At 45.4% G+C, this 72089-nt stretch overlaps 1 protein-coding gene across 6 annotated transcripts; it reads left to right on the top strand.

Annotated features, from left to right (window-relative positions):
- The first annotated feature begins 26746 nt into the window (after positions 1-26746).
- Positions 26747-71700, top strand: NKTR (natural killer cell triggering receptor). 6 transcript variants are annotated; one of them, XM_044295655.1, is made up of 17 exons: positions 26747-26871; positions 36967-37043; positions 42088-42162; positions 42340-42447; positions 48988-49032; positions 54522-54609; positions 56071-56100; positions 57872-58017; positions 58967-59189; positions 59272-59424; positions 59763-59853; positions 60674-60822; positions 61215-63848; positions 65927-66022; positions 66781-66843; positions 70198-70290; positions 70373-71700. In XM_044295655.1, exons 2-17 carry the CDS (start codon positions 36986-36988, stop codon positions 70443-70445), a joined length of 4125 nt encoding a protein of 1374 aa, XP_044151590.1. In that variant the 5' UTR covers positions 26747-26871; positions 36967-36985; the 3' UTR covers positions 70446-71700. The 6 variants fall into 6 exon arrangements, with proteins under 6 accessions (XP_044151590.1, XP_044151592.1, XP_044151593.1 ...); XM_044295657.1 differs by lacking the exon at positions 26747-26871 and adding an exon at positions 33151-33213 and having other exon boundaries at positions 66784-66843; XM_044295658.1 differs by lacking the exon at positions 26747-26871 and adding an exon at positions 33151-33213 and having other exon boundaries at positions 70198-70284.
- Positions 71701-72089: the final 389 nt, after the last annotated feature.

The raw sequence follows: 72089 nt of genomic DNA, 5'->3' as shown, positions 1-72089 counted from the left end.
AAAAAAAAAAAAAAAAAAGATGTTTTAGTGTCTCCATATTCTGAGCCACAGTTTTTTTTTTTTTTTTGGGCGATTGCCTTAGTTAGGAGCAAATTTTTTGCGGGATGAGGTGACGGTTTGATTGGCACTATTTTTGGGTGCGTATGACTTTTTGATCGCTCGCTTTTACATGTTTTGTGATATAAGGTGACAAAAAATTGCTTTTTTTACACCGTTTTTTTTACGGTGTTCACCTAAGGCAGCGGTTCTCAACCTAGGGGTCGCGACCCCTTTGGGGGTCGATCGGCCCTTTCAGGGGGGTCGCCTGAGGCTTCCTATTAGGGCTGCACGATTGTAGCGTTACATTACCCTACTTCCTGAGATTTCCCTACCGCCTGACTTCCCGTCGCACTGCTAATGACGTTTGGAGGCGTTCCTGAGTTTTGACGATCTGCGCATGCGCAAACCGACAGTTTATGGAAAATCTCAGCGGAGTTCAGCTTCACACCGGGACACTGCGCATGCGCCGGCCGGAGTTAGCCGTGCTTGCGCACTGGGCCGTAATATTTCCCTACTAAGGCTCTCCTGCGCATGCGCAGTGTCCTGGTGTAAAGCTGAACTCCGCTGAGATTTTCCATAAACTGTCGGTTTGCGCATGCGCAGATCGTCAAAACTCAGGAACGCCTCCTCACGTCATTAGCAGTGCGACGGGAAGTCAGGAGGTAGGGAAATCTCACGAGGTAGGGTAGTATAACGCTACAAATAGGAGAGAGATTGTTTCACACAGGAGTACTTTACATGCAAAGACAGTTATGTGCGCAGTTTAGGACACATGAGGGGACACATAGGGCCATGAGGGGGACCAGCATAAGATGCTATATGTCTTATGCTGGCCCCCCTCATGGCCCTATGTGTCATAGCATCCCCTATAACAGCGTCCTCCACAGATCCCCCATAACAGCGCCCTCCACAGATCCCCCATAACAGCGTCCTCCACAGATCCCCCATAACACTGTCCTCCACAGATCCCCCATAACACTGTCCTCTACAGATCCCCCATAACAGCGTCCTCCACAGATCCCCCATAACACAGCGCCCTCCACAGATCCCCCACAACACAGCGCCCTCCACAGATCCCCCACAACACAGCGCCCTCCACAGATCCCCCACATAACAGCACCCTCCACAGATCCCCCACAACACAGCGCCATCCACAGATCCCCCACAACACAGCGCCATCCACAGATCCCCCACAACACAGCGCCCTCCACAGATCCCCCACAACACAGCGCCATCCACAGAACTACCTAACACCTTGTAATAGACTGGCATACATCCTGCATATCAGATATTTACATTACAATTCATAACAGTAGCAAAATCAGTTATGACGTAGCAAGGAAAAAAATGTAATGGTTGGGGGTCACCACAACATGAGGAACTGTATTAAGGGGTCACGGCTTTAGAAAGGTTGAGAACCACTGACCTAAGGGGTTAGGTCATGTGATATTTATAGAGCAGGTTTTACAGACGCGGCGATACCTAATATGTATACTTTTATTTTATTCATGTATATTTTACACAATAATATCATTTTTGAAATAAAATAAAAAATCATGTTTTAGTGTCTCCATATTCTGAGAGCCATAGTTTTTTTACTTTTCGGGCAATTATCTGAGGTGACGGTTTGATTGGCACTATTTTGGGGTGCATATGACTTTTTGTTCTCTTGCTATTACACTTTTTGTAAGGTAAGGTGACAAAAAATTGCTTTTTCTTTACACCTTTTATTTTATTTTATTTTTACAGTGTTCATCTGAGGGGTTAGGTCATGTGACATTTTGTATATATTTTTTTTTACTTAAGTTTTACACAATAACAGCTTTTTTAAAACCAAAAAAATGATGTTTTAGTGTCTTCATATTTTGAGCCATAGTTTTTTTATTTTTTGGGCGATTGCCTTAGTACAGCGCTCATTTTTTGCGGGATGAGGTGACGGTTTTTGGCACTATTTTGGGGTGCGTATGACTTTTTGATCGCTTGCTATTACACGTTTTGTGCTGTAAGGTGACAAAAAATGGTTTTTTTTGCACCGTTTTTTTTTTTTTCGGTGTTCACCTAAGGGGTTAGGTCATGTGATATTTTTATAGAGCAGGTTATTATGGACGCGGCGATACCTAATATGTATACTTTTTTAATTTACTTAAGTTGTACACAATAATATCATTTTTGAAACAAAAAAAAATCATATTTTAGTGTCTCCATATTCTGAGAGCCATAGTTTTTTCAGTTTTTGGGCGATTATCTTAGGTAGGGTCTAATTTTTTGCGGGATGAGGTGACGGTTAGATTGGTACTATTTTGGTGGGCATACGCCTTTTTGATCGCTTGCTGTTGTACTTTTTGTGATGTAAGGTGACAAAAAATGGTTTATTTAGCACAGTTTTTATTTTTTACGGTGTTCATCTGAGGGGTTAGGTCATGTGATATGTTTATAGAGCCAGTCGATATGGATGAGGCGATAAATAATATGTCAACTTTTTTTTCTTTCTCCAATTTTTCCATTTTTTTTTAACTTTATTTGGGGGAAATTAAGTTTTTTTTTACTTGAAACTTTAAATTTTTTTGGGGGAAAATTTTATTTTTTCAACTTTTTTTTCACTTTATTTTTTGTCCCACTTTTGGGGGTCTGATCCCCTTTACAATGCATTCCATTCTTCTGTATTTTAATGCATTGGCTGTATGAGTAATACTGTGTGTATCCTCATACAGCTTCCGGCCTGTGAGATCAATCACGATGACTTCCATGCCATCGGATCTCCCCTACATCTGCATGGGGACCCGATGGCACCTCCGACCGCCCACCGCAACTCCCGTAAACGCCACAAACCGCAGATCTGAATTGACCTGCGGTTTGCGGCGATCGGCGATGCGGGGGGGTCACGGGACCCCCCCGCACATTGTCCCATGGTGCCTGCTCAATCATTTGAGCAGGCACCTCGTTCCGATCATCGCCCGCCGCCCGGCGGTGATTGGAACTACACATGACATACTGGTACGTCATGTGTCCTTAAGTACCAGGACATCGGGGCGTACCGGTACATCGTGTGTCCCCAAGAGGTTAAGGCTCACATGCAACAAATTGAGTGTTGTTAATAGGAGTTCTGATGGAATAATTAAGATCCAGACAGGAAATATCGTCCAACTTGTCTTTACTTAATGCAGCTTTAAATCCATACAAGTTACAGCAATAGTCTTGGGTCCCAGCAGGTTTTGGCAATATGTGGCAGGAATTTATATATACAGTATATTCTGCATCTGGTACATACGCCTATAGATCTGGCAGGTATCTGTCTTCTGCTCTGTCTGTAGTCTGCTCGGTTTGGGCCTGACTAGCTGAGGAGGAATTTGGCTTCTCCTGGACTTGGGATCTGTACTCACAGGACTGCTCGCAGGGTATGGTGATGTCTTCCTGGAGATCTATTGTTCTGTGGATGCTGCTTCTCTGGTCATCCAGCTGAGGTAGATGACTCAGGCTGGGAAGATGGATCTGGAACCTCAGCCGAGGTTGGATCCAGGGTTGGGATCCCTGTAACTGGGAGCTCCTACCAACACAGCCTTCCCCAGAGGGGGGCTGGTTCACACTGACTATTCCATTCCTCCTCAGAAAGGGGGGAGCTAGCCTGGAATGGACTATTCCAGCCTAGATATACTAAACTGTCCTATAGACTATCTATATATTGCCGCCACCTACTGGTGTACATAAATAATTACAGCAATTTACATATAACAGTCATAAGAAATCCAGATAATACAAATGTAATGTCAGATTACACAGGATGATAACACATTTACACTTTAACATAATGTAGCAGGGTGACAGAGTTTTAGTGACATACTCTGGGATGTTACATACCCCGTTACTTTAAGATAAGCCGTCCAGTGGTGTATCTTGGTTTTGTGCTGCCCTAGGCGAGACTAAACTCAGGCACCCCCCCATATATAAATTTGACCCACCCCTTCTCCCCCCTCTAACCACTCAACGGGTCCCAACCCCCTTACCCCATAAAACAACTAAGTAATTGATTTTTTGTGAATTACTGTAATTTAAGTACTTACAGTTTTTGAAGACAGCAGGCTCAGGGATCAGTGCATTGGTGGCCGGGGCCTGGCCTCAGTGTTCACGGTGACCGTGTGCAGGATCCGTTCTGCACTTGGAGGAGATAAGGCTCACCCTAGCGTTGCCAGCCCGTGACTCCACCTCCGTGTGATGTCACGACGGCAACGCGCGGACGCAAAAGGCAGGGGAGGTCGGGAGGAAGTCAGGAGGAGGAGGAAGTATTTCAACTCCTTCACTATGTGGCGCCGGCGATGCCGCTCGCATAGTGAAGGATCGGACAAGGGGCAAAAAAAATATTTAGCATATTGTGTAACCATCACTAAGCAAACAAGGCATTTTGCCGCCCCATTGGCAAGTGCTGCCCTAGGCAAATGCCTTGTTTGCCTTGTGATAGATACACCCCTGAAGCCGTCTCCGGCGCAAGATAGGCGGGTGAGGAATAAGCTCTGGGTACCCAAAATAATACAAAGTGCTGCATGAAATACATATAATGACATACAAAGACAAAACATATAACGGTTTCCTCGAGGTTCCTGCCCGCTAGAATAAGGTGTCCAACACACAGTTTCCTTCTCTTGGTATAACCAGGTAACCTAATACTGCACAAAGCATGCATCACTGACTGACTCTGTATATTGTCCACCAATACCAAAGAAAGCATGGGGGTGTCTTTACTCCGTAACCCCACCATTGTGTAGATGCAAAGCCCGCAAATAGAAGGGTGGCTTTATCCTGTATTCCCTTCCCTGCACCATAGCCTGAAGAAATTTGGCTTGTAGCACGATCACTATGATAGGAAGCTAAGTAGTGGCTCTAAGGCTTGAGGCGCCTTACCTTAGGCAAAAGGCTCAGAAGGGGAGGTATGTATTGTCTCCATGTCTTCTGGCAATGTCACAGGAGGAGGGTATTTAATCCCGTGCGCTCCTGGAAATGAGACACCTCCGGATGGGAACAATCCGGAACATAAAACAAGCGGGAAGGAGCAGCCTAGGGCTTCTAACGATTCCCGAAGCAGCAGGGGTACCTGTGTAACTGGATCTGCCTGGACTTACCACTTGGTCCTACCCCGGTGTAGGCCATTAGTATTCAATGTCCCTATAATGACAGTCCGTACATGGGGGAAGAAAACAAGAGCTGTAAAAAGGCATACTTTAAGTAAGTTGCTACAATCTTTGTTAAGTGCAATGGTAAGTGCAATCATGACAAACAGTGCATAAATTCACATTGCGGCACCTAAAAGGAGAATACACACAATGGGCAGGTTATCTTGAACGTTGCATAACATTTGTAAACTGGTTACATCAATTAATAAATAGCATGAAAATCACAAAGAGCTCAGGTATCACGTTTGAGTCCTTTTGTGTGCAAACTTTTACGTTGCAATAAACAAGTTATAAAATAGTGCAAATCTATTAGTGCAAATGTCAATGTCAGGTGAGGCTCAACAATAACTTGAGTCCTTTTTCCTGAAAGTGCTTTAAATTGTAGAGTCCTCTGGAAAGGGATGCAAGTTCCTTGCAATCCACAGGGCAAAGGAGTAAATTGTAATCCAAAGGGTTAAAAGTCAATAAGATGATAGCAGCAAAGGCTATCAAGTAACCTGAGAAAGGGGATAAAATGGTCAACTTGGAGATGAAAGGGTTAAAGTCAGGGGCGTAACTAGAAGTGACTGGGCCCCACAGCAAATATTTGTAAGGGCCCCCCTCAGCGCGCTTCGCACCTCCCTCCTCCTGTGTAAACCCCACTCCTTTGGCACAGTGTAGCGGTATACTGTATATTGTGTGGCACAGTGTAGAGGTATACTATATATTGTGTGGCACAGTGTAGCGGTATACTGTATATTGTGTGGCACAGTGTAGCGGTATACTGTATATTGTGTGGCACAGTATAGAGGTATACTGTATATTGTGTGGCACAGTGTAGCGGTATACTGTATATTGTGTGGCACAGTGTAGAGGTATATTGTGAGGCACAGTGTAGCGGTATACTGTATATTGTGTGGCACAGTGTAGCGGTATACTGTATATTGTGTGGCACAGTGTAGAGGTATATTGTGAGGCACAGTGTAGCGGTATACTGTATATTGTGTGGCACAGTGTTGAGGTATATTGTGAGGCACAGTGTAGCGGTATACTGTATATTGTGTGGCACAGTGTAGCGGTATACTGTATATTGTGGGGCACAGTGTAGCGGTATACTGTACATTGTGAGGCACAGTATAGAGGTATACTGTATATTGTGTGGCACAGTGTAGCGGTATACTGTATATTGTGTGGCACAGTGTAGGCTATATGTGTATAACATAAACATACTCCACATGAACACTTACAGTTACTTGGCTTGGCCCTTGGGGATCTCGGACGCCACTTCCACACTTTGGCCGGGGGCTCGGCGGAGCTGATGTTGTGTTTTATCCTAATGAGAAAGATTTTATAATAAGGATTTGGAGAAGGGGCAGAGGGGTGACAGAGCAGGGAGAGGCTGGTGCCGCTACTAGGGGGTCATACCATGGGGCAGTAATAAAACCCACCATAATGCCCCCCCCCCCCAGTAGTAATAATTCTCCTTATAATGTGACAGTGCAAAAAATACCCCCTTGTAATGCCCCCAGTTGAGCTAATGTCCCCATAGTGCCCCAAAAAATGTGCCAGTATAAAATACCCCTATATAGTGCCCCCAGTAACTTCCCCCATAGTGCTCCTCTCCCCCCTTCCTGCTAGTGCCCCCCCAAAATGTACCAGTATAAAATGCCCCATATATAGTGCCCCAGTAGATGCCGCTCAGTGTCCGGCCTCTGATAGGCTGCCGGCCTAGTGTCCCCCATAATGCCCCCCAATAATGTGCCAGTAAGTGCCCCTATCATGTGCCAGTATCAAGTGCCTCTCCCCCCCCACATGTCCCAGTATCATAGTGCCATCTCCCCCCATGTGCCAGTATCAAGTGCCTCTCTCCTTCCCACCCCCCATGTGCCAGTATCAAGTGCCTCTCTCCTCCCCATGTCCCAGTATCATAGTGCCATCTCCCCCCCCCCCCACTAAAAAGTGCCAATATCAAGTGCCTCTCTCCCTCCCCCCTCCCTATGTGCCAGTATCAGGTGCCCCCCCCCATGTGCCAGTATCAAGTGCCAACCCCCCCTCTCCCCTCCAGGTGCCAGTATCAGGTGCCTCCCCCCCCCCCCCTATGTCCCAGTATCATAGTGCCATCTCCCCCCCCCACCACCACCACAAAAAAAGTGCCAGTATCAAGTGCCTCTCTCCCTCCCCCCCCCCCCCAATGCCAGTATCAGGTGCCTCTCTCCCTCCCCCCCCATGCCAGTATCAGGTGCCAACCCCACTCCCATGTGCCAGTATCAGGTGCCAACCCCCCCCCCAGGTGCCAGTATCAGGTGCCAACCCCCCTCCCCCCATGTGCCAGTATCAGGTGCCTTCCGCTCCCCCATGGCAGTAACAGTCGGGTATTAAAAAAATAATAATAAACACTTCTACTTACCTCCATGTCAGCGATGCGATGCAGCCTCTTCCTGTGTCCCGCCCTGTATGCCCTTATATGGAGTCAGTGCTTGTATTTCAGAAAAGAGTCTGCTGGGATTCGAACCCATATATGCCCCATATATGCTTCAGAGGCAGAGCAGCTATCCACTAGACCATAAGAGCTGCCTTGAGGCTGAGTGAAAAAATATGAGACTTCTACTGTTATAGCTGGCTAAGTGTACATCTATACACATGGCAGCTGTTCATATATAGAGATGTAGCAGAGCTGAGTGTGCAGGGACAGCTGTCATATACAGATATAGCAGTGCTAGGTGTGTTTGGGCAGCTGTCATGTGTATAGATGTATTTTTTTTTTTTTTTACAGTCAGTTGTAATGCAGCCTTTATGGCTGTGAGGGTAAATGCTTTGCCACTGATTCACTTATAGATTGGAGGTTGTGGGTTCGAATCCCAGACCAGGAGACTTTTAGCAGACAGTAAAATTAGATCACTCTAGCGGCTGTGAAGGGGCCCTGAACACGATATTTATCTAACTTGAAAATAAACTGTCACACACGCTGCTTGGGGCGCCGGGCCCCGAAGCAGCTGCTTCCCCTGCTTCCCCGGTAGTTACGCCACTGGTTAAAGTGCTGATGGGGGGAGTCCTTACTGACATGACCATCTGAATGAGGACAAACACTGGCAATCTGGAACAAAAACGGTTAAAAACAACACACTAAAACCTGCCAAACAGGTCCTCACCCGTCAGGTAACAGTCCATGGCGTGGCTCCCAAAACAATGTCATTGTTATTATGTTTCTTTCTGCAGTGGGGACACCTTACAGATAGGTGTCCAGCTCCTCGTCACTGCTGGAGCTGCTAAACCTCATGAGAGGAGGTTCCAGCCTCTCGTGAAAACAGACAGTAGCGTTGGTAGTACGCCATCGCCCTCTACTGGTGACAGTAGGGATTGATCTTGAAGACAGCCTGGAAAGGGTTGCGCTGCAAGCCGGGACTGTGGCTGTTGAGGCTGCTTCCAGGGGAGCATATAAGGCGGCATGAAACATGGCTGCACCTTGGGGTTAAATGTTAGGACACTATTGTTTATCTGTCCCACCTTCAGGGTTGGTGGCGGTGACAAATCCGGAATCAAGGGTGCAGGGGCAGGTTGCGCCTTTTCCCTGAATAGCAGACGGCCATCCGGGGTCTCCTGTAGACAACGGGTCCTGCCCGCAGAGCCTGGATCATCCTGCCAGGTCTCTGGGGTGACGGCAGGGGAGAGTGGCTTCTGCAACAAGCAGACTCCTGCTGCAAATAGTCCTTGCATGGACCTCATGGGGGTGTATTCCACCTGGTCCCCCACATACAAATTGTGTCTCTCCTAGGGGCAAATAGTGACGTTTCACGGACCGGCGGCCCACAAACACCTCAGTCCCTGAGTAATTGTCTTGGAGGAACCCCACTCCTCTCTCTACCGAAAACCATAGGACAGTTCCAGTCCTCCTGGCCAACTTGGGGTCTCCTGGTTGGGGGTCGTCTATCACTTGTTTCACCCACTCCTCAACCGCTGACTTATATTCCCAGGCGGTCTGGGCGAATGCTGTAATTTCGTGGGGCACGTCAGGGATCAGACTGCGGAGCTTCTCATAGCTGGGCGGCGGAGTGGAATCTCCAGCCACCTCCGCCGCACCAAGGTGCACAGATAGCGGTGCAGGCTGGGGTCCGGTGACATTGGCGGGTGTCACGGGACGCGGTGCAGACTTGGGCCTAAGGGAGGGGTCTCTGGGCGTTGGAGCGGGGCGGACACGGACCGGGCCTGGGCCTCAGGGAGCGGGGTTGCTCCTACCTGCTGTCGCGGCCGGTTCCGGTGTCCTCTGGTCACGCTCCTGCAGCTCCTTCTTTATCTGCGCTGCAGACTGGATGCTGGTGATGTCAGCGGCGGCCCCTGCGGTGGATGGATCGACGTCCACTTCCATCTTTGTGGCCGCGTCGCCTTCCGCGGGGGTACTTGCGTCGGCGGAGGGATCCACGGCCTCCGGGTACTTGAACACTTCTTCGTCCTCAGCATCAGGGATCGGGGCTTCAGCGGCGGCCTTCTCCGACTCCTCTGTGATACTGAACAGGGCAGGTGAGATTGGATCTTTGGGCACGAAGGAATCCACGGCCTCCGGCCTGGCACCAAAGACCGATGGTCCGCGTCTCTGCATTAGTTGGGAGAATTGGATCTCCAGCGGCTGCTCCGGGTACACGTCTTCTCCGACAATGGACATTTCGTTCCACCTGGGACGCGGGTACGCCATGCTTGCTGCTCTCCTGCACACACACTGATCGCCAGAACTAAGCGAGGGGCGCAGAGGGTAGAGTTTTTATCACCTCGGGCCAGGTCAGTAACAAGGTCATGGAGGACGGACTCTATTTTTCCCGCTCCTGAAGGGGCGTATTCGACATCTTTGCGCCTTTCTGTAGGGGGTGTTACTAGATTTTCCCGCTTCTGGGGCGTATTCCTCATTTTCGCGCTCTTGGAAGGGCGTTCCTTGGTTCCTTTGTTCTTTGGCACGAAGATGAAGCGCCATCTTAAAATTAATATGGCGAATTTCCACAACGTCGAATTAACTCCTGAAGCGCACATTTAGCGCTTTCTTGGCACAACAATACAAGTAAGAAAGTCACTGTTTTAGCGATCTTTGCACAATCTTCAGCCCTTGCTGCTGTACTGTGAAACATGCGATTTTAAGTCCGTTTTTTTGCGCACAATTAGATGCGGTTCTGTTGCTAGGGATGGATACACAATACCTGTTCGTGACGCCACTTGATGCAATGAGCAGGACACTGGGTCAGTGCGGTTGCTATGCAGTGGGTCGGTTTTATATGTGTATAAGTTCGTGAGTCGCCAGTTGCAGCTTGCGCAGGTACTATAGCAGGACCCTTCAAGATGTTACAGCTCATACCAGGCGAGGAATGCCAGCGGGGGATAATGTCTTTATGTAGTGTCAACGATGTCTCCTACCTGGGTACGGCTGGACTCCTGTATCCTGGCTCACATGCAACAAATTGAGTGCTGTTAACCACTTCAACCCCGCTAGCTGAAACCCCCTTCATGACCAGAGCACTTTTTACACTTCGGCACTACACTCCTTTCACCGTTTATCGCTCGGTCATGCAACTTACCACCCAAATGAATTTTACCTCCTTTTCTTCTCACTAATAGAGCTTTCATTTGGTGGTATTTTATTGCTGCTGACATTTTAACTTTTTTTGTTATTAATCAAAATGTAACGATTTTTTTGCAAAAAAATGACATTTTTCACTTTCAGCTGTAAAGTTTTGCAAAAAAAACGACATCCATATATAAATTTTTCGCCAAATTTATTGTTCTACATGTCTTTGATAAAAAAAAAATGTTTGGGCAAAAAAAAAAATGGTTTGGGTAAAAGTTATAGCGTTTACACACTATGGTACAAAAATGTGAATTTCCGCTTTTTGAAACGGCTCTGATTTTCTGAGCACCTGTCATGATTCCTGAGGTTCTACAATGCCCAAACAGTAGAAAAACCCCACAAATGACCCCATTTCGGAAAGTAGACACCCTAAGGTATTCGCTGATGGGCATGGCGAGTTCCTAGAATTTTTTTTTTTTTTGTCACAAGTTAGCGGAAAATGATGATTTTTTTTTTTTTCTCTTTTTTCCTTACAAAGTCTTATATTCCACTAACTTGCGACAAAAAATAAAAAATTCTAGGAACTCACCATGCCCCTCACGGAATACCTTGGGGTGTCTTCTTTCCAAAATGGGGTCACTTGTGGCGTAGTTATACTGCCCTGGCAATTTAGGGGCCCAAATGTGTAAGAAGTACCTTGCAATCAAAATGTGTAAAAAATGGCCTGTGAAATCCGAAAGGTGCTCTTTGGAATATGTGCCCCTTTGCCCACCTTGGCTGCAAAAAAGTGTCACACATGTGGTATCGCCGTACTCAGGAGAAGTTGGGCAATGTGTTTTGGGGTGTCATTTTACATATACCCATGCTGGGTGAGAGAAATATCTTGGCAAAAGATAACTTTTCCCATTTTTTTATACAAAGTTGGCATTTGACCAAGATATTTCTCTCACCCAGCATGGGTATATGTAAAATGACACCCCAAAACACATTGCCCAACTTCTCCTGAGTACGGCGATACCACATGTGTGACACTTTTTTGCAGCCAAGGTGGGCAAAGGGGCACATATTCCAAAGAGCACCTTTCGGATTTCACAGGCCATTTTTTACACATTTTGATTGCAAGGTACTTCTTACACATTTGGGCCCCTAAATTGCCAGGGCAGTATAACTACGCCACAAGTGACCCCATTTTGGAAAGAAGACACCCCAAGGTATTCCGTGAGGGGCACGGCGAGTTCCTAGAATTTTTTATTTTTTTTGTCACAAGTTAGCGGAAAATGAGACTTTGTAAGGAAAAAAGAAAAAAAAAGAAAAATCATCATTTTCCGCTAACTTGTGACAAAAAATAAAAAATTCTAGGAACTCGCCGTGCCCCTCACGGAATACCTTGGGGTGTCTTCTTTTCAAAATGGGGTCACTTGTGGCGTAGTTATACTGCCCTGGCAATTTAGGGGCCCAAATGTGTAAGAAGTACCTTGCAATCAAAATGTGTAAAAAATGGCCTGTGAAATCCGAAAGGTGCTCTTTGGAATATGTGCCCCTTTGCCCACCTTGGCTGCAAAAAAGTGTCACACATGTGGTATCGCCGTACTCAGGAGAAGTTGGGGAATGTGTTTTGGGGTGTCATTTTACATATACCCATGCTGGGTGAGAGAAATATCTTGGCAAAAGATAACTTTTCCCATTTTTTTATACAAAGTTGGCATTTGACCAAGATATTTCTCTCACCCAGCATGGGTATATGTAAAATGACACCCCAAAACACATTGCCCAACTTCTCCTGAGTACGGCGATACCACATGTGTGACACTTTTTTGCAGCCTAGATGCGCAAAGGTGCCCAAATTCCTTTTAGGAGGGCATTTTTAGACATTTGGATCCCAGACTTCTTCTCACACTTTCGGGCCCCTAAAAAGCCAGGGCAGTATAAATACCCCACATGTGACCCCACTTTGGAAAGAAGACACCCCAAGGTATTCAATGAGGGGCCTGGCGAGTTCATAGAAATTTTTTTTTTTTTGCATAAGTTAGCGGAAATTGATTTTTTTTTGTTTTTTTCTCACAAAGTCTCACGTTCCGCTAACTAAGGACAAAAATTTCAATCTTTCATGGACTCAATATGCCCCTCACGGAATACCTTGGGGTGTCTTCTTTCCGAAATGGGGTCACATGTGGGGTATTTATACTGCCCTGGCTTTTTAGGGGCCCTAAAGCGTGAGAAGAAGTCTGGAATATAAATGTCTAAAAATGTTTACGCATTTGGATTCCGTGAGGGGTATGGTGAGTTCATGTGAGATTTTATTTTTTGACACAAGTTAGTGGAATATGAGACTTTGTAAGAAAAAACAAAAACAAACAAAAAATTGCCGCTAACTTGGGCCAAAAAAATGTCTGAATGGAGCCTTACAGGGGGGTGATCAATGACAGGGGGGTGATCAATGACAGGGGGGTGATCAATTACAGGGGGGTGATCACCCATATAGACTCCCTGATCACCCCCCTGTCACTGATCACCCCCCTGGTAAGGCTCCATTCAGACGTCCGTATGATTTTTACGGATCCATGGATACATGGATCGGATCCGCAAAACACATGCTGACGTCTGAATGGAGCCTTACAGGGGGGTTATCAATGACAGGGGGTGATCAGGGTGATCACCCCCCTGTCACTGATCACCCCCCCTGTAAGGCTCCATTCAGACGTCCGTATGATTTTTACGGATCCATGGATCGGATCCGCAAAACACATGCGGATGTCTGAATGGAGCCTTACAGGGGGGGTGATCAATGACAGAGGGGTGATCACCCATATAGACTCCCTGATCAACCCCCTGTAAGGCTCCATTCAGACGTCCGTATGATTTTTTCCGGATCCACGGATACATGGATCGGATCCGCAAAACACATGCGGACGTCTGAATGGAGCCTTACAGGGGGGGGGGGTGATCAATGACAGAGGGGTGATCACCCATATAGACTCCCTGATCACCCCCCTGTAAGGCTCCATTCAGACGTCCGTATGATTTTTTTACGGATCCACGGATACATGGATCGGATCCGCAAAACACATGCGGACGTCTGAATGGAGCCTTACAGGGGGGGGGGGTGATCAATGACAGAGGGGTGATCACCCATATAGACTCCCTGATCACCCCCCTGTAAGGCTCCATTCAGACGTCCGTATGATTTTTTACGGATCCACGGATACATGGATCGGATCCGCAAAACACATGCGGACGTCTGAATGGAGCCTTACAGGGGGGGGATCAATGACAGGGGGGTGATCAGGGAGTCTATATGGGGTGATCAACCCCCTGTCATTGATCACCCCCCTGTAAGGCTCCATTCAGACGTCCGCATGTGTTTTGCGGATCCGATCCATGTATCAGTGGATCCGTAAAAATCATGCGGACGTCTGAATGGAGCCTTACAGGGGGGTGATCAATGACAGAGGGGTGATCAATGCAGGGGGTGATCAGGGAATCTATATGGGTGATCACCCGCCTGTCATTGATCACCCCCCTGTAAGGCTCCATTCAGACGTCCGTATGTGTTTTGCGGATCCGATCCATGTATCAGTGGATCCGTAAAAATCATGCGGATGTCTGAATGGAGCCTTACAGGGGGGTGATCAATGACAGAGGGGTGATCAATGACAGGGAAGTGATCAGGAAGTCTATATGCGTGATCACCCACTTGTCATTGATCACCCCCCTGTAAGGCTCCATTCAGACGTCCGTATGCGTTTTGCGGATCCGATCCATGTATCCGTGGATCCGTAAAAATCATACGGACGTCTGAATGGAGCCTTACAGGGGGGTGATCAATGACAGAGGGGTGATCAATGACAGGGAAGTGATCAGGAAGTCTATATGCGTGATCACCCACTTGTCATTGATCACCCCCCTGTAAGGCTCCATTCAGACGTCCGTATGCGTTTTGCGGATCCGATCCATGTATCAGCGGATCCGTAAAAATCATGCGGATGTCTGAATGGAGCCTTACAGGGGGGTGATCAATGACAGAGGGGTGATCAATGACAGGGAAGTGATCAGGAAGTCTATATGCGTGATCACCCCCTTGTCATTGATCACCCCCCTGTAAGGCTCCATTCAGAGGTCCGCATGTGTTTTGCGGATCCGATCCATGTATCAGTGGGGGTGACAGGGGGGTGATCAATGACAGGGGGGTGATCAATGACAGGGGGGTGATCAGGGAGTTTATATGGGGTGATCATGGGTGATCAGGGGTTTATAAGGGGTTAATAAGTGACGGGGGGGGTGTAGTGTAGTGTGGTGTTTGGTGCGACTGTACTGAGCTACCTGAGTCCTCTGGTGGTCGATCCTAACAAAAGGGACCACCAGAGGACCAGGTAGCAGGTATATTAGACGCTGTTATCAAAACAGCGTCTAATATACCTGTTAGGGGTTAAAAAAATCAGATCTCCAGCCTGCCAGCGAGCGATCGCCGCTGGCAGGCTGGAGATCCACTCGCTTACCTTCCGTTCCTGTGAGCGCGCGTTCACAGGAAATCTCGCGTCTCGCGAGATGACGCATATATGCGTGACTGTGCGCAGGGCTGCCACCTCCGGAACGCGAATCTGCGTTAGGCGGTCCGGAGGTGGTTAATAGGAGTTCTGATGGAATAATTAAGATCCAGACAGGAAATATCGTCCAACTCGTCTCTACTTAATGCAGCTTTAAATCCATACAAGTTACATCCATACAAGTTACAGCAATAGTCTTGGGTCCCAGCAGGTTTTGGCAATATGTGGCAGGAATTTATATATATATTCTGCATCTGGTACATACGCCTATAGATCTGGCAGGTATCTGTCTTCTGCTCTGTCTGTAGTCTGCTCGGTTTGGGCCTGACTAGCTGAGGAGGTATTTGGCTTCTCCTGGACTTGGGATCTGTACTCACAGGACTGCTCGCAGGGTATGGTGTCTTCTTCCTGGAGATCTATTGTTCTGTGGATGCTGCTTCTCTGGTCGTCCAGCTGAGGTAGATGACTCAGGCTGGGAAGATGGATCTGGAACCTCAGCCGAGGTTGGATCCAGGGTTGGGATCCCTGTAACTGGGAGCTCCTACCAACACAGCCTTCCCCAGAGGGGGGCTGGTTCACACTGACTAACCTTTCCTTCCTCCCTATGAGGTAGGAAATGGGAAGATTCCATTCCTCCTCAGAAAGGGGGGAGCTAGCCTGGAATGGACTATTCCAGCCTAGATATACTAAACTGTCCTATAGACTATCTATATATTGCCGCCACCTACTGGTGTACATAAATAATTACAGCAATTTACATATAACAGTCATAAGAAATCCAGATAATACAAATGTAATGTCAGATTACACAGGATGATAACACATTTACACTTTAACATAATGTAGCAGGGTGACAGAGTTTTAGTGACATACTCTGGGATGTTACACATTCACTTCTATGGGAATTCCAAAAATACCCGAGCTTTATTCGGAAGACCCATAGAAATTTACGGAGGGCGGCCCGCTCCTGTTCACTTTGGAGGCTCTGTTCTAGAGATATAGCCGGGAGCCGCTCCTCTGCCACCAATGTGCACGGTGACATAACCCCTTTAAGGCTATGTTCACACTATGGATCTTTGCCACAGATTTAGTCGGCAAAAACAGTGTGGCATTGTTTTCAATGGGAGAGTATGTCGCCTTTCACACGGTGGTTTTTCCAGATGGCTCTAAGAATGGATCTGGACTCTGCTTGTGGTTTAGCGGCATTAAAACAGAAAAAAACGCATCCGTTTCTGCCAAACAAATCCACCGTGTGAACACAGTCCAGGACCTTTTAGGCAGCGTGATAAAAACAGCATAAAAAAGTTGCAACGAAAATGCCTCATGGAAAAAAAAAAAAAAAAACATTTGTTTTTCCTGTTTTATTTTTTTATTTGTTTCACTCATCTTATAAAATCCTCCTGGACATTTACCGCCTCGTGAAACTACATCATCGATCACGGTAAAAACGAGTCAATTTTGTTTTTTTTACCGTAACAAAAGAAAATGTAAAACACCAAATGTAAACTCAGGCTTAAAGCGCATCGCAAAACTGCTCCTGTAGTCGTGCGGTCTATAACAAAACCACTACAACCCCCATCTTCTTCATTGTCATTGGTTAGGACAGACAGCGCTCTCTGCAGCAGATTTGGATTAACCCTTTCACCCCAGATTATCACCGTCCTGCTCTCCCTTCAGTGATGGTCACGGATGAAGCAGGTCTCTTATGCCCAGACTGGAGCCGCCATTGCGTCTCTCATGGGGGGTTGTCGCCCATCTGCCCTCGAGTCCTGAAGGGCACGCCCTCCAAGCTCCATTACAGAGGGTCAATGTCTGTCCATCCGGGGTCCAACTCTTCCACTGAGGCGGGCATGGCAAGCCCCACGCGGCTTTGGGTAGGGCACCTTCTGACAACCAGGATGGATGGATTTAGGTGGTGTGGCCCTTTAAGTGCTCCGGGGCGCGGTATAATTATGTGTACGTTCCTGACGGGATCCCGGATGCTGGCGGCTCCATGATGGACCCACATCCTTGTCTGGAGACTTAGAAAGTGTGAGTTCTGCCAAGAGCCGCGTCCCGGACAAAACCTTCTACAATGAGGGATATTCATTTGTTTCTGGAAGAGCTAGGTGACAACAAAAAACGGCCACCACCGTATCTCCCACTGTATTCCAGTTACTCGCCAAGATCTCTGCTTGCTGTCAATGTGTTGAAACATTATTGCTTACATCCAGAGGTTGAAAACCCATTCTGAACTATTACTTTTTTCATGGCTGGGGGTTTGTTACAGTCACACCTAGTCCCTACAGTCCTCTGTGAGGTAAAGCAGCACAAATCTTTCTCCTATCCAGGTTAGTTTGTTACAATGTATCAGTGCAGGTAACATGTATCAGAGGATAACAAACCCTCAGCTGTGAGAAGTGTTGCTGGCCGTATTGGTCTGTTTACCGTTCATTGTCAGGAAGCAGAGATTTTGAAAGTGACAGATTAATTTACATAAGATTGGACCCCACTCCCTTTAACCTCTTAGTGACCACCAGTACTTCTTTTTTACGGCGATCACTACGGGGCCGGCTGGGCCGCCGCCTTTTTTTACGGCAGCCCAGTCTAAGCGCTGCACGGGTCTCTGATGCAGCAGAGAGCAGGGTTCCTGCTCTAACAGCCTGGACCAACAGGAGCTCTGATTTGGGCTGTTTAACTCCTTGCATCCTGCAGGCAATGGCGCCCGCTGCATGTCAGCGGTTACAGAGGGAGCGGACTCCCTCTGTCTCCCAAATGACACTGCGGGTGCTCATGTGACTATAGGCCCCAAGCCTGTCGCCACTGTTCCCCAGCAGGCTGCACCTCTTTGGCGCAGCCTGCTGGTCAATGTCAGTATAGCACTGACATTAAAATACAATGCACTACAGGAATAGTGTATTGTATTTTTGGAGCGATCAAAAGATTTCTATTGGAAAACCGCTTTTCAATATAAAAAATTCAACAAAAAAAATTTTCCCCCATTTGTTTGGTACTGCTGTGTCTGTACCGACCCACACTACACAACTGTCATGTAAATTGTGCCGTATGGTGAACGTCGTAAAAAAAAAAAGACAGAATTGCTGCTTTCTGTAATAAAAAGCAATCAAAATCCAAAATGATACCAATGAAAACAAGAAGCCCTCACACAGCTCGAGTAGAAAGAAAAATAAAAAAGTTATGGTAGTGATGCATTTAAAGGAGTATTCCCATCTGCAAGATCATATTTGAGACGTTTACACTAAAGCCATAGATAATTTTTGCAATTTGCTTGTATTATTTAAAATATTACAAAGAAAAAAATGTGGGGGATTCAGCTCGCACAACCCAGTATGCAGGTGCAGATTGCTATGGCGAAATACAGATACAAACGCAAAAACACAGATGCAATCGCACTCTGCACCCAGCGCTCTGCCCTGCCTTTATGCTGGATGTTGAATAAGGCGTTGGTGTACATTGTGGCCAAAGCGTAATAAGCCACTCACCACGTCAAGGTCGCCTTCATGAGTGGTCCCTAACACTAGTTCCTACCTGTTATGGGCTATGACAGCCACACAAAGTCCAGGGAGCGCAGGTACAGCATGCACGCCAAGCACACTCTGCTTTTAACCCCGTCCGGTGCCATTACAGCTTTCATCGGATCCAGGGATGCAAGTACCAACATGCATGCTGAGCCCTCTATATACTTCTCCTGGAGTCAAATGGCTACTGGTAGGTGCTATATAAGCAGACTCAGAACCCCCCACATTTTTTTCTTTGTAGTATATATTGGAGGCGTGGCGATCTCCAAGCAGTCATGCACACCTGACCAGTTAGTCTGCCCTGGAGGCTGGTTTTAAAGTCAGTATAAAACTGAGTCTGCTTAGCACCTACCAGTAGCCATTTGGCTCCAGGAGAAGTATATAGAGGGCTCAGCATGCATGTTGGTACTTGCATCCCTGGATCCAATGAAAGCTGTAATGGCACCGGACGGGGTTAGAAGCAGAGTGTGCTTGGCGTGCATGCTGTATCTGCGCTCCCTGGACTTTCTGTGGCTGTCATGGCCCATAACAGGTAGGAACTAGTGTTAGGGACCACTCATGGAGGCGACCTTGACGTGGTGAGTGGCTTATTACGCTTTGGCCAAAATGTACACCAACGCCTTATTCAACATCCAGCATAGAGGCAGGGCAGAGTGCGATTGCATTTGTGTTTTTGCATTATTTAAACTGCAGCCATTTTGATAAATTCCCTTCCCTCTTACCCCATTGTTGACATGTGGCAACCCATAGATACGGTGTGGAGCGGTGGCCGTATCTATGGGCCGCGCTTGCGCAGACTGCACTTACTTTTCACCCAGGTGGCCGGTTATTCCCACAAGAGCTCGTGCGGTGCCGCGCATGTGCATTTCTTCTTTCTTCACGGCCGCGTCTGATACAGAGCCGCGCATGCTCTGTATGCAGCACGGCCGTAGGAGCGAGCGGGCGAGAGAGGAGCTGAGCGCGCAGGAGCAAGCTGGACACCCGGAGGACCAACAGCTTAGGTAAGTGGCTGCAGCACATAATTCCCTCATCCACTAAAACACCAACGATTTTATATGTTATAACAATCAAAGGGGGAGAACTCTATAGAGTGGAGGGAGGCTGGGGACAGCAATATGCAGGGGAATGGACCCTGGGGACAATAATATTCTGGAAAATGGACCCTGGGGACAACAATATGCAGTGAAATGGACACTGGGGACAACAATATGCAGGGGAATGGACACTGGGGACAACAATATGCAGTGAAATGGGCGCTGGGGACAACAATATGCAGGGGAATGGACACTGGGGACAACAATATGCAGTGAAATGGGCGCTGGGGACAACAATATGCAGGGAAATGGGCGCTGGGGACAACAATATGCAGGGGAATGGACACTGGGGACAACAATATGCAGTGAAATGGGCGCTGGGGACAACAATATGCAGGGGAATGGACACTGGGGACAACAATATGCAGTGAAATGGGCGCTGGGGACAACAATATGCAGGGAAATGGACCCTGGGGACAACAATATGCAGTGAAATGGGCACTGGGGACAACAATATGCAGTGAAATGGGCACTGGGGACAACAATATGCAGGGGAATGGACCCTGGGGACAACAATATGCAGTGAAATGGACACTGGGGACAACAATATGCAGTGAAATGGGCGCTGGGGACAACAATATGCAGGGGAATGGACACTGGGGACAACAATATGCAGTGAAATGGGCACTGGGGACAACAATATGCAGGGGAATAGAATATTTAGAATTATTCAAATGACTAACTTTCAAGTCGTTGTTTCTGATGTCTATTAGAAAAATAAAATATTCACATATATATATATTATGAAACTGATTGTTCATGGGGATGCTTTGTCAAATAGAATAATTATCAGTCTGGCAGATGCTATCCAGCTGTATTGCCAGACATAGCTGTTTCTCTTGATGGAAGAAAGTACCGTACACTCTTACATCAGCAGTGGGGTTGACTGGCTGTAAATACAACTTTTCTAAATGTCAGCCCCCCCCCCCTGCACTGTGGATGTCACTACTACATATGTGTCTTCCCCTCAGCACTGTGGCTGAACCGCTTCATATACTGTACTGCACTACTTTATCTGTCTATTCCACCCCCCCCCCCCAGCATTGTGACGCTCTAGCTATAGCAGCATATACCGCCCTACAGTATTTAGTAGATAGAAACACACAAAGACTCCAATAACTAAAGTAAGGTGCTACACCGGCATACCCAGCATACACCTTACTAGAGCTGGCGGGGGAGGGGAAGACATATGTAGCAGAGCTGTATAGGAAACTGGTCAGCCACAGTGCTAGAGGGGACTGGAAAACGTTAATTGTTAACGTAAATTTGTTTTCCCTTAGTCCTAACTGCAGCACAAGTGGGGATTCCTCCCCTGTGAAGTCGGTCAGGACAGGCGGAATTTTTGTTGAAAAAGAAAATAACTGACAAGTATAAATAATTAACTAATTAAACCCACCCCTATACAGGATTCCCCAATGTGGCAGGAGGTGCTTTTAGAAATAATAATCAAGATAGGGTGAGAAATTTGTGTGCTGCTGTTAGGACTAAGGGAAAACAAATTTACGTTAAAAATTAACGTTTCCCTGTCGTCCTAAGCAGCAGCACAAGTGGGGACCTAGCAAGGAGTACAACACACAAATTGGGAGGGACACCATTTCTTTTTTTTAAGAGACAGCGGCACTTAGAATAGACTGTCCAAAGGCCACTCCCTCAGACCGCCTAGAATCTAGACGATAATGTCTAATAAAAGTGCTCTGGGAGCTCCAGGAAGTGGCAGCACAGATCTAGTCTAGTGAAATCAGCTTCTTTTCATCATAGGAAGTGGAGACTGCCCTGGTGGAATGGGCAATCACAAAGGATGGAGGAGCCAAATTCTGAGATAGGAAAGCTACCTTTACCCACCTGCTCAAAGAAGGTTTAGACGCTTTAAGACCCTTGTTTTTACCAGCATATGATAACAGGAGATTTTCAGATAAATTCTTAGGACTCTAGGGATCAGGGGCGTAGCTAAAGGCTTACGGGCCCTGGTGCAAGAGTTCAGCTTGGGCCCCCCTTCCATCAGTGCTTTCTGGCCAGGGGCAGGGAAGCACATAACCTGTTGTGCTGCCTAAGGAAAAAATTGATACGCCCCCCATGCCAAATTCTTGACCTAACCCCCTTCCCTCCAGCCAGAGGTGCAACTTGACCAGCATGTACTTTCTATAATACAGGCCTTCTTATGCGACACAAGGGTCTTTGGGCCCCCTCAGGCTCCTGGGCCCGGTAGCGACTGCTACCTCTGCACCCCCTATAGCTACGCCCCTGCTAGGGATATCCAAGGTATGCAACATTTTTTCTTCTGGAGATGATGGGGAAGGACAGAAGACTGGTAAAGATATTGTCTGGTTGGTATTCCTGAAAGACTGAACTTTTGGTACAAAGGTCAGAAGGAATCTTAGCAGGACCTTCTTGGCCGAGGTAATGGCCAACAGAAAGGTGACCTTTAGGGACAAAAACCTAAGGTCAACACTTTCCAAAGGTTCAAATGAGGAAGAACATAGCCCCTTTAGAACAATAGATAAATCCCACTCAGGGATTGGTCTCAGGATGCTAGGTTTTAGTCTCTCAGCTCCTTTAAGGAACTTCCTGATTAGGGGGTCTTAAAAAAGAGAACTGCCAAGACAGGCAGATAAAGCAAAGATATGGACTCTGAGTGTAGATGGGCTTAGACCCTTGTCCAGACCATCTTGAAGAAACTGTAAAAATAGCTGAAAGAAGATCTGAGGCTACTACCTCTTTATCGGCACACCATTGAAGGAAGATCTTATTTATCCTGGAATATTTATTATTTAACAGAAATTGAAAGTGAGGGCGAGCACTCAACACCTGGAACCAGTTAGTAATGCATAAAATTATTTATTAAAATCACCATATAACAATATGACATATAACATATAAATGGACCATATAAACTAAAATACAATAAAGATGCCACTTAGGGAATGGTTAAAGGGAGTCTGTCACCACTTTTTTGCATGTTAGACCATTAAAATAGGGTTATTTGATCCAGCCAGAACATAAAAACGGTACCTTTGTGGTAGAAAACAGACTTTTCAATTTGCAGAAACGAACTTATAAGATTATTTTCGGAGCCCTCTCAAGTGCCCAGGGCGGTCTCTCAATCCTCGGAGCCCCTGGCTGGCACCTCCTAAACGGCTGATAACTCCGCCCTCCGTGCGCCTCTGCCCGCCCGTTTACTCCCCTCCCCTGTCCCTTTCCACTGCGGCTGTGCGGTACAAATCGTAGCGGGCGCATGCGCAATGCGATGCCCGCTCCTGGCAGGGCATCGCAATACCTACTGCGGCACTATTGTTGGGCTGTTATTGGAGCAGTACATAAGAGCCAGCTAAATTCATTGACTATTGCTATATGCGCATGGGACATTGTAGCACATCGGTGTAACTCATTTGCTACATTATTAGCCTTGAACAGAAGAGACTGTTACTACTTAACCATTCCCTAAGTGGCATCTTTATTGTATTTTAGTTTATATGGTCCATTTATATGTTATATGTCATATTGTTATATGGTGATTTAATAAATAATTTTATGCATTACTAACTGGTTCCAGGTGTTGAGTGCTCGCCCTCACTTTCAATTTCTGTTACATTTATCACTAGAGGAGGGGTGATCCTCTATATTGGGCTAGCAGCACCATCCAGAACCCCGCCTGAGGCGAGCCACCAATTTTGAGATCACAGACCATTAATATTTATTATTTGTAGACTCTGCTCTGGAGTGTGAAATTGTTCTCAAGACCTCCGCTGAAAGCCCTCTAGCTTCTAGTAGGGACCTGTCAATCTCCAGGCTGTCAGACTGAATCTCCTCAGATCTAGGCAGGAACCTGTGTCCTGATGCACTAGGTCCTGCGTTAGGGGAAGTCTCCAATATACACCCTGACTCATCTGCATGAGCTGGGTGAACCATGACCTCTTTGGCCAGAATGGAATGATGGCGATCACTGAGGTCTGGTCTTGCTTGATTTTCATCAATACCCTTGGTATCATGGAAATTGGAGGGAATACATAAGCCAGCCTGAACCTCCATGTTATGGACAGAGCATCTATCTATCGCTACAGGATTGTCCTCCTTGTAAAGGGAGCAGAACCTGTTCACCTTGGAGTTTAGTTGAGTTGCCATCAAATCGATCTCTGGAGTTCCCCAGCGCTGGGTTATCTATGTGAAGATGCCCTTGTTCAGTGACCACTCACCTGGAACTGAAAGGCCTCGACTCAGGTGATCTGCAACTATGTTGAGAGCTCCCCTGATATGAACCACCGTTAGGTGGGATAGGTTGGTCTCTGCCCAGGAAAAAATTCAATTCACTTCTCTGCGGAGTAGTTTGGATCTTGTGCCTCCCTGTCTGTTGATGTAGGCGACTACTGTCGTATTGTCGGTACGAACTCTCACCGCCCTGTTGCGGATAAGAGGAGCAAAGTGATTGAGAGCTAGACAGACTGCTCTCAACTCCCTCATGGACTCCAAGTACCTTGTACTGGGATTCTCCTCCAGATGGGCTCCCCAACCTAGAAGGAAGGCATCCGTGGTCAACATGATCCAACGAGGTTGAATCAAGGACCTTCCATCTGATAGGTTCTTCCACCACCTGAGTAAAGAACGGACTTCGGTGGACAGGGGGTGTGTCTTGTTCAAACTCCTGGAATTGCGATTCCAAACCACTAACACTTCCTCTTGGAGGGGACGTAGATACCACAAGGCCCAAGGAACTGCCTCTGCAGACGCTGACATGTGGCCCAACATCTTCATAACAGTTCTGATGGAAACTTGCCTGGGTACCAGAAGGAACTCCGCTGCTCTTATTACACGATCTTTCCTCTCCGAAGAAAGAGTCATGTGATTGGAATTGATCACAAACCGCAGAAATTTCCTTGTGGTGAAAGGAAGAATTTTTGACTTGTCCCAATTTATAAGTCAGCCTAGGTGTTGAAGAGTTTGAAGAGCCAGCTGAAGATAAAATTGCAAGACGTCTAGAGTGGCAGCTTTTAACAGCCAGTCGTCTAAGTATGGGACGATCTCTAATCCTTGAAGCCTGAGCTGAGCGACAACCGGAGCCACAACCTTGGTGAAGGTGTGGGGGGTGGAGGAGATGCCAAAAGGCAGTACAGCAAACTGGTAGCGCTTCACCACACCTTTTATGGATACAGCAACTCTCAGATACTTTTTGTGTGCTGGATGGATGGAAACATGAATGTACGCGTCCTTCAGATCTATGGTGACCATAATGTCTCCGGGATTCAGAATATTGATTACTGAGCGTATGGTCTCCATCCGGAAGCGCTTTTGCTTGATAAAGCGATTTAGATAGCGTAGGTTGATAATCATCCGCCAATCGCCTGATGGCTTTGGGACAAGAAAAATCAGGGAATAGACTCCTTGACCCCGTTCGCGAGGGGGGACCTCCTCTAGAGCACTCTTTTGGATGTACTGAAGAACGGAGTCCTCCAAGACTAGCTGCTTGTCGTGGGCAAGGCGTTTTGTCAGGATAAACTTCTCCTGAGGGGAGGGGGGGGGGGGGGATAAACTCGATCTTGTACCCGGATGTCATTACATCCAAAACCCAGGGATCCGGAATTTCTTGAAGCCAAAAATTCCTGAACAAACTTAAACGTGCTCCGACTGGAGGAGGATTGGGGGATAGCGCCACGTGCAGCGGAACTGGAGGGGATAGGGGAGGGTGACTTGTAGAAGGCTGATGAGAGTCATGGGTCAGCCTTGCGGTCCTTCCCACGACCTCGACCTCTACCGAGTTTGCAGCTCTCAGAGGGTTTCTGGAACGTGGACGAACTCTGATATCTCCCTCCTCTAGCTCTTACTCAGCCTCGAAAGGTCTGTTGTGGAAGGGACTTCCCCTTCTTGTCAGCCAAGCTCTCCATTAAGCGATCAAGCTTAGACCCAAACAATCTTCCGGGCTCATAGGGGAGACCACAAAGGTTGAACTTTGAGGTGTTGTCTGCCACCCATGGTCTGAGCCAAAGGGGGCGTCTACTGGCTGAAGAAAGAGCCATCGTCTTGGCTGCTAGCTTAAGATGTTGGGGTGCAGAATCGCATAGGAAATCGATACCAAGGAGGAGGGTCTTGAATTTGTCCAGGACATCATTTCTGGTCATACCAGATTCAAAATCAGATTGGATCCGAAGGACGCGGGTGCGGATAAAATTCGCTACCTCACTCGACGTTGAGTCTTTTCGGACGGAAAAAGAAAAGCCGAACCCTCATCCTCAGAAGAGGAATCATCCTCGACCAAAATAACCTCTTCGGACATAGAGACAGGACCAGGAGAGGCCTGTCTAGGTCTCTTACCAGAGACCGTATTCTTTATCTCCGAAATGGAAGTGTCCATAAATTCCTTCATTCAGGAAAACATCTCACAGACTGTAGGCTCCGTATTGGGAGGCATGGGCCGACACCCAGGGCAACGGTGGAATTCATACGAATCTGGCAATGGAGTGCCACAATTAGAACACGCAAGATGCCTCTGTTTTTGCGTACATTTCCCATGTCCGGAACCTGGAGATGTCATATTGAGGCAAAGTATAGTACACTAGCAGGATCTCAAACTGACCACCTGAAGTGCAGCTCTGAATGTGACTGGAGTAGAATCCTTACTCCTGCCACCCTGAGCTAGCCAGAGGGCAGAGAGATAACCTCCTACCTGAAAGTGAGGTCAGAAGCGACTCAGCTGAGGCGGCACACTAGAAAAAACTATACATAAAAGTATAATACCAATATACCTGGCCCCGTCCTCCTCTCCTCAGACACGCAGAGAGGACAGGAGGTGAAGAAAATACTATACTATAGTATATACCGCGCACCCGGAAGTTGTCAGATGACGCACTTCCGGGACGCGGCAGGAGCACTGGCTGCCCGAAGCTAGAACTCCAGAGCGGAGGAAAGACCGCAACGCCGTCATGGCACCCCACGATCACCGAGGCACAAAGGATGGAGGAGCCACCTGGACTCAGGAGGGGATGCCCAAGGGCATCACAGCAGGTACCCTAAAAAAAGAAAAGAAAAAAGAAGCAGTAAATTTAAGAAAGATATAAAGAGACTCTAGCTTGGGAGTCTAACCTGTCCTAGGTTCACAGGACAGAAAAAAAAGCACCTCCTGCCAGGTTGGGTTTAATTAGTTAATTATTTATACTTGGCAGTTATTTTCTTTTTCAACAAAAACTCTGCCTGTCCTGACCGGCTTCACAGGGGAGGAATCCCCACTTGTGCTGCTGGTTAGGACGACAGGGAAAGACAGATGTAGCAGAGCTGTAAATGCATCTATACAGATACATGGTCTAAGGTTTATACACAACTGTAGTAGAGCTATAATGGAAACAAATCTCCATCAGTGCTGGTGGGTGGGGGATGGTAATATTTTAGGGGAGGCAAAAGCACAGATCATTTGGCTACTTTTGGGCTGATGTATAGTAGTGAATTATTGTTTTGATGCTCAGAAAGGGTTTTGTGTGTAAAACTGTATTAGGCGACTTTCACACTTGCGGCAGAGGATTCCTGCAGGCAGTTCCGTCGCAAAAAACCTATGCAAACTGATGGCATTTGTCAGATGGATCCGGATGCGGATCCGTCTGACAAATGCATTGAAATGCCGGATCCGTCTCTCTGGAAAAACGGATCCGGTATATATTTTTGTTTTTGCATTTTTTTCGGTCTGCGTGCCGGAACACTTAGGCCCCTTTCACACGGGCGAGTATTCCGCGTGGATGCGATGCGTGAGTTGAACGTATTGCACCCGCACTGAATCCGGACCCATTCATTTCTATGGGGCAGTTCACATGAGCGGGGATTTTCACGCATCACTTGTGCGTTGCGTGAAAATCGCAGCATGCTCCATTTTGTGCGTTTTTCACGTAACGCAGGCCCCTCAGAAATGAATGGGGTTGCGTTAAAAATCGCAAGCATCCGCAAGCAAGTGCGGATGCGGTGCGCTTTTCACGCACGGTTGCTAGGAGACGATCGGCATGGAGACCCGATCATTATTATTTTCCCTTATAACATGGTTATAAGGGAAAATAATAGCATTCTGAATACAGAATACATAGTACAATAGCGCTGGAGGGGTTAAAAAAATAAATAAAAATTTAACTCACCTTAATCCACTTGATCGCGCAGCCGGCATCTCTTCTGTCTGTCTTCTGTGCTGTGTGCAGGAACAGGACCTGTGGTGACGTCACTCCGGTCATCACATGATCTTTTACCATGGTGATGGATCATATGATGACCGGAGTGATGTCACCACAGGTCCTGTTCCTGCAATCAGCTAAGATGAAGACAGAATGTGATGCCGGCTGCGCGATCAAGTGGATTAAGGTGAGTAAAATTTTTAGTTTTTAACCCCTCCAGCGCTATTGTACTCTGCATTCTGTATTCAGAATGCTATTATTTTCCCTTATAACCATGTTATAAGGGAAAATAATACAATCTACAGAACACCGATCCCAAGCCCGAACTTCTGTGAAGAAGTTCGGGTTTGGGTACCAAACATGCGCAATTTTTCTCACGTGAGTGCAAAACGCATTAGAATGTTTTGCACTCGCGCGGAAAAATCGTGCATGTTCCCGCAACACACCCGCACCTTTTCCCGCAACGCCAGTGTGAAAGAGGCCTTAGGGTATGTGATGAATACCACCCCTCGTGCCCGCTGACGTCAACCACGTCGAGCTCACGAGACCTGGTATGATCACGGGGTTTACCAAAAACGTGAAGTTACGCCCTCCAGAGGAGCACGTAAGGTCAGGCTGGTATAGTTTACACACACACACCTCCTGTCCACGCGGGCACAGAGAGGCAACAAGCTGGAAGGGCCTTTTCACTGCCGCAGTGAAAACAGCCCACACTCAGCCCGGGTAACTGCCACCAGTTTCTCGTTTGACATAAGCCCGGTCCGCTAACGGGATTATATAGGGTCAGAAACCAACCCGCGGTAGCTTATAACTAGGCCAAAACACGGACGTGGGGATTCGTGATCGAGATACAAGATAGCACAAGATTAAATTATAGATTTAATCGCTGTAAGAGCACACTAGATATGACACAATATACACAGTGGTCTGAGATTACAGATACAGATTATATGGGTACAATAGGATTAAGCAGTGTGAAAGTAAGTTACCAAGTATGATGAAAGTTCCTTGGCGATGTCCTGAGCTGGAGGCCACACGAGGGGCTGTGATCTCCTGCTATTTCCTGGGTCCCTCTAAACCAGTGTTTCCCAACCAGTGTGCCTCCAGCTGTTGCAAAACTACAACTCCCAGCATGCCCGGACAGCATTTGGCTGTGCGGGCATGCTGGGAGTTGTAGTTTTGTAACAGCTGGAGGCACACTGGTTGGGAAACACTGCTCTAAACACATGTGTAGGATGTGACCCCTCTTCAGAGAAAAGACGCCGCCTACTTGCTGGCACCAGGCTTTTAACCTGTAGCTGGTCCATCCCCTCCATGCCTCAGGGAGGGGTCAACTCCCCCTCTTCTGGGCTGACGGTGAATGACCCACAAAACCCCTTTAGGGGTCATAGCTCCAGACCAGAGGGTCACAGGGAGATGGTTCTGGGACTAATGGACCTGCCTGGGTTCCGGCTACAAGTAGAGCCCAAACCTGGTACCGGTAGGTGGCTTCTATGGGGAGATATGGGTATCTCCCTACCCCGACTGGGTACGAGTAAACCAAGACCATGGGACCGTACCTCGTGGCCACCGTGACACAAATATGTATCCGGTTTGCGCCTGCGATGGCCAGGTGATTCATAATTCCTTATGAGAGGTAGGTGCCAATATGTCTAGGAAATCTCATTGATCCAGGCAAAAGCAGATACCCACAGCAGGGGTTTTTCCTGCAGATTCAGGTGGCTCCCAACTGCTGCACAGAGGTGCGAACTTCTCCTTGAAGCTTGGACCCCCTGAGGGGTGTCTTCCTGGCCAACTGACACTCAGTTGGCTGGGGGGGGGGTGGAAACTTATTTGGCATGTACACTGAGTCATGCCAAGAGGTGCATCAAATTACAATCAGGGCTGGGGGCTTTGAAGCAGGGAAATCCCTACCTCTGCTGTCTGTCAGCAAATGGGGGGTGTGAGGACATGGCTGACAGTAAATATTAATCCATATTCCTCACAGGGTACTTTCACATTAGCGTTTTTCTTTTCCGACATAGAGTTCCGTCCTAGGGGCTCTATACCGGAAAATAACTGATCAGTTTTGTCCCCATGCACTCTGAATGGAGAGTAATCCGTTCAGGATGCATCAGGATGTCTTCAGTTCAGTCTTTTTGACTGTTCAGGGCGGAGATAATACCGCAGCATGCTGCGGTTTTATCTCCGGCCCAAAAAAACGGAGCACTTTTCTGAATGCCGGATCCGTCATTTTTTTTTCCATAGAAATGTATTAGTGTCGGATCCGGCATTCAAATTGCCGCATTGACGGATCCGGCATGCGCAGACCTTTAAAAATGTGAAAAAAATTAATACCGGATCCGTTTTGCCGGATGACACCGGAAAACCAGATCCGGTTTTGCAATGCATTTTTCTGACTGATCAGGATCCTGATAAGTCTGAAAAATTCCTGATCAGTCATGCGTTGGCATACAGTTTGCCTGATCAGGCAGGCAGTTCAGGCAACGGAACCGCCTGCCGGAATCAAACAACGCAAGTGTGAAAGTGCCCTTCGTGCCGCATCTGACAAGTGTTCAGTCTTTTTAGACGGAAATAAAACTGCAGCAAAAAGGTAAAAAGACTGAACTGAAGACATCCTGATCAGATTGCTCTCCGTTCAGAATGCATTAGGATAAAACTGATCAGTTCTTTTCCGGCATTGAGCCCCTAGGACGGAACTCAATACCGGAAAAGAATAACGCTAGTGTGAAAGTACCCCTGGAATGCAGGACAGCCACATGTTACTGTCTAATTAGCTCACATCTCATAGCTCTCTGAGCGATGATTCCCGAGCAGGGGGAGGGGCCTCACAGACACTGCAGGCTGCCAGACTGATGACTCATACTATGCACATGAACCAGCAGTGTGATGTCATAAGGAGGCGTGGCCGGCCTTCGCTCAAACTGCCTAAGCCCCGCCCAGCCTTAGAAGCAGGAAACCAGGCGAGGATGAAGTAGCAAGATGAGAATAACCCTTTAAAGGTTTTTATTGTGCAAAAGTAGTATAAAGTAAAAAAATTATATATATATGTATTTGGTATTGCTGTAATTGCACAGACCAAGAGAATAAAGTTTTTGTGTTTTTTTCTGCCAAAAAATGAACATGGCAAAATTGATAACATAAAGACTCAGTGGCAGTATTGCTGTTCTTTCCCATCTTCCTTCAATCATCGACTGTTGCTCCGCCTGTAGTACACCCCACCTGACGCAGGCTCCACAGTTCTATCCACACAGTCGTATTAGGCTACGTCTACACGACGACATTTGTCGCACGACAATTTTTATAATGGCAGTCTATGGTGTCGCACTGCAACATGCTGCGACTGCGACAGTCGCAGAAAATCCATTCGAGATGGATTTTTCTGCGACTGTTGCGTCGCAGTCGCAACATGTTGCAGTGCGACATTATAGACTGCCATTATAAAAATTGTAGTGCAACAAAATGTTGCAGTGTAGTTGTGCCCTATCTGTTGCGCGACAAATGTCGTCGTGTAGACGTAGCCTTAGTCTTGTTTAAAAGGTTATTCGTGAGATATAAATAATATTCGCTCTTTTGAAGCTTTGCTTGTATTTTTTCATTCCTTTTATTTTTCATATAAATAAATTACCATAAGGCCTCTTGCACACAAACGCTGTGTGGCCGTGGCCTGCATACGGCGGGTCCGCACCGGCCCGTGTGCACTCCACATTACGGATCACAGAGATGCGGAACGGAAGCACGGATCGGAACCCCGCGGAGCGCTTCCGTGGTGTTTCTGTCCGTGCCTCCGCACCGCAAAAAAAAAAAAAATAGAACTTGCGGACAGATCACGGACCCATTCAAGTTGACGGATGCACAATGTTCGTGTGCAAGAGGCCTAATAATGCATAGTCATCCTGAGTGCGCTGAACGGAGGTGGCAATCAGTTCAGCGCTCTCATGATTTCCCATCTTCCTACCCAGAGTTCATAAAAGTTCATCAGTAAGTTATCTGTACCCCAAAAATGGCGCCATTAAAAACGACAACTTGTCCAGCAAACAGCAAGCCCTTATACAGCTACCTAGATGGAAAAATAACAAAGTTATAGCTCGTGGAAGGCGGCGACGGAAAAACGAAGAGAAAAAGAAAAGCACTTGCCCAAATTAGGCCGGACACTAAGGCCCCTTTCACAGGAGCGTTGCGTGACGTGAACGCATTGCACCCGCACTGAATTCTGAGCCATTCATTTCAATGGGTCTCTGTACATGAGCGGGTTTTTTTACGCATCAGTTCTGCGTTGCGTGAAAAACGCTGCATGTTCTATATTCTGCGTTTTTCACGCAGCCCTGGCCCCATAGAAGTGAATGGGGCTGCGTGAAAAACACATCGCATCCGCGTGGAAAAAAACTGAACGCAATCGCAGACAAAACTGCTTGCAAAATGGTGCGAGTGTCACTGAACGCGTCCGGACCTAATCCGTATCGTTCGTGTAAAAGAGGCCTAAGGGGTTAAGAACGCCTGGTCCGTTTTATTCCCAGCTCTTCTTAGGACTTTACACCGCGTTGTTCCTCTGCTGTTCATCCTGGAAATGTAAAAAAACAAATTAGCGATTGCCCCCGATCATGCGCAGGGCCGTTGCCGTTTTTGCCGAGAGCTCGCCACCATTTTTTTTCCACTCCTTCCTTGTCCGCACGGATAGGACACGTTTTATCTTTTTTGCGGGCCGGGGAGCGGACAGAGAGATGCAGGCAGCACACGGTGGGCTTCCCGCATCTGTTGTGGCCCCGTTGAAGCAAACGGATCCGCAAAAAATGCAGATCGGATGCAGACACAAAAACAGGGTGCATGAGTCCTAACAGAGGGGCCACATAATGCACAAGATGCTCTAGAATTGGTATTCTAAGACTCCTCCTCAGCCCATTTGTGCAGGTACTACAGCTAGGGGGCATGCTGGGGGTTGTAGTCCTCCTCCTCATTGTCACACATCCCCCCCATTTGGCTCGACGTCTCCGCACAGTGTTATCCCCAGCTCCGGCCTCTCACAGGCATCACACTGACAGCACACAGCGCAGAAATTCACGCAGGCGTTCACCAAAGACAGCCCTTCTCAGGCTCTAGTCCCGGATGTCAGCGCCGCTAAGGCCCCCTGAAGCCCCGCCCCCTCCGAGGAGATAGGACGTCGAAGAGGAGGAAGAGCGGACGGTGAAAGAAACGCTGACGGGTAATTACACTGAGGGGCCCCGGACTGCCAGGATGGGGCCCCAGCTTACGTCATACTACACTATATACTCTCAGGTCTCTGTGTGTAGTCATGTAGTACCCGACACATCCGCCATATATACTAGACAGCCGTATAAATACAGTATACAGCCCTATAATCCCCCATATATACACTATACAGCCCTATAATCCCTCATATATACAGTATACAGCCCTATAATCCCTCATATATACAGTATACAGCCCTATAATCCCTCATATATACAGTATACAGCCCTATAATCCCCCATATATACAGTATACAGCCCTATAATCCCCCATATATACAGTCCTATAATCCCCCATATATACAGTCCTATAATCCCCCATATATACAGTATACAGTCCTATAATCCCCCATATATACACTATACAGTCCTATAATCCCCCATATATACAGTATACAGTCCTATAATCCCCCATATATACACTATACAGCCCTATAATCCCTCATACATACACTATACAGTCCTATAATCCCCCATATATACAGTATACAGCCCTATAATCCCTCATATATACACCATACAGCCCTAGAATCCCCCATATATACAGTATACAGCCCTATAATCCCCATATATACACTATACAGCCCTATAATCCCTCATATATACACTATACAGCCCTATAATCCCTCATATATACAGTATACAGCCCTATAATCCCTCATATATACAGTATACAGCCCTATAATCCCTCACATATACAGTATACAGCCCTATAATCCCCCATATATACAGTATACAGCCCTATAATCCCCCATATATACAGTCCTATAATCCCCCATATATACAGTATACAGCCCTATAATCCCCCATATATACACTATACAGCCCTATAATCCCCCATATATACACTATACAGCCCTATAATCCCCCATATATACACTATACAGCCCTATAATCCCCCATATATACACTATACAGCCCTATAATCCCCCATATATACACTATACAGCCCTATAATCCCTCATATATACAGTATACAGCCCTGTAATCCTCTATATATACAGTATAAAGCCCTATAATCCCTCATATACACTATACAGCCCTATAAACCTCCATATATACACTATACAGTCCTATAATCCCCCATATATACACTATACAGCCATATAATCCCCCATATACACTATACAGCCCTATAATCCCCCATATACACTATACAGCCCTATAATCCTCCATATATACAGTATACAGCCCTATTATCCCCCATATATACAGTATACAGCCCTATAATCCCCCATATATACAGTATACGGCCCTATAATCCTCCATATATACAGCCCTATAATCCCCCATATATACAGTATACAGCCCTATAATCCCCCATATATACACTATACAGTCCTATAATCCCCCATATATACAGTATACAGCCCTATAATCCTCCATATATACACTATAAGGCCCTATAATCCTCCATATATACAGTATACAGCCCTATAATCCCCCATATATATAGTATACAGCCCTATAATCCCCCATATATACACTATACAGCCCTGTAATCCCCCATATATACACTATACAGCCCTATAATCCTCCATATATACACTATAAGGCCCTATAATCCTCCATATATACAGTATACAGCCCTATAATCCCCCATATATATATATATAGTATACATCCCTATAATCCCCCATATATACACTATACAGCCCTGTAATCCTCCATATATACAGTATACAGCCCTATAATCCCCATATATACACTATACAGCCCTATAATCCCCCATATATACACTATACAGCCCTATAATCCCCCATATATACACTATACAGCCCTATAATCCCCCATATATACACTATACAGCCCTATAATCCCTCATATATACAGTATACAGCCCTATAATCCTCTATATATACAGTATAAAGCCCTATAATCCCTCATATATACACTATACAGCCCTATAAACCTCCATATATACACTATACAGCCCTATAATCCCCCATATATACACTATACAGCCATATAATCCCCCATATACACTATACAGCCCTATAATCCCCCATATACACTATACAGCCCTATAATCCTCCATATATACAGTATACAGCCCTATAATCCCCCATATATATAGTATACAGCCCTATAATCCCCCATATATACACTATACAGCCCTGTAATCCTCCAAATATACAGTATACAGCCCTATAATCCCCATATACAGTATACAGCCCTATAATCCCCTATATATACAGTATGCAGTCCTATAATCCTCTATATATACACTATACAGTCCTATAATCCTCTATATATACACTATACAGCCCTATAAACCTCCATATATACACTATACAGTCCTATAATCCCCCATATATACAGTATACAGTCCTATAATCCTCTATATATACACTATGGGCAGCACGGTGGCTCAGTGGTTAGCACTGGTGCCTTGCAGCGCTGGGGTCCTAGGTTCAAATCCGACCAAGGGCAACATCTGCATGGAGTTTGTATGTTCTCCCCGTGTTTGTGTGGGTTTCCTCCGGGTACTCCGGTTTGCTTCCACACTCCAAAGACATACTCATAGGGACCTTAGATTGTGAGCCCCATTGGGGGCAGTTGGATGTTAATGTCTGTAAAGTGCTGCGGAATGTAGTAGCGCTATATAAGTGCATAGAATAAATAAATATACAGCCCTATAAACCTCCATATATACAGTATACAGCCCTATAATCCCCATATACACTATACAGCCCTATAATCCCCCATATATACACTATACAGTCCTATAATCCCCCATATATACACTACACAGCCCCATAATCCCCCATATATACACTATACAGTCCTATAATCCTCCATATATACACTATACAGCCCTATAAACCTCCATATATACAGCCCTATAGTCCTCTATATATACACACTATACAGCCCTATAATCCTCCATATATACACTATACACTATACAGCCCTATAATCCCCCATATACACTATACAGCGAACCTTTGAGAGGCCGAGTGCCCAAACTGCAACCCTGCCTGTGCTGTTCATAGTGAACAGCACCAGCCCCTGATGAAGGGCAGGAAGAGTCTAACGCAGTTAGAACAGTTCTTTATGCTGACGTGTACATCTGATCTCCAGGTGTGGTCTCTGCAGCGGATATGTAGAAAATCTGTGAATAGCCGTTGTCTCCCTGACCCCTGGATCCCCAACCAGATGACCTGGAGGGACACATGGGTCCAAAACTTCTCCAATGGACTTTGTGATCTCTGCTTGCTGTCAATGAACAGGAGCCTGTTTGTTTACATTCAGAGGCTGAACTGATATTTCACACAGCTGAGGGTTTGTAACAATTGTTACTGTTTATCAACAAAATCTCTCTCCTGTCCTGATGGTTTGTTACACTGATACAATGTACCGGCTTGGAGTCCCCAGAAGATTGCCAAGACTGGAAAAAAACTGTAACAAACCCCCAGGTGTGAGAAGTCAATGTTCTCATTCACTGTCCGCAAGCAGAGCTCTTGAAAATTGTGAGGAATTCAAATGCCAGGGAAGTTGCAGGACTTTATACAGCTTTATAAATGTAGTAATGGACAGTCCCTTTAAGTGCTTCGCTGCTGAGCTCTTTTACCTGTGAGGTGAAGACTCCGCCTCCTGGTGTTTGGGGGCGGAGTCTGATCTCTCCTGTGTGATGTGACTGCAGCGATCAGAGGAGGACGTGTTACAGACCGGGTCCTGATCATCTACTTTCTTCTTCTATGAAGGTCGTGTCTGAGCTGTGCGATGGCAGAAAAGACGCGCCCCCAGTGCTTCTTCGACGTGGAAATTAACAGGGAACCCAGTAAGTACGAGCCGCTGGTGTTATGTGCAAAGTGGGATCTCTGCCAGGTCTTTAGTCCTCACCTTAGAGCTGCGACTCTCCAGCTGCTGCACAACTACAACTCCCAGCCTCCGTGCAGTTGATGGAAACCCACATGTTGGTGACCGCTGTGATAGTCTCCCCGGTCCCTGCATATGTCACCATTATCAGTACATTTTAGAGCAATTTAAAAAAAAAAAAATTTGCCAGATGTTACATGTTTCTTAAGGTATTTTCTGGACTCGTCCGTGTGGCCGTTTCATTGATATCTATTGTTCGCTGCCATTTTATAATTGTTAGGCTTCTTTCACGGTCAGTATTTGGTAAGGATTTTGCATCCGTATTTGGTCAGTATTCGTAAGCCAAAACCAGGACTGGGTCCGAAACACAGAAGAACGCACATATTTTTTCTGTAGGTTCCGCTCCAGGTTTTAGCTTACAAATACTGATGCAAAATACTGACCGTGTGAAAGAGGACTTGGGAGTAGTGGCCCCCAGTGCTGCGGAGGCTTCTCATTGGTTTCAGGAGTTGCAGTGGGGTCTGTTTCCCAGTCTTGCGTCCCCTTTATTACAAGCAAATGTCTGAACCGGGTAGAGAGTGAAAACAGTACGTTCCTGGCCCACGGGTGTAGCGTGCGGCGAGTTGTGCTGATCAGATGAACAGGAGACCAGACCCAACTGAGGAGGATGTCCCCTGAAGATGCATGAGACGGACAGCTCTGACATAGGCCCCTTTTACTCGGGCGAGTATTCCACGTGGATGCGATGCGTGAGGTGAACGCATTGCACCCGCACTGAATACCGACCCATTTATTTCTATGGGGCTGTTCACATGAGCAGTGATTTTCACGCATCACTTGTGCGTTGCGTGAAAATCGCAGCATGCTCCTCTTTCTGCGTTTTTCACGCAACGCAGGCCCCATAGAAGTGAATGGGGTTGCGTGAAAATCGCAAGCATCCGCAAGCAAGTGCGGATGCGGTGCAATTTTCACGCACGGTTGCTAGGAGACGATCGGGATGGAGACCCGATCATTATTATTTTCCCTTATAACATTCTGAATACAGAATGCATAGTACAATAGCGCTGGAGGGGTTAAAAATAAATAAATAATAATTTAACTCGCCTTAATCCACTTTCTCGCGCAGCCGGCATCTCTTCTGTCTTGATCTTAGCTTTGTGTAGCAACAAGGACCTGTGGTGACGTCACAGTCATCACATGATCTTTTACCATGGTGATGGATCATGTGATGACCGGAGTGACGTCACCACAGGTCCTAGAAAAACGGAGGTCACCACAGGTCCTGGTACTGCACAGAGCTAAGATGAAGACAGAAGGAGATGCCGGCTGCGCGATCAAGTGGACTAAGGTGAGTTAAATTATTTTTTATTCATTTTTTACCCCTCCAGCGCTATTGTACTCTGCATTCTATATTCAGAATGCTATTATTTTCCCTTATAACCATGTTATAAGGGAAAATAATACAATCTACAGAACACCGATCCCAAGCCCGAACTTCTGTGAAGAAGTTCGGGTTTGGGTACCAAACACGCGCGATTTTTCTCACGCGAGTGCAAAACGCATTACAATGTTTTGCACTCTCGCGGAAAAATCGTGGGTGTTCCCGCAATGCACCCGCACATTTTCCCGCAACGCCCGTGTGAAAGGGGCCTTAGGGCTCATGCACACGAACGTATTTTCTTTACATGTCCGTTCTGTTTTTTTTGCAGACCGTATGCGGAACCATTCATTTCAATGGATCCGCAAAAGAAAATGGAAGTTACTCCTTGTGCATTCCTTTTCCGTATGTCCGCATTACGGACAAGGATAGTACTGTTCTATTAGGGACCAGCTGTTCCGTTCTGCAAAATACGGGATGCACACGGACGTCATCCGTATTTTTTGCGGACAGCAAAATACATACGGTCATGTCCATGAGCCCTTAGGATGCTTTCACACATCAGTGTTTGGTCAGTGATTTCCATCAGTGATTGTGAACCAGGCCAGGAGTGAAGCCTCCACAGACATAAGGTGTTAGGCCCCTTTCACACGAGCGAGTTTTCCGCGCGGGTGCAATGCGTGATGTGAATGCATAGCACCCGCACTGAATCCTGACCCATTCATTTCATCAGTTCTGCGTTGCGTGAAAAACGCAGCATGTTCTATATTCTGCGTTTTCACGCAGCCCTTATACTCATCCGGAAGCAAGTGCGGATGCGATGCGTTTTTCACTGACGATTGCTAAGAGATGTTTGTAAACCCTCAGTTTTTTATCACGTGCATGGAAAACGCATCAAAACGCATTGCACCCGCGCGGAAAAAACTGAACGCAATCGCAGACAAAACGGACTGAACTTGCTTGCAAAATGGTGCGAGTTTCACTGAACGCATCCTGAGCCAATCCGTCTCGCTCGTGTGAAAGAGGCCTAAGGGCTCATGCACACGACTGTATGCCCTCTAAGACAGTGTTTCCCAACCAGCGTGCCTCCAGGTGTTGCAAAACTACAACTCCCAGCATGCCTGCACAGCCAAAGGCTGTCCGGGCATGCTGGGAGTTGTAGTTTTGCAACAGCTGGAGGCACGCTGGTTGGGAAACGCTGCTCTAAGACATGTGGTCCGTAAGCGTGGCATATGTCCCGGAGCGGCATACATCGTGCGCACAGCATCATAGGTTACTATAATACTGTGTGCATTGGGCCGCCCGCGGGACTATTGTCCTGCACTCATATGATCATATAACATAGGAATCTATGATGCTGTGCGCACAATGTATGCCGCGTCGGGACATATGGCACGCTCACGGACCGCATGTCTTGGAGGGCATACGGTCGTGTGCATGAGCCCTAAGGGAAAGCTTTGATCCTGGTTTTGGCTGATAATCACTGATCAAACACTGAAGTGTGAAAGCGGCCTTACAGAGGAGACAGCAGTCCTTTTATTTAGAACTGCAAGGCTTTCCAGGTCACCTCAACCCTCCCCCCCTTCGGAAAACCTCATGTTACATTTAACCCTCTGCTCTCAGTTCCAGTTTTTTTAACCCTTTAATGTCCAGCAACTTTTTTTATTTATTTTTTAGTTTTTGACGCTCTATGTTTGAGCAGCCATGACTTTTTATTTTTTCATTGACCGTTCATTGGCCTTCTTTTGTGCGGGAGAACTTTTATTATTTGTTAGTGCTGTGTAAGTTGTGTGATTGTTTTTTATTTTTAATTTTTTTATTTGCCGTGGACATATAGAAAATAATGATTTTCAGCTTTTTTTTTGGTATTTTTAATGCTGTTTAAGTTTCACACCAAATATCCTGCCAGATGGGATTGCTGACTGCACATGGCTCCCCCCCCCCCCCCCCGCCCCCCTCTCTGATCAGATAACTGGGAAACCCAATCATAGGGCTGAGTCCCCTTTGATCATGCCACAATATGACAATCTAAAGGTTAACAGCAGCTGGGATCGGAGCCGTTCGTAGCAGTCGGTTCTTGGCCCCGGAGCCCTTCAGGAGCTAACAGCTAAAGTCGCTGCGTGCTGAGGCCCTGCACCATTCGCCAAAAGATAGTAGGCGGTAATTAAGGGGTTAAACAGACATGCATTTGCTCATACACCAAACGCATGTATGTCCCATAGAAAGCCAGGGGAGCGTTTCCATATGGCCGTGTCCCAGACTCAGAGCCGTGTTATGGCAGTAATAGTATTTTTGTACCGCTGTGACTTCATATGTTACCATGAGAGGTTTTTTGTTCTGACACCTTATAAATAATGTTACCATTGCTGCAACAGGGCTCAGCAAACTTCGGGACTCCAGGTGCTGGGAAACTACAACTCCCAGCATTCACGCTTGGCTGTTCTTGCAACTCCCATAAAAGTGAAAGGAGGATTCTGGGAGTTGTAGTTTCAAAACAGCCGGAGGTTGCTGATCCCTGCCATACAATGTTCTCCTGTCCATATGGCAGAGCAGACGACCATGGACAGACAATGTGGCAGCCATTACAGCTCCTCCTGAATACCGTGGTCATGATGACGTGTGAAGCAGACATGGCTGTATCTGTGTCACTTACACGTCCAGGACGGGCGGCTCTCGGCTGAACAAGCGGCTTCTTGTTGCACTCGGCTGAGATGATGAATGACACGTAGGAACCAGCAGACACTGGTTCCTGGCTTAAAGCGACACTGCAACTATGCTGGTGGAGGATCCGTCGACGTTATGCGCCCGCCCCGCCGCTTTCTTGCTGGCGTAGATTTAGACCATTTTCTAAGCCTAAAACAGGAGTAGAAAATGATGAATGATACATGCCTGCCCACGCCACTGCCACTTTTTTAGACCTGGCGTGAGCGGTAAAAAGTTGCAGATTGCAGCACAAAGAACCTTTGCCTAAGGGCTCATACACACAAACGTATTTTGTTTCCGTTTCCGTGTCCGTTCAGTTTTTTTTGTGGCCTGTATGCAGAACCACGGAAATGACTCCATGTGCATTCCATTTCTGTGTGTCCGTATGTCCGTTCTGCAAAAAAAATAGAACATGTCCTATTAAAGTCTGCATTACGGACAAGGATAGAAGTCTTCTCTTAGGGCCCATCTGTTCCGTTCCACAAAATACGGAATGCAGACGGGCGTCAGCCATATTTTTTGCGGATCCGTTTTTTTGCGACAACAAAATACATACAGTCATGTGCATGAGCCCTAATATAGATGTATAGTGAATAACACCCCATGTTTCTTTATGCAATCGATTGTTATCAGCCATGGCTTAGGTGTGACTGTCTCCAGAACGGGCGCCTGTAAGTTGTCTTCATCTCGGAGTTCTTCTTCTGTCAAATTCTTTTTAACCATTTTTGTGACAGTAGACCAAGGACCGTCAAAGCCGCCATTACAGCACCCACGGTGGTAGTCACTTGTTATTACCAAACTTCTGCACTGTTTTGCATTGCCATGTTCCTGATGCAAGGAGAGCTGCAGTGTAAAGCAAGAGGGCAGAGTACATCAACAGCTTGAGGATATAATCTTATGACTTCCTTTTCTTTTCTCTCCACAGTTGGACGAATTGTATTTCAGCTGTTTTCGGATGTCTGCCCAAAAACCTGCACAAATTTCCTGTGCTTATGTACGGGTAGGTGGACGCCGGCTTTCCCCTTTGCGCTTTGGACATGTGCAGTTTTCTTTTTTTTCCCCCCTCAGATCTTAGAATTAGAAACCAAGATCCGTATGTATGGAAGCAAAGTAACATTCTGTGCACCATCCCCGAATTCCAGGCTGTCCCTGATGGGATTTCCCTCTTTTCTCCTAGGTGATAAAGGAATTGGAAAAGTAACAGGGAAAAAGCTGTGGTATAAGGGTTCCACCTTCCATCGAGTGGTGAAAAACTTTATGATCCAAGGTGGCGACTTCAGTGAAGGTAAGGAGGACGAGGGCAGGACACGCCTCATCGAGTAGCATCAGAGCTTTTACTTGCAAGGGTGTACGTAACGCTGACCATACACATCAGATGTATGTCTGGGCGGAGGGTTGGACATATTGGCTTATAACATGCCTGATTCTTTTGTTCTCAGGGAGATATGTCACCATCCAGAAGTGACACCAGCTTTCTTCCCTTTTCCATTTACAGCACACTCATGCTCGACCGAGCTGAGCATGCATGTACATGGGGGGGGGGGGAAGTGTGCAGAGAAGGCTGTCAACTGACTAAGGGCTTCTCACAGCTCAGGGGGCGTGTCTTTTCTACTGAAGCTGCCTCCCTATCACAGCTCAGGGGGCGTGTCTTTTCTACTGAAGCTGCCTCCCTATCACAGCTCAGGAGGCGTGTCTTTTCTACTGAAGCTGTCTCCCTATCACAGCTCAGGGGGCGTGTCTTTTCTACTGAAGCTGTCTCCCTATCACAGCTCAGGGGGCGTGTCTTTTCTACTGAAGCTGTCTCCCTATCACAGCTCAGGGGGCGTGTCTTTTCTACTGAAGCTGTCTCCCTATCACAGCTCAGGGGGCGTGTCTTTTCTACTGAAGCTGTCTCCCTATCACAGCTCATTTTCTACTGAAGCTGTCTCCCTATCACAGCTCAGGGGTGTGTGTCCTTTCTGCTCCCGTTCTCTCCCTGTAATTGTTACAGCTTCTAGCATTAGATACAGTTGGGGTGTCGGGGGGGGGGGGTAATAATTCAATTAAGAATGATTAATTATGGTCATAAAAATAATTAACCATAAAAAAAAATAAAAAATTTGTCATAAATTCTTAAAATCATGACCTGGTGAATTGTAGACAAACTAATTTGATACAATTCACATCTGAGTCCGACTATTTCCTCAGATAAATACGTTCTTTTTGACGTGAGATGACGTTAATGATAAAACTGTAGTCCTACATTATACAATAATACACAGGTATTATAAAAATATGCAGATTTATTGGTTACATGGTTATAAACATATATAAGTAAATAAACACAATGATACATGCAAATGAACACATATATATATATATATATATATATATATATATATATATATCGTTAATATAAAGCATTACAAGCTTAACAATACATGTGAGTGGAAATAACTTGTCACATTATAACCAGGCTATTATTAGGTTAGGATATCAAAGTAGGAACATAAGTTATATACATCAATATGGAATGCTAAATACATTCCACCCCCCTCTAACCAACTACACATCACATGACTTCAGGCATGGGCAAATCCATTCAAGGATATAACTTAGAAGAGATAACTGTATCCTTCCGCCCCATCCTGGACTATTTTTACACATATGACTTTGGTAAGACCATTAAGACAAATAACAGGGATCTAGGATCATTGCTAGACCATATCTTAAATGGGAAGGACTTGAAACAAGTCTTTCCTGTGGGAATTCATCACTTAGCTTGGCGAAGAATATTCTATTAATATATATAAGCAGTTATTTAATGCTTTGCTAGATTATGAGTCTTGATTCTTCTGCAGGTAGAATGAAGTCTCACAATATCCTATCCTATCTCAATATGGAGATGATCAATTAATTAATGTATTTATTTATTCGCCAATCTAGATGGTATAATTTAACCCACACTATCAAATTAGTCTTAATAAAATGAAATATAATTTTCTGTGTCTCTTACCAAGTCCTAGTAGGAATCTCACTTCTGCTCCTAGGAAAGCAAAGCTGGGTGGTCCATCATAGCGCATCTCACCATTGCTTTCATCTTGCTAGACCCCTCTAGAGAGCTCCACTTGTTTTCTCTCTCTCTCTCCTCTTTTTTGTGTGTCCTTTCTCCCCCTGTGTATGGTTTATGATCACAAACTTATCAGTTAGACACACCTTCCTAGTTTGGAACTTTCCAATCATAGTCGGATGGGCGTGACCATTGATAAAAAAATGTGACATCATAACCTTACCCAGAATGCACTTTTTCTACTGTTGTAATGTCACCTACTGATACCTAGGTGGCACTGCTGTATAAGCTATTTGCATCATAGTATAAAGGGTTAACTTATGTAAGTCTGAATAAAATGTATTCTATACATTTGACCTTAAAAGCTTTAATTCAAAGCTATAGGGATTAATTCTGACACTTGTAGCAATTAGAGACAGACCTCTAGGCGTCTCTCTGAATGTTTCTCCCACTGTTGATTTATGGATCATAAATAACTTGAATGGCCTTGTTTTTTCAAAGAGACATCAGTACCTTCTGTCATACCAAAGATGTGAATAATTGTTACAAAACACACATCTTCACAGACACTCTTTTTGAGACGAATATTCTCCTAATGAGAAATATATATAATATACTGGATACATATAACAATGTAATGTAATATATATATATATATATATATATATATATACAGGTCCTTCTCAAAAAATTAGCATATTGTGATAAAGTTCATTATTTTCTGTAATGTACTGATAAACATTAGACTTTCATATATTTTAGATTCATTACACACAACTGAAGTAGTTCAAGCCTTTTATTGTTTTAATATTGATGATTTTGGCATACAGCTCATGAAAACCCAAATTTCCTATCTCAAAAAATTAGCATATTTCATCCGACCAATAAAAGAAAAGGTGTTTTTAATACAAAAAAAGTCAACCTTCAAATAATTATGTTCAGTTCTGCACTCAATACTTGGTCGGGAATCCTTTTGCAGAAATGACTGCTTCAATGCGGCGTGGCATGGAGGCAATCAGCCTGTGGCACTGCTGAGGTGTTATGGAGGCCCAGGAGGCTTCAATGCGGCGTGGCATGGAGGCAATCAGCCTGTGGCACTGCTGAGGTGTTATGGAGGCCCAGGATGCTTCAATGCGGCGTGGCATGGAGGCAATCAGCCTGTGGCACTGCTGAGGTGTTATGGAGGCCCAGGATGCTTCGATAGCGGCCTTAAGCTCATCCAGAGTGTTGGGTCTTGCGTCTCTCAACTTTCTCTTCCCAATATCCCACAGATTCTCTATGGGGTTCAGGTCAGGAGAGTTGGCAGGCCAATTGAGCACAGTAATACCATGGTCAGTAAACCATTTACCAGTGGTTTTGGCACTGTGAGCAGGTGCCAGGTCGTGCCTAAAAATGAAATCTTCATCTCCATAAAGCTTTTCAGCAGATGGAAGCATGAAGTGCTCCAAAATCTCCTGATAGCTAGCTGCATTGACCCTGCCCTTGATAAAACACAGTGGACCAACACCAGCAGCTGACATGGCACCCCAGACCATCACTGACTGTGGGTACTTGACACTGGACTTCAGGCATTTTGGCATTTCCCTCTCCCCAGTCTTCCTCCAGACTCTGGCACCTTGATTTCCAAATGACATGCAACAGTCCAGTGCTGCTTCTCTGTAGCCCAGGTCAGGCGCTTCTGCCGCTGTTTCTGGTTCAAAAGGGGCTTGACCTGGGGAATGCGGCACCTGTAGCCCATTTCCTGCACACGCCTGTACACGGGGGCTCTGGATGTTTCTACTCCAGACTCAGTCCACTGCTTCCGCAGGTCCCCCAAGGTCTGGAATCGGTCCTTCTCCACAATCTTCCTCAGGGTCCGGTCACCTCTTCTCGTTGTGCAGCGTTTTCTGCCACACTTTTTCCTTCCCACAGACTTCCCACTGAGGTGCCTTGATACAGCGCTCTGGGAACAGCCTATTCCTTCAGAAATTTCTTTCTGTGTCTTACCCTCTTGCTTGAGGTGTCAATGATGGCCTTCTGGACAGCAGTCAGGTCGGCAGTCTTACCCATGATTGCGGTTTTGAGTAATGAACCAGGCTGGGAGTTTTTAAAAGCCTCAGGAATCTTAGTTTGATTCAGATGATTAGGTTAATAGCTCGTTTAGAGAACCTTTTCATGATATGCTAATTTTTTTAGATAGGAATTTTGGGTTTTCATGAGCTGTATGCCAAAATCATCAATATTAAAACAATAAAAGGCTTGAACTACTTCAGTTGGTGTGTAATGAATCTAAAATATATGAAAGTCTAATGTTTATCAGTACATTACAGAAAATAATGAACTTTATCACAATATGCTAATTTTTTTAGAAGGACCTGTGTATATATATATATTACATGTCCTACTGATTTGTCTTATGCTAAGGACTAACTAAGGCTCATTAAAGGGAACCTGTCACCAGGATTTTGGCCATAGAGCTGGGGACATGGGCTGCTAGATGGCCGCTAGCACATCTGCAATACCCAGTCCCCATAGCTCTCTGTGCTTTTATTGTGTTAAAAAACCGTTTTGATCCATATGCAAATGAACCTCATATGTGTCCTGTATCCGGAGATGAGTCCAGCGGAAAGGAGCCCAGCACCGCCCCGCGTCCTCCGAATCTCCTCCTTGCTGGCTGACGTCACAGAGCTGGAGCGCCGAAATCTCGCGATGCGCGAGCTAGCGCATGCGCAGTGTCGGCATCATGTTCGTTCCCTGTGCTGGCATCAGCACAGGGAACGAACTACGCATGCGCTAGCTCGCGCATCGCGAGATTTCGGCGCTCCAGCTCTGTGACGTCAGCCAGCAAGGAGGAGATTCGGAGGACGCGGGGCGGTGCTGGGCTCCTTTCCGCTGGACTCATCTCCGGATACAGGACACATATGAGGTTCATTTGCATATGGATCAAAACGGTTTTTTAACACAATAAAAGCACAGAGAGCTATGGGGACTGGGTATTGCAGATGTGCTAGCGGCCATCTAGCAGCCCATGTCCCCAGCTCTATGGCCAAAATCCTGGTGACAGGTTCCCTTTAAATGAATATCTGAATATTATATATTTTGCTTTAATAATAAATACCTAATTGTATAGGTAATTATCACCAGCTGCATAGAGCTTATCTTTATCTCCCGTCATAAATTTATAAGTAGACAAGGAGGATTCTTCTCAGACTGGTACATTCATGAGAAGAATAACACTAAAGAGTAGAACCTTTGTGCGACCTTACTTTGGCCTACTCAAGACATACAAAATTGTAACTATAGTCGAGCATGGCTCTTAAAGGCAATGAACATTCATCTTGACTAGAATGAATTAGATATCAACGCATTTACCTATGAAAAGGCACAACAGGGGGAAGTTGAAGACTCAAACTGAGTATGTGTGACCACCTTAGTGAGGTGGACTGAGAAATACGGAAAAGAGCAAACAGCAGGCGGCAATATACATACAGATTTTATTAAATAACTCAGTGGCTATACTACATTTTTAAAGGGGTTATCCGGTTTTATTTAAAATATACAGCATGTGATCCTTGAAGTGCACGCTACAGAAATATACCGGCAGTGCAGGATATAAGAATTAGCAACACCCTATTCTTGTAGGACCCGCCACTATGGGTGAGATTAGAGGAAATAAATATTCCTGATAACCCCCTTAATTACATGCAGTTATCAAAGGATTCAGATCCATCTGCAGGTTTGAAAAATGTTGCATATTCTTCATGGAACAACCCCTTTAAGGAGGGTTCTACTTATAGGGAATCTGATTTGTCCCTATGACACTGGCTGACCTGTTACATGTGCGCTTGGCAGCTGAAGGCAACTGTGTTAGTCCCATGTTCATATGTGCCCGCACTGCTGAGAAAAATGATCTTTTTATATATGCAAATGAGTCTCTAGGAGCAAGGGGGGCGTTACCGTTACACCTAGAGGCTCAGCTCTCTCTGCAACTGCCGCACCCTCAGCACTTTGATTGACAGGACCAGGTGTGATGATATTTTCACTGCTTGACCCTGTTAATCAAAGTGCAGGCTCTAGGTGTAATGGTAACGCCCTTGTTGCTCCTAGAGGCTCATTTGCAATTATTTAAACCTAATTTTTCTCAGCAGTGCGGGCACATATGAACATGGGACCAACACAGATGCTTTCAGCTGCCAGAAGCACATGTAACAGGTCAGCCAGTGTCATAGGGACAAAACTGCTGACAGATGCCCTCTAAGGCTACATGCACACGAACGTTAGGGCTCCGTGCCCGTGCTGCGGACCACAAATTGCGTGGGGCATCCCCATGTGGATCGCGGACCCATTCACTTGAATGGGGTCCGCGATCTGCATCCGTCGGTCCGCACTGCAAAATAGTGCACGCGTTACTTTTTTGCAGTGCGAAGGCACGGCCTGAAACACCACGGAAGCACTCCGTTGGGTTCCGATCCATGCCTCCGTTCCGTGATTGCGGACCCATTCAAGTGAATCTGTGATGCGGAATGCACACGGCCGGTGCACGTGTATTGCGAACCCGCTGTCGTGTGCATGTAGCCTAAGAGTGAGAAGATGAGCTGCACACATACCGATTGCACACACAGTCGCCCCTGCATTTAATCAGGATATTTGTCAAGACTGGATCCGGAGCTCTGTATCTGAAATCCAATCTGTGACCTAAAAAAACATAATAAAATGAATGGGCACAGCGTTCTGCCGCAACGTATCAGTCTGTGTTTAAGGTTTCTGTCCTGACGGCTGCATTGTTTTGCATTTCAGGTAACGGAAAAGGCGGCGAGTCCGTTTTTGGCGGTTATTTTAAAGGTAAGCTCACCGTCGCGTTTCCCCGTTATTGATTTATTCTTGTTTTTTATTTTTGCTCCCGCTCTACATTTGAAGAGGGTTAGAAAAAAAAAAAAAAATAATGTTCTGTACAATCCAGCGTTAGACTTTCTTGCATGACTAATGTTTGCATGTCCTTTCCATGTGCATGATCTTGGACCTGCGTGTGTTGAGATTTTCTCATTTTCCTAGGCGTAGACAGGGACTTTCTTACTGTTCATGTGGTTAGATTCAATCTCATTCTCAGCATGGAGGTTAGGCAACTTTTTTCAATGACAACTCCTATCTTCCTGCCTAAAACTGTCAACATATTCTTTTATTTATAGAGAATGTGATCTATTGCAAAATCCTAAGGTAAGAAAAACGCAAGCTCAGTAACTCGATAAATTCACTCTTCCCCCCCGCACCCTCCTCCCCGCAGTCAATGGACGCCCTTCATCATTTTAAAAATCCAAATTTGGGAGGAATGAACATGAATCTTCTTACTGGTCATTCTGTCCATCGCTGTTGTTTTACTGTCACATTGTTTTCAGTCACTCATCTCCTGTAGAGGAGGCGAGGCGGCCCCTGAATGTGCAGCGGCTTCTGTTCTGTGGTACGGGTGCGGAGTCAGCTCAGGGTCTCGGCAGATTCTGGCAGCAGCTGGGTCTACCTAAAGGTCTGGGAAGAGAGGCATTGCTTTCCCAGGGTTTGCGTCTGTAGAGGGTAGATGGCCATAGGTAACTCACTGGGTTTCCTTAAAGGGGTGTGCTCTTCATGTAAATGGCGGATAGATGCAGGTTCGGTATTGCCTCACCCCATCCCGCTGGCTTTTGCATCCAGGCTGCGAGAGGTAGCCGGTGTACGGAACAGCAGAGCTCAGCTGCCGGGACAGGGTCGGGGGATACCCGTTCTACGTGTCCCTTCGCATATGCCATAAATGTCTGAGATGAGAATATCCCTTTAAGTGCTCGTCCAGTCGTACGTTAATAAAGTGTAATTTTTGTATAATGAGAAGCCGTGCAGATTTCTGATGTGAATTGTGTTTGAATTCCTCCTCGCGTTCAAGGCCTCTGCATGCGGTCAGTGAATAGTAGCAGTGTTGGTGGAAAACTCTCTCAGTACTTCTCTCAGCTGCGGGTTTGTTACAGTTGTTTCTATTCCAGACAATCCTAAAGCAGCGCACATCTCTTTCCCCTGGCCTGTTTGTTACAGTGTATCAGAGAAGCAGCCCAGGCTGGATGCAAACGCTCTGCCGTCAGAGCTATTACGGCTGAATGAGAACAATAAAGTGTCACTGACAGCAAGCGGCGATCTTGAAAGCGCTGAGGGACTGCAGAACTTCTGTCATATGAGGACGAAGCTTCGATTATGTGGTCGATCTGCTAGGAGGTTAAAGGTGCCCGTACACATTTAGATGAATGTCGAGAGAACCCGCCAATCTCTGATGTGTATGGGGGGGGGGGGTCCGGGCTTTGCACTAGCGCAAGGATCAGGCATGATGAATCTTAGCATGTCCGATCCTTTGTTCTCAAGTGCTCATTCCCCTCATCTGAGAACACGTTCACGCCGAGCCCACTGCGCATGTGTATGGGGGGTCAGGAGGAATAGCTGACAGCTGTGTGGGTCTTCTGTACTTCTGCTCTGCCATTTGGCGAGGTCTGTATCCACTGAAGGCTTTCTTTTTGTTTTCTTTAAACAGTGTACTGACATAGGTAAGTGTGCACGGCCTGCCGCCGCCGCTTCTCACACTTCTTTCCATTTTGGTTTCCAGATACTGTGATTTTTATTTTTAATGTCCATGTGTGTTTTTTTTCTCTGGGACTATGTATTGTGTCTGTAGCTGATGTGAAGCAGAGTCCAGGATTTTCATACTGATGACCGATCGATGGGCGATCAATATCAGATCGGCGGTGGTCCAGCACCCTGCACCCCTCTGCCGATCAGCTGTTACCTTGTCCAGGTACCTAAAGCTGGCGCTGGAGCTACACAGCTCCATCCATTGTGTAGTGGAGGCAGCTGGTAACTGCAGCGAGGCCCCCATAGGACTGAATGGTAACCAGCTCCGTTCACTGCACAATGGATGTCCATAGTTACAAGGTAAGAGCTGATCGGGGGGGGGGGTGCCGGGTGTCGGACCCCACAGATCTGATACCTGAAGATAGGCTATCCACTTAGTGATGTCTGCCCATAATCATGAGTAGCTTTGCATATTCTAAATTTGGTTCACATCATGGTTTATACTCCAGTCACTTCTAGAGCTGCATTTGCAATTCTTCTGTTTGTCACCTGGAATATAGCAGCACAAGTTCCCCCAGTAGCTTTGCTGAGCTCCTGTAACATACTGCTCTTTAGTTCACCTGTTGTGGGACTCCAACCCCCATCAGTTTGCACAATCAGGGGGTCCGATCTGTCCCCCCACAGCTGAGGTCATTACGCGGAGTAGCTGTAGCTTTGGAACACCCAGTGCTACTCACAACATTATGGAGTGCATTAACCACTGATCACGTCCTGCAGCTGGACCTACCTGTAGTAGTCACCCACCACTTTAATTAGTATTGCTGTTTTTCCATCTCCCTCCCGGAAAGAGTTAATAAAAGTTTATCAGAAAGTTGTGTGTACCCCAAAATGGCGCCATTAAAAACTATTACTTGTCCCGCAAAAAACAAGCCCTCATAAAGCTATATAGACGGAAAAATAAAAAAGTTATAGTTATTGGAACGTGGAGATGAAAAAAGGAAGAAAAAGGCTTGGTCAGCAAGGCCCAAAACAGGCTGGTCACTAAGGGGTTAATCATGGCTTACATATACAATGAATCTACAGGGCATTTGGAAAATCTTCAGATCCTTTCACTTTTTGTTATGCTGCGCAGTCCCCCATAATGAGAAGGTGAGAACAGAATGGTAAAACACCTGACACTTCGCTCTGGATCATCTTTCAGATGTTTCTCCGCCTTGATTGGAGTCACCTGTGGTAAATTCAGATGATTGGACATGATTTGGAAAGACAAAGATCTCACAACTAAGCCATGAGGAGGATAGAACTGCCTGTAGAGCTCAGAGACAGGATTGTGTGGAGGCTCAGATCTGGAGAAGGGGACAAACAGATCCTGCTGCACTGAAAGTTCCCAAGAGCACAGTGGTCTCAATAATTCTTACATGGAAGAAGATTGGAACAACCAGGACTCTTCCTAGATCTGTTGCCCCATTAAACTAAGTAATCGAGGGAGAAGGGCCTTAGTTACAGAAATGACCGAGAACCCAATGGTCAGTCTGGCTGAGCTCCAAAGATCCTGTGTGCAGATGGGAGAAAATTCCAGAAGGTCGACCTTAACTGCAGCCTCCACCAATCTGGGTTTTATGGCAGAGCGGCCAGAAAGAAGAGTCTCCTCAGAGAAAGTCACATGAAGGCCCCATTCAGATGAACGTATGGCCACCGTGCCCGTGTTGCAGACCGCAAACAACATTTCCCACAATACATGGGCAACGGTCATGTGAACATCTGCACCATAAAAGATAGGACACGTCTGGCTTTTGCCATATGTTGCGGATTGCGGACCCATTTAAGTCAATGGGTCCGCACTGCAACACAGAGTTCACATGGGCCGTGTTTCACGGACGTTCGTTGGGGCCAAAAGCCGCTTGCAGTTTGCTTGGACTCTGACTGTGAGAAACAAGATTCTCTGTTCTGATGAAACCAAGATGGAACTTTTTGACTTGAAATCTCCATGTCTTGAAACCAGGCTCTGCCCATCACCCACCTAATACCATCCCTATAGTGAAGCATGGTGATGGCAGCATCATGCTCGGTGTGACGGGAGACTGGTCAGGGTGGAGGGAAAGCTGAATGGAGCAAAGTGCAGAGATATTCTTCATAAGAACCTGATCCAGAGCTCTGGACCTCAGACTGGGACGAAGGTTCACCTTCCAACAAGACAGTGGTGCTAAGCACATAGACAAGACAACACAGGAGCGGCTGAGGGACAACTCTGTCAATGTCCTTCAGGGGCCCAGCCAGTGCCCTGACCCCAATGGAACATCTCTGGAGAGACCTGAAAATGGCTGTCCACTGACGGCCCCCATACAACCTGACAGAGCTGGAGAGAAGAACGGCAGAAAATTCCCAAATCCAGGTGCAAACCTTGTGGCATCATCTCCAAGAAGACCGGAGGCTGTAATCACTGCCAAAGGGGCTTCAACTAAGTCCTGAGTAAAGGGGCTGAAGACTTTTGTCCCAAATAAAAAGGGGCTGAAGACTTAGTACAGGATATACACAGTGACGCCTTCAGCAGAATAGTGAGTGCAGCTCTGGAGTATAATACAGAATGTAAGGCCTCGTTCACACTTCAGTGTTTGGTCAGTGATTTCCATCAGTGATTTGTGAGCCAAAACCAGAAGTGGAGCCTCCACAGACATGAGGTAGAAGGGAAAGATCTGCTCCTGTTCTGTGTTTAGAGCTGCACCTGGTTTTGGCTCACAAATCACTGATGGAAATCACTGACCGAACACTGAAGTGTGAACGAGGCCTAACTCAGGACCAGTACAGGATAAGTAATGTATGTACACAGTGAGTGCACCAGCAGAATAGTGAGTGCAGCTCTGGGGTATAATACAGGATGTAACTCAGGATCAGTGCAGGATAAGTAATGTATGTACACAGTGACTGCACCAGCAGAATAGTGAGTGCAGCTCTGGAGTATAATACAGGATGTAACTCAGTAATGGATAAGTAATGTATGTACACAGTGAGTGCACCAGCAGAATAGTGAGTGCAGCTCTGGGGTATAATACAGGATGTAACTCAGGATCAGTACAGGATAAGTAATGTATGTACACAGTGACTCCACCAGCAGAATAGTGAGTGCAGCTCTGGAGTATAATACAGGATGTAACTCAGGATCAGTACAGGATAAGTAATGTATGTACACAGTGACTGCACCAGCAGAATAGTGAGTGCAGCTCTGGGATAAAATTAGAAATTAGACACATACCCTTTATGTCTGATAACCCAGCGGCACCAGCTTTTGTCTTCAGGCTCCGTCTGTGATATAACCTGGGTCTTGACATTAGTGGTTGCATTTACTAAGCAGTATGAGCTCTCGGCAGTGTCTCTCCTGCCTTAGATAAGGGTGAATATTAAGAATCCCCTTTCAGACCATGTAGTAGGAGGTTGATGTAGGACGTGTGTTTCTGCTACATTTGGACTGTTCTAATATCTGGTTTGGCTGGGAAGAGTTGCAGTGCCTTTGACATTCCTGTAGGGGGAGGAGGGGGTCAGCTTCGTCTGCTGTTGCTGTCGGGGTCCATTATGAATGCACTAATAATGGGCGAGGCGCGGCCCTCCATTCTGTACACGTCACCGCAGCTCTCGGCTTCTTCACACACATTTATGGACCGTGGAAGCTTCTTAACTCTTAAGATCTCTCATTAAATCCACTAAACATTTGTCTCTTTTGTTTTTCTTCTTTCTTTTTTTTTCTCCTGATATCACAGATGAAAACTTTATTCTCAAACATGACCGTGCGTTTCTTTTGTCTATGGCAAACCGAGGGAAGCATACCAACGGGTCACAGTTCTTCATGTAAGTCCTTCCATCCTGCTCCTCGGCTCTGGCATGCAGCAGAAATAGTCCCGTGTCAGATTAACAGGGAGGTGCTTGATAGTCCGGCAGTAAAGATGGCGGTAAAGTCCTGCTCAGATGAATGGATGCCAGGGAGATTTACCCGTCATCTGCAGAAGCTGCTGGGGCGCAGATATGTCCGCTCTATGGATGTGTGTCCGGCGGTATTTAATCATTTGGTATATCTTACAAAAGTCATGCCAGGTTTGGAATTTCTTAGAAATGAATTTTATATGGGTTGGCAGTTTGTATTATTTATTTTTTATCCTATCCAAATGTAATTGTTTTTTAGAACTTTATAGTAAACCAATAAAACCAATGACTGGCCGCCCCAATAAGGCTTTTCTCGCTCTGCGTTTCAGAGCAGATGCAGTCTTAGGAAATCTGGGGTGCATGAGATCAAAGGGGTGGTCCAGTTTTCATGATGTTTGAATCAATTCGTTATCAAGCAGAAGTTCTTCTAGGCCCGCTGCCCACGAGGCTCCACCCTACCACTTGATGGACAGAGCCGGACATCTCTGCGCATGAGAATGACAGCACCAGGTGAGATGTCCGACTCTGTCAATCAAGAGGAAACCTATCGAGCAGCCCCTTGCCCCTCATAAATTTCTGCTTGATAACCGAATTGGTTCATACAAATCGATTCACTCATCGCATCTCAGGAGAGGTCATCAATATCAGATTGGTGGGAGTCCGCCGCCGATCAGCTGTTCTACAGTATAATTAGAGCTGTTTGTCACATTCCCTTCAGTGGGAGAGGAAGCTATAATGACACTGCGCGGCCGCTGCAATGTAGAAGAGGATGCTGCGCTCACACGCGGGCCGCCACCGCCCCTTCAAATAGCTGATTGGCGGGAGTTGCACACCCACCGATCTGATAATGATGACCTGTCCTGGGAATAGCAGATCAATATTTGACACTGCACAACCCCTTTAATGGATGGCACTGAGTGGCATCTGCCATCTCCAATAGGCAGCCATGTTTTTTTTTAGAAAGGGGGGGTGGGGGTGTGTGCAGGGATAAAACTTTTTTATTTGTCATAGAGACATTTCAAAAGTTTTGATCCCTGGGGGTCTGAGCGCTGGGGCCCCTACTAATCACTAGAATGAGGAGAGGGAAGCGTTCACATATCGCGCTCTCTCTCCTCGCTGCAGAGGACGGAGTTGAGACAGGAAAGGCTATGGGCCCTTCTCGATTCCGTCCTCTGCCGCGAGGAGGGAAAGCTCGATATGTGAGCACTTCTCTCGCCTCGTATCAGCTTTGCTGGACCTGTGACTGGTTCCATTGCAGCACCTGTGGTGAGGGATGTCTAAGCAAATTCCACCAGGGTGTCCATCGAATATCACATGTTTTAGGACTTTTACCTTTACAGCTCAATTCTAAAAATCTTTTCTTTTCTTCCCCTTCATTTGTCCAAACAGAACAACCAAGCCAGCGCCACACCTCGATGGGTAAGACAACTGCTGGATGACTTTGTTTCTTTCTATAGTTTGGCCACAAGAGGGCAGCATGCTTGTCCCTTGCTCTAGGGAAGGGATATCAAACCTGTGGCCCTCCAGCTGTTGCAGAACTCACAGCATGTCCGGTTAGCTGCAGGCTGTCCCGGCACGATGGAAGTTGTAGTTTTGCAGCAGCTGGAGGGCAGAGATCCCTGCTGTAGGTTGTTTCAGTTCATATAGTTATCTCATTGTAACGATCACATGCTTTCATCGATTACATGCCGCCACGCGATAGGTCGGCACACCATGGAAACCCCGGCACTGGGTTCAGTTATGTTCATACTGACACCAGGTGTAGCAGTCACATGACCAATCTCACTTATATGATGTAAAGTTATGGTGCCAGAGCTATGGGAGATACAGCAACGTCAGTATGGAGAGCACAGGAACATTGTTCAATAGTGTATTAGTCAGTGGGGGTCATTTACCAAAGCTTTTTGTTTTAAAAAAAATGCAGATTTTTTTTGCATAGGGAATTATATGTAAAAGTTTTGCAACTTCTGTAATTAGAAAAAAAAAGTAGGCAGGGCTTAGGGGAAAGGGCGGGACTACCACAGCCCAGCACATTTACTGTAATTTATGTTGATTAGTTTAATGTGGTTGATCCTACTCGCAGATGCCCTTTTAATGAGGTAGTGAAATATGTTTTATTTTGCAATACAAATTAATAACCCTTTCGCTACATGTACGGCGATGGGTAAACATGGCACCCGCTCTCGTGTGCAGAGGGCGCCATGGCTGGCGGGTCTCCGGTGTTTTAAAGCCTTTATATGCTTTAAAGCAGCTCTGCGGCCAATAAGGATGCAGATAATTGGTTTCAATACGCTGGGTCTCTCTGAAGAGACCCAGGGTATTGGAGCTGCAATTCTTATTTTGGCCAGCAGGTGGCAGGCCAGCATAAGAAATTAGCAATTCTAGTATCACTATGGATATATAAGAAAGATAATGGTACAGAATCAAAAAAAAAAAAAAGTCTTGTAGCCTCAAACACAAAACCATAAAAAAGTGAGAAAAAATATAAAAATTTTAATCAACCCCTATCTGTAGAATAAAGAAATAAAAACTAAAAATATAAACATCATGGGCATCACCGCATCTGAAAACACCTGTACTAATGGCCATTTTTTTATCGCTTCTCTTGCCCAATAAAATGTGATCAAAAAGTCAGACACTCTCCAAAATGATATCAATAAAATCTACAGATTGGCCTGCAAGGGGGGGTCTAAAGAAACAGGCACAAAGGGTGAACAACCCCTTTAATTTTAAAAACATTTCTGCTAAAGGAAGCAACAGATCAGGTTAAAAAAAACAACTATGTTTTTAATTAGCAGTGTCAGCCCTAGCAGATATTGTACTGGTTTAATAGGGTTGATCCTGCTGACTGATGCCCATTAAAGGGTTCATATTGCACTAAAGGGACCCAAGTTTAGCGGCAGCTTCTGTATATTACTATGCGACATAAACCAAATGTCTGCACTAAAACTTGACTTTTTTTTTTAGATGGTTTTTCAAATTTAGCACATTTGGGATAGAAATTTAAAACTAAATTCAGTGTGTCCCGATCTCGGCAGCTTCCTACCAAAAGATGAAAGGGAAATATATAATATCAGGCAGGAAGAAATGTGAAAAACCCGCCTGCCGGAGCACAGCGGCCATGCCGAGTGGGCTGTTTCTATCGTTCTGCCTCTGTGCGCCTCTTTATCTCTCACCGCTCTCTCGTCAGTGTTCACGTGGTGTTTGGCCTTGTAATTTCTGGTTTCGAAGTGATCGAACAGATCGAGAGCCTGAAAACGGACGCCGCCAGCCGACCCTATGCCGACGTCAGAGTCATAGACTGTGGAATCCTGGGAGCGAAATCCACCAAAGATGGTGAGCGGATTACACCAATGCCTTCATAAAGCAAGTCTATGGACATAGCCAGGACAACCGTGGTGAAGACCCCCCCATGCTTTACACTGCAGGCTACATTCAGAGAAAATTTAAAATGGAAATCACAGATTTTTTCCCCAAAATTATTACTGGCACGCTATGAAGTGTCTGGGAGTTGCAGTCACGCCATTCTGCCCGTCTTTTTGGGGGGCAGTGTCCTATCCACCATTGATATTTATGATAACAGAGCTGCTTGTGAAAAAGGGATAGTGTCCTGGTGGGAGGTCACAGACTGATCATCACGTCTGCGGGTTTAACTTGCTGGACATCATAGTCTGAGTTACATAGTGGAAGGATCATTAAATCAGAGGACATCACAGACTGAAATATATGTACTAGAAAAAAACGGGCCCCAACAAGAAGGGTGTGTAGATCCAGTGGGAGGTCACAGACTGAGAGTTTTGCAGTGGAACAGCTGGACAGAGTATTTCAGGAGAAGGATGTGCAGATCCAGTGGGAGGTCACAGACTGAGAGTTTTACAGTGGAACAGCTGCACAGAGTATTTCAGGAGAAGGGTGTGCAGATATTGTGCAAGGTCAGAGGCTGAGAGGTTTATAGTGGAACAGCTGCACAGAGTATTTCAGGAGATCAGCGTGCAGATCCTCTGAGAGGTCAGAGGCTGAGAGTTGCATAGTGGAAGGAGCAGGGTCCCCAGCAGCACAGAGTATTTCAGGAGAGCAGTGTGCAGATCCTCAGAGGTCGGAGGCTGAGATTTGCATAGTGAAAGGAGCAGGGGGTCCAGCAGCACAGAGTATTTCGGAGCATAGGTGTGCTGACCTGTTTGTGTATTACCTCTGTCTGATACAGAATCAGTTATTTAGCAAATCAGTCAAAAATGTATTCATTTTTTAGAAATGGTTAAAATGCTTGATTTTGTAAATGTCACAGAGAAACCTAAGGCAGCGGCCTCTGAGTCTGAGGAATCGGATTGTAGTTCCAAGTCGTCCTCTCCGTCTTCATCATCAGAGTCGTCATCCTCGGAGAGTGAGGAGGAACTGGAAAAAAGCAAGAAGCGAAAGCGGAAAAGGAAAACCAAAGCGAAGCATGCCAAGAGAAAGCGCAAGGACGGCCGGCGAGAGGTCAAGGCGGAGAAGGCGCAGAGTCACCACAGGTGCGCGTTAATATCTGCAGCAGGAGGGTTCCCTGAGCGATGACTTTGGGTTAGTACACAATCTTCTCTTCTTCTCTTTCAGCGCCCATTTGGAAAAGAACAGCACAGCGGAAGATAAAGACTCCGGCACAAAGAGGGATAAACCTGTGGTGCGGCCGGAGGAGATCCCTCCAATCCCTGAGAACCGCTTTCTGCTTAGAAAGGACGCTCCGATGAGCATCCCGGAGCCGGAGCAGTAAGACGCCCTCACTTTTTAAGCCATTTAGCATGTAGAGAATTGTCATAGATTGTCGCCTGGATCCACCCAAGGATCCTTCATTGTTTGCTTCCGGGGGATAAAAATCTGTCCTGGTGATGGACCCACGGGTGTGAAGCTCGTTACAGTAATCGGGGCCGTACCCCAGCGGGCCCATCACATGACCAGGACTCATTTCTGTTAGCTGGAAGTAACCAATAAAGGTTTCTGTTGAAAAAAAGCAAGCGGAGATCTTTGCTGAAACTGTAATCGTTTAAATTAAAGTTTAAAAAGTTTAAATTGCATTATTTTTGATAATTTTGTAAAATTCAATCTAGGAAACCTCCTCCTGCGACTGCCGAAACCACCGAGCAGGCCAAAGGCTCGATTACAAAATCCGGTCGAAAGATCCGAGGCCGAGGCACAATAGTAAGTGCTGGATAGGCGATAAATTGCTGGTTATGATTAGGGATGAGCAAATCGACTTTGTGAAGCAATAACTTCGGCTCATCGGAGCCAATACATTCTAATACTGTACGGAGCTCCTGCTCCATACAGTATTGGAACGAAGTTTTATGCGAATCGACTTTGGATGTTTCATCCAAAATCGAATCGCTCATCCCTAGTTGTGGTAATGTCATAAAAATGGGAAGAGAAACAAGTTTAAATGAGGTGACTTTCATTAGAAGACCCTATGCTTTTTATCTGTTTAATTAAAGGGGTACTCCCACGTGAAAATGTGATGGCATATCAGTGGGATATGACATGGTGGGGGTCCGACCTTTGTGCAGTTCCCTACATAGCAGAGTGGCCAGGAGCATCACTGTGCAGGGAAATCATAGGAGACAAATTGATTTTGTATACATGAGGTAGCATATATTAGGCTACTTTCACACTTGCGGCAGAGGAATCCGGCAGGCAGCTTCGTCGCCGGAACTGCCTGCCGGATCCGTCAAAACGTATGCAAACTGATGGCTTTTTCAGACTGATCAGAATCCTGATCCGTATGACAAATGCACTGAAATGCCGGATCAGTGTCATCCGGAAAAAACGGATCCAGCATTTAATTTTTTTTCACATTTTTTTTTTGCTGTCTGAGCTTGTGCGGAGGAAGCCAGCAGCCGTTCTAATCCCAGAGAAGCCTTTTAAACAAAACCTTGGTTTATAATAATTCACTATTTACCATTGTCCACAAGGCGGATAAGTTTACTTTACAGCTTAATTAACCCACTATTGTACAACTTTCCAGCGATATCACACACCTCCGCGGTCCAGATCTCAGTCCGAGTCCAGTGGCGACAGGGAAAGCAGCGAAACCCCTCCGCATTGGAAGGAAGAGATGCAAAGATTGAAGTCCTACAAACCTCCTACTGGAGAAAAATGGAGCAAAGGAGACAAGTAAGATAATGAACTCATGTGTATATTGAACTGCATGCCTCAGGACTGAAACGCCCGGCATTCACAGCTCAGCCTTTGTCGGCACAGGGTGTGCTTTGCTGATGTACATATTAGAAAGTACAGGTTTGTGTCTGACAACAAGTCTGCTGACTGTTTCCAAAAACAACCAGGATTGTGAATGCAGAGTGATGAGACACTTATGATCTTTCCTGTGAACAGCTGCTAACTTATGATTGTGGAAAGCCCCTTTAGGAGACCAATATTTACCATTTGGACTCAAAATTAAAGGGTGGGCTAGTGATGCATCCTCACATAAGGCCTCCCTGATAATCTGAATTTTCGAAATGTCTACACAAAGTAACTCAAAGCTAACGCCAACATCTTTTCTTTAGACTGAATGAACGTCTGCCCAGTCGTTGGGAGGAAGGAAGCTTGTCTCAAAGATCGAGATCGAATTCCTGGTCACATGACGGTTATCATTCAGACTCAAGCAAGGAACGCGCTTCATGCTCAAAAACACAGAAGAAGGATAAAAAGGTGAAGCATAAAAAGAAATCCAAAAAGGTAAAGAATTCTAAAAAGCACAAGAAGAAGGAAGAATTGTCAGGATCTCATCGAGAAGAATCTTCAAGCAGGAGGAAAAAATATTCCCAGGAACAAACACAAAGATCTTCGTCAAGGTCCTCTAGAGATTCTTCTAAAAAGAGCTGGTCTCAATTAGGTAAAGAGGAGAAATCCTCACGTCATTCAAGCAATTCCCGATCGAGATCGAGATCCTATTCAAGGAGAAGCGCAAGATCTAGAACTGCTTCCAGGTCTATTTCTAGAAGCCGCACAAGAAGTAGATCCCATACGGAATCAAGATCCAGAAACAGAAATGCGTCCGGCTCCCACTCCAACCCGTACTCTCACTCTTCCAAACAGACAAAAGCTTCCTCAGCATCTCCTCTAAAGAAAGATTTGACAGCAAGCAAATCTGGTGCAAGTGCTCAGACCGGAAAGTCTGTTGTAAAGTCAAACAGTAAGTCAACCGATAAATCTCTTACTGCCTTTGTGGCGAATGAGAACGTTCATGTGATTTCACTTAGTGACAGTCCTCCTCCTTCTCGGTGGAAGCCTGGTCAAAAGCCTTGGAAGCCTTCATATGAACGAATTCCAGAACTGAAAGCCAGGACCTCTAATGTCCTTCCAGTACAAAGCAAGTATGGTTCACGCAAGGTCAAAAGTAATTCCCGCCGAAAGAGGCACTCGAGTTCAGAGAGTGAACGCAGCGATTATTCTGCCAGAAGTTCAAGAAGCTATCATCATAAATCGAAAGATCGATCCTCTTCTAGATCTTTGAGTAGATCTTACACTCGATCTCGGAGTGGAAGCAGCTCGTCTTCTCATGCTGAGAGAGCTGTGTCCTCATCATATGATAGTTCCTCATCCAGTGCATCCAATGATGAAGAGGAACGAAAAAGAAAGACCAAATTGAAAATAAAGGATAAACACCACAAAGCGAAAGGTAAAACAGAAAATTCAGTTTCTCCAAAAAGTATGGGAAGCCCCTCAAATTCAAACTCTTTGTCTGGCTCGGAAGGAGAGGAGTTCACCAAAAGACTGCTGAAGACCACCAAGGCATTACTTGAGAATCATAACTCCAACAGCAGTAAAGAGGAAGTAGATAAGTCTGTAGAAGAGTCTAACACGGATGGACAAAACTCCAAAAATGATAACGATGGTACTCAAGAGGTTATATCGAACATAGACAAAGTACCGGAAAGTGACTCGTTAAAGGAAACTGTGGAGAAGCTTCTGAATGATGACTCCATTTGCAATTCTCAGATTACAAATGCGACCGAAGAAGTGGCATCTTCTGGGAAGGAGGAAGGCGAGGCTAGTTCAGAGTCGGACTCTGAGGAAGTAAATCGCTCCAAAACACCCCCATCCGAAGCGTCACAGCAGGCTTCTGAAAAACGTTCCAAAAGTCCACCCTCAAGCCTGGAACCAAAAAGCAAATCAAAGAAACATAAGCGGCGATCCAGTAAGAAGAGCGTGAAAAAGAGCCGATCGAAAAGCAAAGCGAAGGACAAATCCCAAAAAAATAAAGAAAAGAAACAAAAAGCTCAAAAGAAGAAGCAGACTTTCCACTGGCAGCCGCCGATGGAGTTCGGAGAGGAAGAGGAGGAGGAAGAGATGACAGGTGGACAATCTGCTGTGCAAGTGAAAGAAAACAACCTGAAAGACTTGCTTCTAGATAAGCCATCCTCTGCAGAGAGCAGGACCGCAGCTGATGCGCCTCTGTTGATCGATAAAATTAGCGCCGAGCCAAAGATTGCGTCTCTAATATCTGCTGTGAAGACAGAAGAGGTGGAGCCCTTGTCAAAAGTGACAAAAAGTCCACTTACACCTGCCAATGTCGAGCCTACATCTGACAGTATAAAAGCTTTTACGTCTCATCGATCATTGCCGCAAATTAAACTGGGGACAAATGCTACCGCTGGCACTCCAGCAGGCACCACCACTGCAAACTCTGAAAAAATGTCCTCTCCATCCGTAAGTGCTACTCCAGGAGAAAGCGTACAGGTCAAAGAAGAAAAACCACAGGATGCTCAACCTGCATCAAATGATGCAACATCAGTAGAAAAAGTGGAGGCTGCCACTTCTGAGACTGCAGTCGTCGATAATAAATGGAAGCCGGTCCAAGGTCCTACCGTCCTGCAGACCGTGAAGCCAGCTGTTGCGCCAGTGCTTTCTGCCACTGAACCGGAGAAGAAGACCCAAGGCCTGAGAATTGAGATTAAAAGTAAAAACAAAGTGAAACCAGGATCACTTTTCGATGAAGTCCGGAAGACGGCGCGTCTTAATCAGCGTCCCAGGAACCAGGAGAGTTCCAGCGAGGAAAGGTCTTCTAGCCATGAGGATAAAAGCCGATCGAGTGGTAAGGCCAGGAGCAAATCTCAAACACCTTCAAGTCACCGATCAAGAACACGATCTTCGAGCAGGTCCAGGAGTCGATCTCTTCGGCACAGCTCTTCCTCCAGGTAAGAATTGGGATCAGGGGAACCTTCAAGAGTGACTGCAGTATAACCAGGGCTGGACCCGTCAGTCGGGTCACAGGTTTTTCTGGAAACATGAATCTAGGATTTGGGGACCCTTTTGGAGTCGGCCCTGGGGACCTAGAAATGGTCAGCCTGCAAGTGTTACCCTAACAACAGCCTGTGTCATGGTGGCACAGAGGATAATGCAGCATGCCCGACTGCTGCTTCATTAATTCAGGGAACTCGGCACCTTTGTTCTTGGGATCAGTGGAGGTCTCAGTTGTTGGACCCCCACACGTAAAAAATGCTGATCCATCTTGGTGCAAACCCTTTAGAGGGATTTAAAAAAAATGTATAAAAGTATTTAAAACAATGTAAAAATTCAGCAATTTTTTTTTACAAAAAACACAATTATGTAGCATAAAATTTATTTCCTTGAGCATATATTGAGTAAAAAAACAGTGCACTTACTGCCATCCGAACGAGTGTAGTAACCTAAAACAATTCATTTACTGGGTTATTCAGTGAGAACAGCATAAAAAAAAATAAAGACAACAATAGCTGTTTACTATATTTACATTACAGGTACAGCTTATATACAATACACAGTAAAATATATATATATATGTCCCCCTTTCTCAACAGTGACAGAAAAACCATGACCATGGGATCATTTAACTACTTAAAGGGCATCTGTCAGCAGATCTGTCCCAATGACACTGACTGACCTGTTACATGTGCGCTTGGCAGATGAAGGCATCTGTGTTGGTCCAATGTTCCTATGTGCCCGCACTGATGAGAAAAACTGTGTTTTAATACATACAAATGAGCCTCTAGGAGCAACGGGGGCGTTGCCATTACACCTAGAGGCTCAGCTTTCTATGCAACTGTCACGCCCTCTGCACTTTGACAGGGCCAATCAGTGAAAACCTCGTCACACCTGGCCCTGTCAATCAAAGTGCAGAGGGCGTGGCAGTTGCAGAGAGAGCAGAGCCTCTAGGTCAGGCATCCTCAAACTGCGGCCCTCCAGCTGTTGTAAAACTACAACTCCCACAATGCCCTGCTGTAGGCTGTTCGGGCATGCTGGGAGTTGTAGTTTTGCAACAGCTGGAGGGCCGCAGTTTGAGGATCCCTGCTCTAGGTGTAATGGCAACGCCCCCATTGCTCTTAGAGGCTCATTTCCATGTATTAAAACAGCATTTTTCTCAGCAATGCGGGCACATATGAACATGGGACCAACACAGGTGTCTTCAGCTGCCAAGTGCACATTTAACAGGTCAGCCAGTGTCATAGGTACAAAACTGCTGACAGATGCCCTTTAATGGCCGGGCTTCTTTGCATCTTAAAGTTTGTTTGTTTTTTTTGTTTTTTTTAATCTCCTTAGTGGCATATTGCTAGTCAGGGACCCACACCTATCTCCATAGTGAACAGATTGCAGCGCCACGTGCACAGCCAGCCTCCATTGACTGCTATGGGGGTTCTGAAAGTAGCCAGGCACTGGGTGGGTTATTTCCATAGCAGTGAATGGAGAGGTAGGACATCCACAAATACCCGTTCGCTTGGTTATTTTTAAAACTCGGAGAGCAAGCTGCACATGTGCGGTGTACTCTCCTTCACTTCAGGTTCGCTATTCTGGAGAGAGGTGCGGGTCCCACCTCTGAGACCCGCTCTTATCTAACTTTATTGGCATATCCTAGCAAAATGCTACCAATGTCGAAGTTGGGAGTAACCCTTTAAAGGCCCAAAGTAGCCTGGCTATTAAGGGGTTAAAGGATCCCATGGTCACAGTACTATTATTAATAGTAGCTCAAGGAAGTCTGTGGCAGTGGAGCACCATGTCATCAGCTTATTGTCCCCTTTAAATCCAAGATTGAATAATACAGCAATCCGAATAGGGTGCAGCTATATAATGTGCACCCCTCCTCCACTCTGCATTCCCATGCCACTCGTGGTTTGCACAGGGAGAAGCTGTGGGCACATAGGATTGCCCGTCCTCATTGATGGAAGTCTTCTCCTGATTGCAGTAGTCCCTGGATGAGCAGGGCTGAGATGGACTCAGTTAGTGTCGTCTTCTATTGCAGGTCGAGAAGTTACACCAGAAGTCGTAGCAGGAGACGATACAAGGACTACAGATCGCGGACGCGGAGCAGATCATATGGCAGTTACCGAAGTTACAGGTAAGATACGTCTGGCTTTTAGACAAGAATATAACCGTGACTAAAGGGACCAGTGACTGAATGGTAATACCTGTGGTGCGGATTGTGAAATCCCCATGACTGACTGTAGGCTCTATTGAAACATGACACTGATAAGTGTACGGAGCCTCCCTTGCCGTCTGCACCCAAGTCATTGCATACCGACACCCTAGGAATTCACTGGGTGACAACTGGGAATCTGATTAGTTCTGTGTTTTCAGCTGTTGTCAACAAATCTCTTCTACTTCCTGTAGATAGTATAAAGCTATAGCCGGTCAGTTACCTCTGTCCCTCTCTGCAGTGGACTGTGGTGTGCACACAGCCTGTGGCATGCTGCACGCTGCTGCGCAGGACACAGTCTCCAGCCTCTCATGTGCCTTAGATCTGTATAACTGTAGGTGCTGTGAGATGTGATCTAGCCAAACATCCCTATGTTGATGCTTCGGCAAGGCATTGTGGTTCATGTATTCACCAGAGCTGCAAGCATTTCTACAACCAAGATGCACAAAGAAGCAGAATTATAAAAAAAAATTAAAACTCACCCATTACAGAGCTTGAACCCCCCTTCAGAATGGCAAATAGACAAGTGTTACGTTTTTCTTTGCTTCTAGTTATAGTCCTTTATGCTCGTTTCTTTGCCAATAAATCTGTCATTTTATAGTAAAAATTTAAGTGCAGCACTGTGTTGTTTGTATGTCTTTATGCAAAAGTTCAATTAATTTAATCTCTACTAATTACAGCAGAACAAACAGCAGGAGCCGCTCTAGAAGTGTCTCTTACGAACGTCACCGTAGAAGATCAAGGTAAGTTACTTAGATTTATATGTCTTTTACATACAGAGAGGTTCTAGCAATTCATTGTGCCTCTCATCATCACATTTAATATTGCTCTTATGTACAAGAATATAACTACTATAATACTGCTCCTATGTACAAGAATATAACTACTATAATACTGCTCCTATGTACAAGAATATAACTACTATAATACTGCTCCTATGTGCAAGAATATAACTACTATAATACTGCTCCTATGTACAAGAATATAACTGCTATAATACTGCCTCCTATGTACAAGAATATAACTACTATAAGACTGCTCCTATGTACAGGAATATAACTACTATAATACTTCCTGATATGTACAAGAATATAACTACTATAATACTACCTCCTATGTACAAGAATATAACTACTATAATACTGCTCCTATATACAAGAATATAACTACTATAATACTGCCTCCTATGTACAAGAATATAACTACTATAATACTGCTCCTATGTACAAGAATATAACTACTATAATACTGCCTCCTATGTACAAGAATATAACTACTATAATACTGCTCCTATGTACAAGAATATAACTACTATAATACTGTCTCCTATGTACAGGAATATAACTACTATAATACTGCTCCTATGTACAAGAATATAACTACTATAATACTGCTCATATGTACAAGAATATAACTACTATAAGACTGCTCCTATGTACAAGAATATAACTACTATAATACTGCTCCTATGTACAAGAATATAACTACTATAATACTGTCTCCTATGTACAGGAATATAACTACTATAATACTGCTCCTATGTACAAGAATATAACTACTATAATACTGCTCATATGTACAAGAATATAACTACTATAAGACTGCTCCTATGTACAAGAATATAACTACTATAATACTGCTCCTATGTACAAGAATATAACTACTATAATACTGCTCCTGTGTACAAGAATATAACTACTATAATACTGCTCCTGTGTACAAGAATATAACTACTATACCTTATGTGGACAGACAAGGTAGACCAGATCTACCGTTTTGAGGAGCTAGCACATTGGGAAACTAACTCACGTTCCCGCTTCCTAAAACTGTGGTCTCCATGGAAAACATATAGAAACTTTGCTTAGAAGAGCAGAATTCCCTACTTCCCTGTTCTCCCCGTTCCATTCCCTCTTGTATGTTCCCCCCCCCTATGTTTCCCATCCCCTTGCTAAATTTTATTTTATGTTTGATAAACATGATTATATATGATGTTTGTACATGATGTATATGTCGGACTCATATTGTGATTCCTTGTCATTGAGCTGTAGTCATGTATAGGCATTTAGCCTCTGCTTTTTCTTTCAATAAAAAGAAATATGGTTAAGAATATAACTACTATAATACTGCTCCTATGTACAAGAATAGAACTATTATAATACTGCTCCTATGTACAAGAATATAACTACTATAATACTGCTCCTATGTACAAGAATATAACTACTATAATACTGCTCCTATGTACAAGAATATAACTACTATAATACTGCCTCCTATGTACAAGAATATAACTACTATAATACTGCTCCTATGTACAAGAATATAACTACTATAATACTGCTCCTATGTACAAGAATATAACTACTATAATACTGCTCCTATGTACAAGAATATAACTGCTATAATACTGCTCCTATGTACAAGAATATAACTGCTATAATACTGCTCCTATGTACAAGAATATAACTGCTATAATACTGCCTCCTATGTACAAGAATATAACTACTATAATACTGCCTCCTATGTACAAGATATAACTACTATAATACTGCCCTATGTACAAGAATATAACTACTATAATACTGCTCCTATGTACAAGAATATAACTACTATAATACTGCTCCTATGTACAAGAATATACTAGCTATAATACTGCTCCTATGTACAAGAATATAACTACTATAATACTGCTCCTATGTACAAGAATATACTACTATAATACTGCTCCTATGTACAAGAATATAACTACTATAATACTGCTCCTATGTACAAGAATATAACTACTATAATACTGCTCCTATGTACAAGAATATAACTGCTATAATACTGCTCCTATGTACAAAGAATATAACTAGCTATAATACTGCTCCTATGTACAAGAATATAACTACTATAATACTGCTCCTATGTACAAGAAATATAACTACTATAATACTGCTCCTATGTACAAGAATATAACTACTATAATACTGCTCCTATGTACAAGAATATAACTACTATAATACTGCCTCCTATGTACAAGAATATAACTACTATAATACTGCTCCTATGTACAAGAATATAACTACTATAATACTGCTCCTATGTACAAGAATATAACTACTATAATACTGCTCCTATGTACAAGAATATAACTACTATAATACTGCTCCTATGTACAAGAATATAACTACTATAATACTGCTCCTATGTACAAGAATATAACTGCTATAATACTGCTCCTATGTACAAGAATATAACTGCTATAATACTGCTCCTATGTACAAGAATATAACTGCTATAATACTGCTCCTATGTGCAAGAATATAACTACTATAATACTGCTCCTATGTGCAAGAATATAACTACTATAATACTGCTCCTATGTACAAGAATATAACTACTATAATACTGCTCCTATGTACAAGAATATAACTGCCTATAATACTGCTCCTATGTACAAGAATATAACTGCTATAATACTGCTCCTATGTACAAGAATATAACTGCTATAATACTGCTCCTATGTACAAGAATATAACTACTATAATACTGCTCCTATGTACAAGGAATATAACTGCTATAATACTGCTCCTATGTACAGGAATATAACTGCTATATACTTGCTCCTATGTACAGGAATATAACTGCTATAATACTGCTCCTATGTACAGGAATATAACTGCTATAATACTGCTCCTATATACAGGAATATAACTACTATAATACTGCTCCTATGTACAGGAATATAACTGCTATAATACTGCTCCTATATACAGGAATATAACTGCTATAATACTGCTCCTCTGTACAGGAATATAACTACTATAATACTACTCTTATGTACAAGAATATAACTTCTATAATACTGCGCCTATGTACAAGAATATAACTACTATAATACTGCTCCTATGTACAAGAATATAACTACTATAATACTGCTCCTATGTACAGGAATATAACTACTATAATACTGCCACAAGTTGCTGCTCCTTTAAAACCGGGGAACATTGCCCCCCATTCTAGTGATTGGGGGAATAAGGACAAGTTGTTGTCCTGGGGGGAATCCCTTTAAGGATCCATGTACTGTATAATTCTTGTGCTTTCTTTGATATTTCCAGGAGCCGGTCACACACATACGACAGCTCTAACAGTCGGAGTCGCAGCAGGAGCCCCTCCTACTATAGATCACGCAGCCACAACCGCAGGTCCAGGTACATTCTGTAATAATAACATTTATCTGTAATCACAAATCCTTTTTTTTTCTGACAAGTACTTGTATTCTGCCTTTTACAGAAGTCGGAGGTCCTCATACAGCGGCAGCGATCGCAGTTACAGTTATCGCCGGCGGCACAGTGGGAGGAGCTAGGAGACTTTTGTTTTTCTTTCTTTTTATACTCCTCCACCGGAATGGCATCTATCTTCTTTTTTTCTTTTTTTTTAGCATCCTTACTGTGAAAATGGCGGCTGGATCACGTAAAGCTGCGGGCAGTGTACATGGCAGTATTGGAGGGGGTCATGTAACAGTACCCACCGTGTTGGCAGCAATAATTTAGTCTACCGGTCGGTGTTAAGCACTTCGCCAGAATGAGGTGCGGTGGGATCTGTTACATGATGTCTCCGGCACATCTGATTGGCCAAGAAGGGCTTGGTATATTTAATTTGCATATTATACCAGTTTGTGGGGTGTGCTATACATTTAACCCCATAGATACGTCTCGGATCCATGAAGAAATGGGTAGGATTTTCATGCAGTAGGTAGAAACGGCAAAACTGCTCTAAAAATTATTGACTTGCTTTTGCTTTTTTTTTTTTCCACACCATCACGAGAACGTGGGGGTCCCATGCCCCCCTTTTGTATGGAGCAGCAGTAGAGCGCGCGTAGTGTCGCTCCATTCAGAGTCTATGGGACTGCGGAGTAGAGTTCTCATGGAGTTTGGAGTGCTGCACCACTGCTCCATCCAGGTGTGTCCACGGGACCCCCCCATCTCATAGTAAGTGGTGGTCCCAGCGGTCGGACCCCCAACATTCAGACGCCTCAGTTTGTCTATCCATTGTACACTGCATTGAATCCCCAGAGACCTTTATATACTCGTCATATAACCTTTTATAATGCTCCCGCACTATTATAAACCGCACAGGGTTAGTGCCCCTTTAATGCCGCCTCACTTACCACATGTTACAAGTGCCAAAGCATTGAGCATTTTGCCTTTCATTCCTTTCGGTTACTATGTGTCCATCCCTCTGTATTCTCACTGTGTGTCAGTAGCGGCGGTTTTATACGTCCACTTTGCAGCATGCGATGAACTTCATGCGGTTTAAGGTGTATTACAGCCGCACAATAAATTACATGATCAGCGGGGACCCCCAGCTCCATAACGTGTCCCAGTGTCATGTCAAGTGTTGTCAGGAAATCTCTTTCAACTTCCTTTAGTGTTAAACTGGCGAAGAGCGACGATGGTTTCATATACCCGGGCGGAGGGGACCTTTACTGCTATCGAGTTGGGCTCCATATGAAGGGGAAAAAATATAAACTGTACTTTTCTTGTAAATACGTTTTCATCTTTATATTCATTTTATGCGTTAAAAAAAATACTTGTAATTAAAATGGTATTAAAGACGGAGCTGAGTGGTTGGTTTGTTTTTATTTAAAGGGGTTGTCCACCCTCCCTTATGTTTTATATTCATTGTATAGAAAAAAAAATCATCAGTGCCATGAAGAGTTTTGACATTTACTTACACAGTATGGCACTCCATCTGAGGTCCCCCGGTCTCCAGCAGCCGTTCCCTAATGATGTGACCTCGATGAGTCGGGGCATTGTCCTCCATGAAGATGACATCAGGCCTGTGTTGTCCCTGCAGAGGCACAATGACTGGATTCATGATATTCTTCTTCAAGTAGCATGGGCTTGTCACTGGACCATTCACACAGTGTAGGGCAGTTCTGTATGGACTAGACACACCTACCTGCACTGTAACACCACCACCTAATGCATAGCACTCTCCTTAACGT

The sequence above is a fragment of the Bufo gargarizans genome, chromosome 5 (genome assembly GCF_014858855.1).
Source record: "Bufo gargarizans isolate SCDJY-AF-19 chromosome 5, ASM1485885v1, whole genome shotgun sequence".
NCBI classification, from domain to species: domain Eukaryota; kingdom Metazoa; phylum Chordata; class Amphibia; order Anura; family Bufonidae; genus Bufo; species Bufo gargarizans.
The sequence above is the reverse complement of the archived record's forward strand: the minus strand, read 5'-3'. Positions and strand labels throughout refer to the sequence as shown.

What these genes read in the sequence shown, in the direction of transcription:
- NKTR (XM_044295655.1), top strand. Translation starts at nt 36,986, where the DNA reads ATGGCAGAAAAGACGCGCCCCCAGTGCTTCTTCGACGTGGAAATTAAC. An exon ending in AACGGGTCACAGTTCTTCAT is followed by an intron (nt 54,610 to 56,070) that starts GTAAGTCCTTCC and finishes TTGTCCAAACAG; the next exon opens with AACAACCAAGCCAGCGCCAC. An exon ending in GGCAGTTACCGAAGTTACAG is followed by an intron (nt 66,023 to 66,780) that starts GTAAGATACGTC and finishes TACTAATTACAG; the next exon opens with CAGAACAAACAGCAGGAGCC.